This window comes from Sminthopsis crassicaudata, chromosome 5 (genome assembly GCF_048593235.1).
Source record: "Sminthopsis crassicaudata isolate SCR6 chromosome 5, ASM4859323v1, whole genome shotgun sequence".
Classification (NCBI taxonomy): Eukaryota; Metazoa; Chordata; class Mammalia; order Dasyuromorphia; family Dasyuridae; genus Sminthopsis; species Sminthopsis crassicaudata.
Window position 1 is genome coordinate 160096654 of NC_133621.1, and position 72089 is coordinate 160168742.

Below are 72089 nucleotides of genomic sequence, written 5' to 3' on the forward strand. Positions count from 1 at the left end.
AGGCATAGGAGATAATCTTTGTAGAGAAACAGAAGTCTGAGATGGAATTTCATGGAAATAAGAAGACAACCAGAGACTAGTTTGGCTGGAATGTGGGAAGCATGAATAGGAGTCATGTACAATAAACTTGGAAAAGTAGATTAGAGCCAGATTGTTAAGGACTTTAATTGTTGAAGGAAAGAATTTGTATGTGATTCTGGAGGCCAGTGGCAAACTGGAGTTTCTGGATTAGAGGAATGGCGTGGTTGATATGTATTTTAAAAGGAATATCTCTTGGGCAGTTGGACAGAGTATGGATTGGGGAGAGAAAAGACTGGAGGCAGTGATATAAATCATTGTTCAGTCATTTTCAGTTTTCCAACATTGTGTGATCTCATGTAGAGTTTTCTTAGCAAAGACACTGAAATGTTTTGCCATTTCCTTCTTCAACTCATTTTACAGGTGAAGAACTGAGTTAAGGTTAAGTGACTTGCTCAGGATCACATAGCTAGCAAGTGTCTAAGGTCACATTTGAACTCAGGAAGATGTCTCCCAGATTCCAGGTCTGTGCCACCTTGCTGTCACGATAACACAAATTAGAGAGCAATTATGAGTCCAAGTGATAGGATGTGAGCTTGAGATGGTTATAGGAATGGAGAAAGGATAGTAGGGGAGATACATTGTAGTGATAGAATTGAGAAGCCATGGAAACTGTATGTGCTAGGTGAGGGAGAATTAAGGATGACTTCAAGGAGCAAACCTGAATCACTAGAACTATAATGGATCTTTTTAACAGGAAAAGGGAAGTTAGGAATAGGGAAGGTTTTAGGAGAAAATGATAAAACTACCCCCTCTTTTTCACATGTTTCCCCTGGTGGGTACTTAATAGAAGGTAGTTAGGTGGTACAGTGGATATGACATTGGACTTGAGTTGAGATCAGGTATCAGACATTTACCAGATATGTAACTCTAGGCAAGTCACTTGACCCCTACCTGCCTCAGTTTCCTCATCTGTAAAATGGTATTAACAAAGGACTTACCTCCCAGCATTTTAGGGATCAAATGAGATAATATTTGTAAATAATTTTGCCAGGTTTAATGTACCATATAATTTTTAGCCGTTGTTATTACCAATGAACATTTATGGAGTTGATACTATTTTTAACTTTCTCTGTCTCTATCTCTGTCTGTCTTTCTCAATGATTTCCTATACTAAGCTGTCGCTGTGATCTTTTAAGGCTTGATAAGAACAGAAGAAGTGAGAATTGTTTTAATTCTCTCCAATTAGCTAACTGTAAATTCTTAATCCCTCTCGACACCATTTCAGTGGCACTTCCTAAGAGGTGCCTTCAGAAACTCTGCCGCAGAGGAATGTCAGCTGGGATTCAATAATGCCTATTGCTGTTAAGCAATAGCACAAAATAATTTCCTTTTTTATTCTCCTTTTAGTGGAAATTTTTAAAAAAGCAAAGGACAGAGGCCATTTTTAGTATTATTTCTATTAAAAGAAGCAGGGAACTTGACTGTAGTGACTAGAAATTTGGCATCAAAGACAGGTAAATCTGGGTTCAAATCTTCTGACACATATTAGCTGTATGTTCCCGCACAAACCACTTATTCTCTAAGTATCATAGACAATTAATGTTCTATAAGCCAATAAATTGTAGGTGCCAACCTGCATTGGTAGAAAGGTTTTCCTAGGTCAATTTCCTGTGTCATTAAATCACAGGTCTTACATCTAACCTTGTAGAGGGCCAGAACTCTGGAGAAGTATACTTGAAACAAGGATACTTACAATAAGGTGTTAACTCAGTGTGACTGATGAGATGATGGTTCTTTCCTATACATATATTTAGTACTTAGCATGGTGATGTAAATGGTTCTCTAGTTCACACATTCTCAATATGTTATAATGATGTAATTGTAATACAGTATTTAAAGGCTGAGAGCACTGCCAATGAGACATTCCATCCTTCTGATGGATCTCCTGACTCCTGTACTTCTCCACTAAGATCAAGACTGGCCAGAATAAAGACTCTAGATCAGTGGTCCTCAAACTTTTAAAATAGGGGGCCAGTTCACTGTCCCTCAGACTGTTGGAGGGCCGGACTATAATAAAAACAAAAACTATGAACAAATTCCTATGCACTCTGCATATATCTTATTTTGAACTGAAGAAACAAAACGGGAACAAATACAATATTTAAAATGAAGTTAAATCAACAAACTTATCAGTATTTCAATGAAAACTATGGGCCTGCTTTTGGCTAATGAGATGGACAATGTCTGGTTCCATATTTGTCACTGCTAGTCATAACAAGTGATGCAAGTGTGCATCTGTTAGTTTTGATCTGGTTGGAGATTTCAAATGCTTCATTCTAGAAAAAGTCTGTTCACAGACATAAGTGCGGCAAAGATGGTTGCCATTTTGACTGCATGGTTCCTGAGATGAGGATATGTCTCAAAGGGGAGAGATGCATAGAAATTATGAAGGCTGCTTGACTTGAATGCGTCTTTCAGAGAGTCACAATTCTGCAGTTCAGCCAGTTCCATTTGGTAAAATTGTATCCACATTTTCAATGTCAATAGAAAATGGGTTATGGAAAAGCTGTATGTCCTGTTCATGGAGATGAGCTCTTTAAATCTAAATTGGAACTCCTTTTGCAATTTTTCCAATGAATCCACACATGTTTTGTTTGGGAATGCAATCAGCAGTTTTTCTGCTAACAGATTTTGAGTTGTGGGGAGATGGCAGAAGTTTTCCTCCTTTGTTTGATGAGGAGGCCTAATTTTACTTCAAATGCTTTGACATGCGATTGCATCCCCTTTCCTTGAAGTTGCATATTGATATTGTTGAGTAGCTCTGTTACATCTGTCAGAAAGGCAAGGTGCCATTTCCATTCTGCATCATTGAGCTCTGGTACTTCTTTGGTTTTTGACAGCAGAAAAGTTATAATCTGTGGAAGTAAGTCATGGAAACGTTTCAAAACTCTCCCTGGACTCAGCCAACGGACTTCTGTGTGATATAGAACATCTTCATACTCAACTTTTAGCTCAGACAGAAATTCCTGAAATTGATTTAGTGCATTATCTCTAATGAAGTTAACACAAGATACCACAATTTTCATAACAGAGCCCCACTTCAGTGATTTACTACACAACGCTTGTTGGTGGATGAGGCAGTGTATGGCTATTGGATGAGAATGGTTATGTTTGTCCATCTCTTGGTTAATGGGAGCAATTACTCCTTTCTTAGACTCCACCATGCTAAGGGCACCATAAGTTGTCATGCTAGCTACTTTAGCCCAGTCCAGCTCCAAACCATTCATAGTTTGGCAAACCTTTTCATAGCTATCCTCTCCTGTAGTTGTTCCTTTGATGCTTTGCAGTGCAGCAAGCTCTTCTATGACTTCAAAATAATCATTTGTCCCATGAATAAAAATTAGAAGTTGTGCAGAATCACAGACATCATTGCTTTTGTCGAGTGCCAAGGAAAAATATGAATTTTTTTTTTTGTGGAGTTTTGCAAATTCTGATGCAGATTGTCTCCCATTTCTTCAATCCTCCGTGTAATTGTAGGTCCTGAAAGACTCACTGTACTAAATAAATCGGCCTTCTCTGGACACATCTCTTTTGGCAACAACGTTTTTTAACAAATTCTCTCTCCACAAATGGTCTGCCAATTCATGCTATTAGCTTGGCACTTGAAAACTTGCTCGCAGTGATGAAATATTTTGCTGCTTCTGCTTCACAAAAATATTTTGCTGAGTTGTCAATATATTTTTCAGTTTTAATATTTTATCTTTTCTCACTTCTCCAACCAAACAATCATATTTATCTTTATGTTGAGTTTCATAGTGTCGATGCAAATTATATTCTTTGAACACAGACACTATATTTTGGCATATCAGACATACAGCTCTTTCCTTGTACTTCATGAAAAAGTAATCATAAGTCCACTGTTCTTTGAATATCCTACACTCCAAGTCAACTTTTCTTTTTCTTGACATCATTATTTCTATTTGCTATTAGTAAAATACCTATATATATTCACCAGCTCTGCACCCCCTCATACTCAGGATAAGGATAAGTGGAGGGGCACTAAGCTCAGACTCCCCAGTGATTACAAGGTGATGACATATGTTAGCAATATTCCATCTCTTTATGAAACTACAGAACATACACACAATGATAAAACTGATGACCACAACAGGCAGACATGAGGTCATATGGATACAGGGCCACGGCCTGGTACAAGGAGCCTCACTCTGGGTGACAATAGCAGTCAGTACTGCAACATGCACTATATTTTACATTGCCATTACAGCATAATGATAATGACAGAGTCAAGCTGGGACTTGTAGTACTAACTGTTGCTATGCCCGTGCACCAGACACAGCCCATATATTCCCCCTACAGCGGCCATGACATGCTCAGCATGCATCCTTCGTGCCTGTCTGTTGTGGTGGCTTTTGTTACTTTACAAGACCGCCTGCCCTTAGTTCTCTGTCTTCTGCATCTCTCTCCCTTCCTCACACCATACACCCCGGCCTGGGAACTCACCTCACCTCAGTATCACCTCACACTCTGTCTCTGCTGCCTCAGCCCAGTGCCAGAAGTTGTGTGTTGCTAACGTGAGTTTAGATCGAACATCACTTCCGGTCTGATTTTGCCATAACCCGGCGGCAGAATAAACGTCCTCAGGGGGCTGCATCTGGCCTGCGGGCCGTAGTTTGAGGACCCCTGTTCTAGATTCTATTCCTGACTATTCTTGTGGTGTCTATCCTGCTGAGACCAAGACCAGTGTGAAGGACCTCCAGAAAGCTAGCCTGAACATATCTCTATTGTCATTATAATTTAAATAGGAAGATATGAATCAAACACTAATAAATAAAAAACTCAGCAGGAGTGTCAACATAGATAGAAAACAGGCCCCAGAGTTGGGAATATTCAGAGTGGGAGTTCAAGTCCCACCCCTGATCCATGTTGGCTTTGTAACCCAGATCAACTCATGTAAGTTCTCAGTTGCCTCCATGATTTTCTGGATCTAAAAGGTGAAGAGCAGGTGGTTGTATTTATATCAGCAGAGGGATTTTTTGGGTAGAGGGAGTTTCTGTTCTGGGGGAGCTGCCTAAACCAATGAAATCACAAATCTGGGGAGGGGAAGAAAGTAATAACAAATCAATTATAGTAAAGAGTAAAGAGAACCCTATTGAAATTGTTATCTATGCAAGGTAACATGAAATTGAAATATGCCACAGTGGAAAGAACACTGGCTCTGGAGTCGGATGACCTAGATTCCAACATTATCTCTGATGCTTTCTACTTGTGTGATCATGGGAAAATTCCTAAATCTCCATGAACCTGAGTTTCCTCATATGTGAAATGAGGGGACTGGAGCAGATGACCTTTGATATCTCTCTAGTTTTAAAGCTATGGTCCTATGAAAGCTTCTCAAACATGTGACTTCTTTCTTATATGGATCAATCAAAAAATTTAGCAGAAGATAACAAAGCAGTTGCCAGTTTTCAGGAAAATCTGCCCTCATTTCATTTTCCTCCTTTTATCTCTGACAGTAAAATGAAGATGTTTTCCCCAGAGGCTCATTCCTAGTTGTAGAATCTTGTCACTGGACAACCTAAATGGGATGCAAGAAAAGTTCACCATGGAAGCACCTTTCTGAATCATAGGTTCTTTGAAGATGGTTGTCTGTGTTCCTCATCAAGTGTCTAGCTATTCTTATAGTACATCCAGACTGTCTTCCCCCACTTCCCTTCCCTACTTTTTCAAATAATTGTGACTATTAGAAAAATCAGCCTAAAGTGGAAGGTTTTTCAGTCCTTTTCAAATCTGGGACCTAGAGTATCTGCTGAGTTAAAAAAATCTTTGATCTGGGGCCCATGGCAGATTTTGAGTCAAAATTCTAATGTATTTACATAAAGCCAAGCTCCTGATCAATTTTTGGCCTTTTTTTTTCCTTTCCAGGATGGAGAACATTCAACTTTTTATTGGATTGCATATGTTTTGGGTCCTAATTACTCTCTACATGTTAAATTCTATATGATGGTTTTAATGCCCTAAGATTTGCATCTAGGAGAAAATTATCTGTGCCATTTTTTTTCTTGGATCCTGAAAATCTTACAAGCCTGGGGACCATCTGCTCACCCATCCTCCAAGTATTCTAGCAGATGACATACCTAAGTTTGCCCAAGGTGACAGTTACTTCCCTTGAGCTTTCAAAAGCCCAAACTCTTCCCTTGCCCTGAAACTATAAGCCTTGGGATACTGCTGAAGGTAAGGGCCAGCTTTCAAAATCTGTTTGGCACACACACTGATTTTTTTTTAAATAAAATTTTAATCATTGTTGCTTTTTCTCTCCTGTGAAATGATTTGAGTATCTCATGCTGGACCTCATTTAATCAATTATTATCCCTGTGACATATTATGGTACTTTTATTGCTAATATTTAAGGTAGCCTGGACCTATTATTTCACTGATATATGGAGCTCACAATAAGTAAGCGTCTCTATCAATGTAGATCATTATCTGCTCTGCATCTTGTAATCTTAGAAAATTGCTTCTGGCACTGAGAAATTAAGTGACTTGTGTGGGATCATATAGGTAGTATGTGTCAGAGATGGGGATTAAACTATAATCATTTTTTTTTCAATCCACTATGTTACCATGTCTTTCTATTAATTTCATACAAACTTTAGTAGTGAGGTAAGCATGGGTAGTTGAATAAAGGACTAGCTTTGCCTTGGGGGCAAATCTTGTTTTTGACAAATAGCAACTAATGCAGCTAAACGAAACAATACACAGAGTATGTGAGGAAGACTCCTCTTCCTGAATTCAAATCTGTCCTAGGACACTTACTAGCTCTGTGATTCTGGGGAGAGTCACTTAACCCTGCTTGCCTCAGTTTACTCATCTGTAAAATGAGCTGGAAAAGGAAGTAGCAAATCACTCTACTTACTGTCTTTGCCAAGGAAATTCCAAATAGGGTCATAAAAAGTTATTTGTGACTGAGAAATGGCATTTGTCTTAGCAGCTTCTTACCAAGGTAGGGTTTGAACCTAGGTCATCCTGGCTCTGAGATAAGTTATCTACTTAACTACTATATCTTGCTGCTTTTCAATCTTAAACATAATTATTCAAAAATCTTCAGGTTTCAAACATATTTGTTCTACAAACTGAACTAGCATTTTTCTCCTCTTTCTATTCTGTTATACTTCTTTTATGGGTTAAAAAAACTAAAAGAATTTGAGTCATTTTATGCAGCTCATAGCCTGAGGCCTGTCACCTGTTCAGAATGCTAGGAAAACAAGCCAAAAGGGAACATGAGGGAAAAGGAGAAGGAAGGTTGGCTGACTGTTTTCTGTCAAAGCCCAAAGTTGGTGGGCCTTGGGCCAAACATTTTTATAGATTACTTTAATTATTAATTGCTATTGCTGATATGACTTTCCCCTCTATCTATCTTTGTGTTCTTATAATAGATCTACTGTGAAATTAGGATCTGGGGCAGGGTAGGACAAAATTGGTCCCTGTTTTTAAAGGATGCAGCCTTTCAGGTGCTTTCAAGATAATGTTTTCCCAAGTTGAGGATATGATCATAAAAACTCCAGTTTAAGAAAAAGACTGATTAAGTCAAAGAATTGTAAGGTTCCTTCCTTACTAAGTTCCTAAAGTATAATTTTTAGACCTTATATAAAAGAAAAAATCATATATATGAAATCTTCCATACATTCAGTTCAAGAAATACTTAATAAATTCCTTACTATGTGGAAGGCCTGATTTATCTTTAAGGCCTTTCTTTGTATCCCTCAGGCTCAGGACAGAGACTGGCACATAGTAGGTGCTTAATGAATGTTTATTACTAGGTATCTAGAGAGTGTGATGGATAAAGGTCATTTTGATCTGCAATCAGGAAGATTTGAATTCAAATTTGACTTCAGATGCTTATTATGTTGCCCTAGGCAAGACAGTTAACTTCTGCCTACCTCAGTTTCCTTAACTGTAATTGAGGGTAATAATAGCATTTACTACTCCAGGTTGTTGTGGGAATCAAATGAGATATTACTAAATGCTCTTCTCCTAGCATAGTCCCTTGCACAAACAGAAGAAGGAGCTTATTGGATTGAACTGGATTTTATTTTTATTTACATTGTACCAAGCTGTCAGCCAATAAGTATTTAACAGGCACTTTACAAAGCAGTTACAAAATTACAAAGTTGGAGTTACAAGGAATGGCAAAAACAGTCCTTTCTCTTGTGAGGGAGACACATGCAAAGAACAAAACAAATAAGATTTTTCTCTATATGTAAACACACAAAGACACTCATATATACATACCTACTTGGATATACAATACAAATAGAAGGTAATCTCAAAGGGAAGACATTATCAATGAGAGGGGCTGGGAAAAATCTCCTGCAGAGGCAGGATTTAAGGTGAGTCTTTCAGGCTTTTGAAAGAAGGCAGAGGTGGAGATGAGGAAGCAGAGCATTCCAGGCATGGGGGAAAGGTGCAGAGTAAGGCAATATTTATAAGGAACAAAAAGGCTGGTAGAGAAGACCAGAGAGGTAGGCAGGGGCCAGTTGTGAAAGGCTTTAAAGCCAAAGGATTTTACATTTGGTCCTGGAGGGAACAAGATGTTCCTCTAAGACTGATAGAGGAAGGAGATCAATGCAATTTGGTAAATTAAAGAACACAGGAGCTTGGCAACACCAAGTCCTTATTGCCTTATTATTTTCCAGCTTGACCTGTATACCCCCAAGGTTCCTATTAGCTTAGAATCTCTGAGGGCATGGCAAATCCATTGAGTTTATCAATGTTTTCAGCCAAATAAAACCAGAACTTTAGAAAACGAGGTTATTTTGAGTACTGGATTACTGATTGAGAAATCCTAGATAAGAAAGAGATAATAAATCCCCAAATTAGGGTTGTGGTTCTTTGAGTAGAAAAGGGACAGATACAAGAAATAAGGGCCTACCAACTGATTAAGTGTGTGGTGTGTGTGTGTGTGTATGTGTGTGCACGTCTGTTCATGTTCATATTCAAGGTGGTTTGTAAAGGAGATGGGAAAGTCAACAAACACTTTTAGGTTTCCAGTGACTGGGAAATGATAGTTTCATTGTTAGAAAGAGGGAAACTGTAGGAAAAGAAAATATCAGAAAGTTAAGGAGTAGCCAACAAGCCAAATGCTTGTTTTGTCCAGAAAGATCAGGACGTTTTGAGAAGGAATCAGTAAAGATGTCCTTCCATAGAGCTGTGATGAGTAATCAGGAGCTAAAACTTCAGTAAAATAGATGCAATCCCATTACATTTATTTGTTTGCTTGGAGGCTGGGTCCCCTTATCTCATCCAGCAGATATCACTACTACTCAGCCAAGAAGCATTGACCTATTTATTCTGTTTCCAACCTGGGCCAGATCCCTTCTATAAGCAATTTAATGGACCTCCCTCTCCACCCCGCCTCCTCCTCCAGTTCCTGGGATCAGTTCCTGCCAAACTTAACTTGGGCTGACTTTAAGCTCTTTCTGTAGCTCAGGAGTCCCAAGCTTAAGGGATCCTCCAACCCTCAGTCTCTCTAGGAATGAATCACCAAATCCTACCTATTCCATTCAATTTAACAAATTTTATTAATGCTTACCATATGCAGTCAAATCCATATCATTAAATCCCTTCAAAGAGACTAGCAAGTAGACTAGTTTCCATTGGATAACAATTCTCAGCTAGATAAAAAAGGTTTACATAGTCAAGCCTTTATGTTTTATAATAGATAATTCTTTCTAGTACAGTTAATCTCCAGATCTCTCCAAAGGAACTAAGAGCAGCAGCATAGATTTATTGCATTCTCGTTATATTTTTTTTGCACTAAACATATCTATAATATTTCTTAGAAGCCAAAGTGACAGGTGATCTCTTGAGTTCTCTTCAAATTCTGAGATTCAATGAAGTGTCTCTCATACTTATTCCTTAAAATAGTCTTGTAGACTGTGATTTCTTTTCTATTTTTTTTTTAACTTAAGCCTTAGAAAGGTTAATTAAATTGCCTAAGGTCACACAGCAAGACTACAGTGGAGCTGAAAAATGAAATTCCATGGCTTGGGGTGTTTTTTGGTTCCATGGGTCTCTTTCTCGCGGTTTCTGTTGCTGTCTTTGTCTTTATTTTTTGTAAGTCACTTTGTAAAGAAGAGGACAGAGACTCAAAAATGAATGTGGGGTTCAACAGAGCCATACATTTTTGGCCTGAATTTTAGAGAAAACTCTGCTCCTTAAAGCTGTGTAAACTTATGAAAGCCAATTAAATGTTCTTAGCTTCAGTTTCTCCATCTATAAAATGGGTACAATACCTACTCCACAGGGCTGTTATATTGTTACGACTGGAAAGAACTTTATAAATTATCCAGTCCAAACCCTTCATTTTTTAGGCAACAAAAATGAGGCACAGAGATGTAAAGAAATGTGTTCAGGGTCACAAAGGTTGTAAGTAAACAGCAAATTGGGGGTTTAAATTCAGGTTTTCTGATTCCAAATCAAGCACTATTTCCACTATATCAGATTTTCTCTCTCTTTTTTTTCATACTCAGTGCTTTAAAATTTAGAAAACACTTAACTTAATTTTATTATATTAAAACTACATAAAATCAATTATTCTTTTTCATTCTTTATGCAATTATTTAAATTTAAAATTATCTTGTGAGGGTGCTCCTGTATTTGAGAAAAAGAAGTTTGGCAAAATTTGTTTCTCATTTGGATGTTTAGCCAAGGCATCCAAGTCTAGAATGGCCTTTAAATACTCAGACTCCATTACTTAGCTCATTGATCTCTAACACCTCATGGAAGTCATAACTCAAGAATTGTTGTTTGTCCTTCATTTTTTCCCCTTCATTTTTGAAGAGGACCTTACATCTTACAGGATGATATCCTGACTTGCACATGAATTGGATTTAAGTGAGGAAAGTGACTTTCCCTTCCAGAGTCATATAAATCCACTGGCAGGACAAAAATCAAGATAACTGACAATTGCCCAAAATGCAGTAGATAACCCTGGTATCTTGAATGTCTGAGCAAGCTCTAAGGATTCCACAATGTCTACTTCAGCCATCTTCATGGCTGTTGAAACAAACTGTTGTCATCCTCCCATTTCTCGGTGGATATCTTCAATTGTATGGTTTATATTTCCTTCCCCCAACTTACTTTTGGGTTTAAGACTTATTGATTACCCTTAACTTTGTTTAGACAATTTGCCAAGATGATTGGTAAAGCTATAGCAAATGCTATAGCTTGTTGGAGGCAGGTGAAAGTTGAGTGACTGGTTAAATACCAAAAATGGAAAAGCAGCCCTGAAAAACTCCTTTACAAGCCCTTACCCAAGAAGTGCTAGTCTTATTTAACAACCCACACAACTCAATTCAATGATCAAAAGGAAACAAGAACCCCATCTTTCTTTAGTAAAATCTTTCTTTAGTAGAAATTGGACATATTACTTGCCTCTCCTTTCCCTTCTCCCCAATGTCAGGGAAAATTGCTAGCTGATGTGTAGTTCCACTATATAGATCCAAATTAGGAACACCATGATTGATTCTTTAGCCTATTTCTTGCCATGGAGTAATAACATCAAAGATAAAGTCAAAATTACAGGACGAGCTTCTGCCTTAAAGACTATTATTCCACAAAAACTTCTTTCTCTTGTTGAAATGTCTATGCTGCTTTTGATTTAAGTATCAGATTTGATGTACAGTGCTATTCTCATTAGGTTCCCTGAGTATGTCTTTTCCAGATATTTAGGAACAAGGCTTAAGATGCTGGGTTTTCTTTCTATTCAAAGAGTTCCCCTGAGTTCAGAGTTTCAGAACATAAAGTATCAGCAAGTATTCTTTTTGGTTAAAAAATTATAAAGCAGATGTGCAGATTTGGCTCTATAATAAATCACAGGAACATGGGATAGAGGACAGATAATTAGACAAATAATTGATGTGAAAAAGAACCAAGGCGCCCAGTGGCCAATTCGTTCAACATGAGGCAGCAATAGAATATGGAAGCCTCCCAAAACACAGGATTCTTAAGCAACATTAATAGAAATACAATGTCCATAATGAAGGAGCATAATGGGCCTTCTATACTCTATTCGAGTCAGACCATATTTTGAAATTATAATTTATCTATGGATAAAAGGGTGACCAAAGTGGTAGAGTTGGGGGTAGAAATCATGCCATTAGAGAATGGGATCAAAGGTTCATAGCTCTAAAACAATCTATTCAATGCCCTAATTTTAGAGATGAGGAAACTGAGATCCACACATTTTAAATTATCTGCCCAAAGACTCTCAGGTTGTAAGCATCAGAAGTAGGATTTGATATAGGTTCCCTCACTCTGCCTCTAGTGCTCTTTCTATTGGTTGGTGAACTGGGGATATTTGCTCTAGAAAATGAAAGATTTTCTGGTATTCAAAGACTTATCAGTTTGAATAGGAATTAAATTTCTTCTGTTTGGCCTCAGAGGTAAAAGCAATGGGAAAAAGTCACAGATCAATTCTGATCCATGTAAGGAAAAACTTTTAATAAATAGACTTCTTTCAGAAGTGGGCTGTTGAAGGTAGGTGATACTAGGACTTCCTCCTTTGGTACCCATTATTTAATTATGAGGTCAATCAATTGATTCATAAGTACTTATTGAGGACTTATGTGTTGATGCTGGGTATACAAAGAGAAAGAAAAATAATTCCTATCTGCAAAAAGCATGCATTCTAATGGGAGAGACAACATATATAAACATCAGTACATACAAAATCAATGAAAGGGGAAGATACTGGCAATGGAAAGTCCAGGAAAGATATCCTGGAGAAGATATCATTTGAGATGAGTCTTAAAGGAAGCCAAGTGTTCTAAGAGGAGGAGGCTGGAGAGAGAGCATTTAAGTCATGGAGAACAGCCCATGGAAGAGCACAGAGACAGAAAATGGAGTTTCATATGTGAGTTACTGAAAACAGGCTAGAATAGCTGCATGTTGGAATGTGTGGAAGGGTGCAATATTAAAAATGATTGAAAAGATAGGAAGAAGGCAGACTGCAAGGAGTGTTAAATCCCAGAGTTTAGATTTGATCCTAGGGATTAAAGGAAACCACTGGAACGTCTCAAATGCAGATGACATGGCTTTGGGAAAAATATTTTGGCAGTTTGTTGATTCTATAAGCCAGGCTTTCATAAAGTCTATTTATAAACACACACTTATTCACTGTGCCCAATGTCACATCAGCTCTGATTCTGCCTCTCACTAATTCTAGTTCTCATTTTCCTTTAGAATCATCATCAGGCATTTTCATGACTATATCTTGGGACAGACCAGGATCAGAAAATTACAGCTAAAAGGAGCTTAAAGATCATTTAGTTTTGTGGTGTCAAACTCAAACAGAAACTACTAACCATACACAAGAATCCTTGCAGCTTCTGTTTTGCCTTGGTTTTAAAATATACAATTATCTAAGTTTCATAGCATTTTTGTTAGTTTTGTTAAATATTTCCCAATTACATTTTAATTTGGTTTGGTTGGCACTGGACAGTGTTGCAGGCTACAAGAGGCTACAAGTCGTTCTGACTTAGCCCAAACACTTCATTTTACAGATGAAGAAATAGTGGACATGGAATTGAATGACTTGCACAATGTCACACACATAGTAAGCAATAGTACTGAACCCATGATTATTCCTTCTAAGCACTCATGTGTGCATGCACACATAAAGATTATTTTATGCCAAATTTACAAGGCTTTAGATATCACCTAATCCAAACCACTTATTTTTTTTATAGAGGAAGAAAGACCAAGGATTTGAAGACAAATCTTTCCCGTGATGAATAGCTAAGTGTTGCAGAGGATAGAGCACCAGGCCTGAAATCGGGAAGATTCATTTTCCTAAGTTCAAATCTGGTCTTAGACACTTTCTAGCTTTAAAACCTGGACAAGTCACTTCATCCTGTTTGCCTCAGTTTGCTCATCTGTAAAATGAGCTAGAAAATGTCAAACCACTCCAGTATCTCTGCCAAGAAAACCCCAAATGGGATCACAAAGACTCGGACATGATTGGAAAAAACAACTGAACCATTACAACAAACTCTCTCCTGCCTCTCAGGACAGTGTTTTGTCATTGTATAAGTCTAATGGATCGTAATATTTCCTATCTATGTCATAATTTACAGATTATAAAATAATTTCCTCATAAAAATCCTAGGGAGAAGCAAATATAAATATCATTGTCTCCTTTTATTCCATCTCAGGAGGAACTCAGAGAGGTTGCCTATGGTCACATAGTAAGTTAAATAGAAGGATGGGATAGAGAATGGATGTCTTTAAAAGTCACTTTTCCTGAATTGCTTGTTCTTGACTTTTAGCTGTCCTCCTTCATCCTCCCCAACTCTCATCTCCCCACTACCCACCTTTAGTCTGATCCCTAAGCAAATTGATCTGGATCCCAGGGAAAGAAGGAATTAGTAAGTATTTAAATTGTCCTATTGAAGATGAAGCAAATCCTTCCCCAAAAAACAAATCACTGCAGTTAACTCTGGGGAAAGGTACCTACAGATCTAGGGAAACCTGGATTCAAATACTCTTTGTGTCACATATTACTTGTATGACTCTAAGCCTGTCCTTTAACCTCTCAATGCTCTAAGCTAGTGGTTCTTGAATTTTCTAGTCTCAGGATCCTTTTATATTCTTAAAAATAATTGAGCACCCTCTCTTTCCCAGAATTATTATTTATAGTGGTTTATATCAACTAATATTAACCATATTAAAAATCAAAACATCTTAATATATGTGATATATGTACGTATATGCAAATAGTTTTGACCTTGTAGACATGAAAGGATCTCAGGAATCCTGTGAGAAATGTTGCTTTAGGCAACTCTCTAAAAAGCCTGATATATCTCTAAATTAATAAAGGGAGTTTCTTTAACTGTTCTCAATATCAATGAAATCAAAGATTCAGTTCCTATTTTCTTTTTCCAGAAAAAAATAATAAAGCATTGTTTTTAATATAATAGACTTTACTAACTGTGCCACTTAGCTTGCTTCATTTGTTCCATACAGAGCTGTAATGAGCAATTCTGACTCATGTATGTGCAATGAGGCAAATTCTGGCTCCTGAAGAATGTGTGGCAGATCCTGAACACCACTAAGATAAGCATTGGTATGAAAACAGGGTAGGGCCTGGCTAGGGAGAAGGAGTTCACCTTTCAATTTTAACTATTTTTTTAAATGAGGTGTTAAACAACATTGTTTCTACTAAGTCAAGAAGTACAATACAATCTCTATATGCTTTAATTTCTGGCACCGTGGGCTAAAATTCTGCCTAACCACTGAGAAGCCCTCACAGATCGGACCCCTAGCTCATTATCTCTGAGATGTAATGTTGTGTGTTACAGAGGAAAATAAAGGTGAATGTGATCTCAAAAGTTTGGCTTTTTAAGTTTGAGGGTCTTATGAATTTTTTTTGTTTTTTTTTTGAGAGGCAATTGAGGTTAAGTGACGTGTCCAGGATCATACAGCTAATAAGTGTTAAGTATTTAAAGCTGAATTTGATCTTAGATCCTCCTGACTTCAGCCAGTGCTCTATCCACAATTCTATGTAGCTGCCTCGGGGATCTTATGAAATGACAAAAATGTTTGGTATACCCTGGAGTCAGAGCCAAGTGGATAGAGCACCAGTCCAAGAGTCAGGAAGACCTGAGTTCAAATCTAGCCTCATTACTGTATGAACCTGAGTTAATCAACCTCATTTATTCCTGTTTCCTCATCTGTAAAATAAGCTGGAGAAGGAAATGGCTAAACACTTCAGTGTTTTTGCCAAGAACCCCCAGAAGGAGTCATAAAGAGTTGGACACAACTGAACGACAGAAAACCTACATTAGAATTTCAACCCTCCTTTGTATTACCAGTATCAACTTGATCAAGTTACAACTTTTAGAGCCTGAATTTCCTCCTTAGAAAAATGAAGGGGTTTAATGAGATGCTAACGCTTTATGTCCCTTCCAGCTCTGTATCTATATCTATGATCCTCCAGCATTCAATAAACATTCATTGAATGTGAAACCCCCTATTTGGGGCCCAGGATCCAATCTCTTTACCAGTAACTGACTAGAATTTGTGAAAAGCTTCTTTTCTCCTCCAGAAATAGCCAAGTGAGACTAAGCAGCAAGAGGTTAAAGACAATTCTGAACTCAAGCAGCTGGGGAGTGTTAGCAATGAGTGAGGGCCAGCATCAAAGCCAGCAGGACTGTGGGGGTGAAAGAGTAGGCTGGCTATGGGAAGGCATTTGGCAAGAGGAAATGAAGATTATTTATTCCTTGAAAAGAAACCTTTCTTCATTTTCTTAAATTAACATCTAAACAATATCATAAGCCTTTTATTTGAGGTTTACAAAGGAGAAATATTAAGATAAACTATGTACATCCTCACGTATTAATAAATTTATCCTGAGAAAAACAGTTTAACTCATCTGGGAGAATTTCTGAGGGTTGGGAGCAAGATAGAAGCTGGTGATAAGTGTATACTTTGTTTTGCAATTTAGGCAAATCCACAAGATTGTAGTGTATTCAGCTTGGGGTGAAGACTAGGAAAGAAGATCATTTATTCTGTGAAGAGGAAAAGGACATACTAAGGAAGCACACTTAAGTGTGAAAAAAGAGGGGCTGAACTGTTAGACTGTTGAAAGGCTGGCCATTTTCCATTTCTGCTCACTCAGTGTGGTTTCCTGAGCATTGAGACCAGAGCTTCCATTGTGAGTTCAGTTCATAAGCACTTACTGTATGAATAATAAGTGCCTGCTACTGTACTGAGCCCTGTTTGCTAGCTTTATCTTTTTTGACAGCACTGTTTAGGTCTTATGAGTTAATACAATTTTATGAGTTAAAACAATCTATTAATCTTGTAAAATAGCAAGGAATAGGTATTATTAGCTCTAGTTCACAGAGGAGGAAAATGAAGCCCAAGGAATAGAGTCATGTTCTTTGTTTTGCTAACCTAAAGAAATCTGTACAGTCTAAATGTCGCTATCTTAGTCTTAGACTAAGGACAATCATATGAAGCTGAAATAGAACTATTTTCAAGACCAAGTAATTTCCATTAAATTATACTACCTTCTTGAAATATGATAAATAATTTTAGAAGAGAGCATAAGGCAGAAAGAAAGTTGCATTTGGAGTCAGAAGATGTAAGTTCAAATTCTAAGTTATTTATTAACTATGTGATATTGATCAAGTCACTTAATATTTCTGGGCCCCAGTTTCAAGTTTTTAAACTTGAGGGGTTGGACTAGATGCCTTTGAGATCCTTCTAGTTCAAATTTTATAATACCTTGGTTATTTCATGATGATTTTTATTTTATTTTAAAGGCTAGGAAATCTCTCTGAGTTATAGCTTGTATGTTTCAGGTGATCTGGATACCAAGAACCAATACAGTTTCATTATGCAAATTCTATGAAATTTATGACTTTTAAATTATAGACCAAAATCAACAACAATACTCTTATAGTGAGGTTGTATGACTGTGAATGATGGAATTCAATGATCTCAGAAGAATCAATTATAGATGATCCAGAAAAGTAGGGAAAATTCTTACAGTGACTATTAGGAAGCTACAACTCATTATAGCTCATTATTTGTGTCCCTCAAAATAAGAAGGCATAGAGGAAATATATCATGGGAAAATAGCTCTCAAAGATTAAATGAAGCTAAAGGATTGCTTAACTTGGAGAAAGAATAATATAAGTGGGGCATGAATGAATGAAACACATTAAATTATATGTGCCAGATACTGTGCTAAACAACTGGGGATACTTATATATGCAAGTTCTTACGCTCAAGTAGCTTATATTTCACAGCCAGAAGAAAATACATATGGTTTGAAATCGCCCAGAAAATGAGTCAGAGAGGCCCATTTTGGGGCAAAATAAGGCAAAACTGAGATTCCAATGGAAGGAAGTTGTGGAAGTTGGTCAATCTCCATAGCAGTATGGTTTGGAAATAGTAGAAAAGTGAAGTGGAATCCTAGTTCCAAACAAGACAGTTTTGAAAGTTCATTTCTGCAAAATGAACATCTCATGACATCTGTCTTCCAACACTTGAAAGATGATAATTTGGAAGGAGAAGTAGTGCAATCTTTAGTTTGAAGACCAAGGAAGAATACAGTCAGACTCTTACCTTCTTACTTCAGAACACTTTGCCCTTTACTACAAACTAATGTCACATTAGCTTTCTTGGCTGCTATTAAATAAACAAACAATTATGTCATAGTAAGCTAGTTTCAGTAAATTCTCTGGGTCTTTTTCAGACTACTCAATCCAGTGATTTTTTTTTTTAAACTTTCCTTTTTCCTTTCTGTTTCATTCTAAGTGTCTTAGAGCTAGAAAGGACCTTAAAGGTCATCTAAACCAATATCCTTTTTTTTTTTTTTTTAATAGATTACTATACAAAATTCCAGAGATTGAACTCCAGATTTGAGCCAGTAAATGACAGAGTTAGGCTTCTAGCCCAGGTCTCTTGCTTCCCCAGTTCAGGGCTTGTTTCTCAATATACTGCCAAGACCATTTTCTATAATTGACTCTGTATAATACCTAGTTTAGCATTTCTTTCCAGGGTGTATTTAGCCAACATTTCAGTTCAGCTGAGTAGTTTATAAACAGCATTCTATAAATACTGCTTTGTATGTAACTATTTTCAATGTTAGGAAAATAGATATATTGACCAGTCTTGGATCTAAAATTTCCTCTAATTTATTTACCTCAGCATTAACTGAGTCAAGTTTAGAGACATTGGAGGTTACCATACCTATTTCCAGCTTATTCTGTAGAATCCTTCATCAGATATAAGGGAGCTGTTTGGTAATTCTATTCCTGTGATATCATGTATGGTTACTGGAATAATTTTATAGCTTGTGAAAATCAAGAAAGATTCAGAGAAGAGAAATTGAGGCAGAAGGTTGTGGCACTGGAGTTAGCAATGAAATGTATAAAGTAAATGTGTGAAGTAAAAAAAGCAAAAAAATTTTAATATGTAAAATTCTATGCTTTTCATAGTATCCAAAAATTGGAAACTTAGGTCTGTCCCCCTATTAGGGACTGGCTAAACAAATTGTGGTAGGTGAATTTAATAGAATTTGATTGTGCCAAGAGAATTGAAGAAATTGATAATTTTAGAAGAAACTGGAAAGACTTTTATGAACTAATGAAGTGAAGTGAATTAGCAGAACTAGCTAATGTAGGAATTTATTTTTGCCAGATGCAACTATGTATTGAGGGATTTTAAAAAAATTTTTTACAAAAATTGCTCAATGTAGGGGAAGTAATAAAATGGCAGATATATATTTAAACATACTTGCTACTTAGAAAATTTAAATATTTTATTAAACTATTTTTTAAAAATAAAAAGATGTAAATCCCAAGAAATGATAAGTTTATTAATGGTCACTTCAGGGTAGAAACCAGAAGCAGATTCTATTTTTTGTAAGTACCATTTGTAACTAATGCTGTCAATATTTATAGAAAGACATTTTTTTTCATCCTTTCTCACTTCCTAGAAAGCATAAACAGTGACCACTACCCAATTTGAGAGGGAAAATGTAATTATTTGAATGTACATTGTATATACAATGTTACTCATATTCAGAGGGTCATAGAATTTTGATCCAAAGAATAGTCATTTTGGTGGGAGAGCAGTCATAGAATCCCACAGAACATTTGGTCCTAGGTTGTTCAATATTATCATCAATGATTTGGACAAAGACAAAGGTAACATACTTACCAAATTTTTGGAAACAGGGAACTGGGAAGGAGAGTTAGCATATTGGATAATAAAGTAAGATTCTCAATGGATCTGAACATTGGAATGAAAACAAAAAGATGAAATTTAAAAGAGTTGAGTGTAAAATTATAGGATAACAGTTATAGAACTAGAAGGGTCAACCAATTCAACATTCTTATTTTATCAATGAGGAAACAGATCCAGGGATATATGACTCATAAAGGCAAATCAGAAAGGTAGCAGGAGGCCAAGATAGGAATGAAAACCAGGTCCTCCAAATCTTTTAGTAATATCTTTTTACTGCACTCAGGTTCAAGAAATCAATTTCCTTAGTACAAGACGTCAGGGAGGGAAGTTGTGATTAGACAACAGCTATTTAGAAGAGAATTGGGGATTTTAGAAGACCACAAGCTCAAAACAAATCATTGTCGTATAGCAGCCAATAACACTCATGCAGTAGTTTGCTGAATTTTTTTTAAAAGCATATTTCCAGAATGGGAGACATAATAGTTTCCCTGTATTTTTTCCTGATCAAGTCATTCCTAGAAGCTTATATTCATGGTGCCACATTTTTTAAAAGGTCATTGCTATACTGAAGAGTTCCAAAAGTGGGGCAATCAGAAAAACAGAGGGCCTCCAGATCATGCAATAAAAGAATCTGTAGAAGAAATTAGGGAATACTGAAGAATAGAGAAGGGGTGGGATAGCTATTGTCTTCTAGTATTTGAATGTTTTCACATCAAAGGATTAAATGTCTTCTACTTGACCTGAAAGGTTAGGAAGAGGAGAAATATGTATAGGTGCAGATAAAATAGCTTTAGGTTCAATATAAAATTTTTTTTCTAATAATGAGAGCCAATCAAAAACATTGTTTTTAATTATCCAGTGATTGCAAAAGGTGGGAGAAAATTATTGATTAATTGAAATGGTTGTTGTAGAGCCTGGTCCTTAAAGCTTGTATACTCATAGACTTCATTTATAGGAAATGGTCACTCAGAATCTACTTTTGTTTTGAGGAAGTGGGGGGACAAATCTGTGATTTCATACTGATATAGAGAATGCTCTACTACTGCCATGGGTACCTGCTTTACAATGTAGTCTTATAGAATTGCCTAGAATATTAGGAGGTTATAGTGGCAGACAGAATGTTAAGGTCATTCTTTGAGACTCCTAGGCTCAGCTCTCCATTACCTTTTCATACATGATTATTTAACAGAGCCTTTGCATGTGATAGTTAATCAATAACTATTTGAACAAATAAATGGATTTTACACACAATTCTAATCAACTGGATTATCTAATTTCCTGACAGCAATTCAGGAGAAGCAATTTAGAAAGGAGCAGTGGGGAAAGAGTATAGAACAGCAGCAAAAAAAAAAACCTAACAGGAAGGAGACAAAATGTTTTTAAACTCTAAAAATCAGACTTATGAGATCAAGGCAGCACATTCCGGTGAAACTTACTACAGGGGAAAACAATTATGTATATACCTCTTTAGCTCTTGAGAATCTTGAATAAAATGTAATATTATTCATAGTGAGAATTCTTAATAATCAAATGAGAGTTGAATTATATGTAGGACACTATTTAAGAAGGCAGGGAAACCTGTGATATATTTTTTTGAAAATTGACTAAAATAACAGGGTTGTTATCTTAAGAAATATGTTCTTATTAACCTTTTAGGTAATTATGTAAGCTAGATTGGAGAGGTAAAACATTAGAGATAGGAGAGATGAATTTACAATTTTAATAATGTTTACTGTTGGATTCAGTCCTTTCAGATATTCTTGACTTTTCATGACTCAATAATCTAGGTGGGGTCGTCGGGTGAGTAGAGAGAAAGGGGTGGAGGCAGCAGATGTGAAGGTAAAAAGAGCAAGATTTGTCAATTAATCGGATAGGTGGAGAGAGGGAAAGTGAAAAGTGCAGGAATAATAGTTAAGCTATGAACCTTGAGAGGCATCTTGGAAAGAAATAAGGAAATTTGAAAACCAACAGGGAGGTTATTTTTCTACCAGCATCTACAGCTCATTTAGTGTCTGAGCATGCCAGAAAAATGAAGGCTGCTGTATTTTGTTTTTTCTTTGCTGCCCACTCAGTTGCCTTAGTTTAGTCACAGATTGACTGTGTGGAGGACAACAGAGACAGAAGCAAATTCCCTGTCTCCAAACAGAGATCCTAAACACAGATCCTAAACACAGATCACCAAATAGTTCAGCTAGTATTTAAAGACTGTGAGATTTTCAAATGCTAAAAATGCTTTGACCTAGACATGATGACCTATATTAATTCAAAGAGAAACACCAATGAAATTTAAGAGAACTCTAAATTCTAAGAAAAGCCTCTATACCTCTATATATCATATGATTATGATTAATTGTTGAAAACACTAGGCTTAAAATGTTCCTTGGATTTCCTAAATTTCCAGTTTTGCAAATGTTTTTGTATGTTTATTTCTCATTTAAGCTGTGCTTTTTTTTTCCATCCAGGGTAAAATGTGAGCACAATTCTGGAAGACTGCCCTGAATTTACTCTCCAAACTATGATTATTGAATATAGTTTAAATTTGATTAAGTGAACTTTGGTGACCAGAATACTTGGTATGGCACACTGGGGTCACCCATCTATGATCACAGAGATCTAGGCAAGATCACCAGAGAAATTGATAGGATGCTAGAACAAGAAATCTTAACAATCATCTTTTGTGGGAGGCAGAGGGAAATAGTCAATAGGGTGAGTGACTTCGAACTACGAAGATATGAATCAGTTCACATACTGGTTTTGATACTTATAGATGTTAACATGAGTGTATCAGCCTTGCTGAGTTTCATTTTCCTTCTCTGTCAAATAGAGATGATAATATTTGTCATACCTACTTCATAGGGTTATGAAGATAATATAATTATCATATATTACTCTCTTTCTCCAAATCTGTGATCCAGTCAAACTCGTTTTTTTGTTTTTCCTGGGTATGGGAACATAAACTCATCTCCCACCTCCATGCCTTTGTACTTGCTGACTTCACCCCCATGCCTGAAATGATCTCTTTCCTTATTCTGCCTCTTGCAATCATTTGCCTCTTTTATTATTCATCCCAAATATTACCTTCTACATGAAACTTTCTCCCATCTCTTCCAGAATTACCTTGACTCTCTTTCAAACTCTGTATCTTAGAGACATACAGCTAATCTCAATATGTCTAATATCAAACTCATTTTCTTCTTCCCCAAGCCCCCCTCTCTTCCAAACTTCATTAATTCTATAAAAGATCTTTCAAAGCTCATAATATCATTGTTGTTTTGGACTCTTCCATCTCCTTCACCTAATCTATCCTCTTTCTATTGCTTTCTCCAACTCCTTCTCTCCACTCACATAGCTGCTATCTTAGCCCAGACCTTCATCAGCTCTCACTTAGATTATTTCAATAGCCTGCTAATTGATCTCTCCTATCTCATTTCTTACTGTTCCAATCTCGCTTACACATGGTTGTAAAAATAATTTTCCTTATTCCTGTTTATCGCGTGAATCCCTTGCTCAACCAACTCAAGTGCCTTCCTAATGTCTCTCAGATAAGATAGTTCTTAAAGATTTATACAACCTTGCTCCACTCTAGCTTCATTGGACATTACCTCCTATAGTTTGTAATCCAGACAAAATTGCATACATGGTACCCGTATACCTACATGAAACTCTTTTTTCTGCCTTGGGACCTGACCATCCCATATGACTAGACTATATCCCTATCTTTCCTTTATCTCATGAAGAGTTACTTTTGCAGCTCAAGTACTATCTTTTGAATGGAAACATTCAGATTCCCTCAATTGCTACTATCTTCCCAAATAGTTTTATATCAAACTATTTTGTATATATTTGCATTTATTCACTTTATATTTGTGGTGGATAGATTTACAAATGTGTACTTGTAGCCTTCCCCACCAGTATACAAGGTCCTTGTGAATAAGGATTGTTTCATTCTAGTATCCTCAGTGACTTGCACAGGGATTGGCATATGGTAAGAGCGTAATAAGTACCGATTGATCAAATGAAAGGGATTCTAAGAGGAAGAGATGAAGATGGAGTACATCACAGCTAGGGCAAAGAAGGTAAAGAGTTTGGATATGAAGTGTCATAGGTTAGGAAGAGAGAGGCCAGTTTCTCTGCATAGTAGAGTGTGGGAGTTGGGGATTAGGAGAAATTTGTGAAGGATTTTTAAAAAGTCAAACAGAAAAGTCTATCTGATTCTGGAGGTAATAGGAAGCCACTGGAGTTGACTGAATAGGGAATTCTATTTTGGACATCCCAGGATTCCCTCCCTTTGACTTAGAAACTAGGATTTTCTAGTCCACTATTTAAAGTTATTCCAGTCTCAGAGATAGTAATGTCATAACTTCCAAAATCTAGGTCCATTTACTGCTTCTTATCCTATCTTGTCATCAAATGTAAACTCCTCAAAGACAGGGACTATTCTATTTTTGTCCTTTTATCACTATTATCTAGGAGAATATCTAGCATGTAGCAAGCTTCTAATAAATGTTGTTGATTAATTGAGACTCATTTTATAGATGAAAAAACCTAGGGTTTCAAGAAATTGAGTGCCTTCACCATGGCCATGGTGAAAATCTGTGGCAAAAGTGCAAATAGGTTTTTTATTCTTGGTTCAGTGTTCTACCAATCTCCAAGTTAAATTGCCTGTTAAAACTCCTTCCCATTAATGAGCATGTTTTCCTTCAGTGAACTACCAAACATTAATTTAGAAAAACAAGATCTAAGCTATGATCACGACAATGACTTAAAATGCATGAGTGAAGTTATGCCATTAAATTTTTTTTAAAGCCATGAGTAATAAACTGAGTTAGTATAATAAACCAAATCAGCTGGGTAGATCACAAGAAAATCAAGCTCATTTGTACTGCTAGTCATTTCTTTAAGGCTACTCATTAAACCCCAAACTCCTGATGACATTTAGACATAGTAACAACAAAACACCACGTGAGAACACTCTTGATGGTTTTTCTGAATTTTACACAGCCATGCTATCCATTCATCACCATTCATATATGATTTATTAGCTACCATTTCCCACATGATGCTATTCTAAGTGCCACATGAAAAAGAATAAGCACGCAATAAATATAATAAAGCAGGAATATCGTCATATGGAGTCACAAGTTTGGAATTGGAAGAGACCTCAAACAGCTTCAAATCTAACACCTACCCAAATCATGAATGCTATCTACAGCAACAACAATCAATCAAACAAATATTTATAAAGCACCTTCTATGTGTCAATCACTGTGCTAAGTGCTGAGAATTCAAACACAAAAATAAAATAGAGCCTTCTCTAGAAAACTTACACATGATTAGGGGAAATAGCACATACACATAGTAAATTCAAAACAATGGTATGGGGCACTAACTGCTAAAGGGGATTGATTGAGAAAGACTTTAGGAACATATAACCTTTGAAGTTGGAGCTCTGAGCTGCCCTTAAGTTTCTAAGAGGTAGATGTGAGAAGGAAGTAAATGGTGAAGATGTAATCTCTTTCCAGTCTATTTTTCCAGATTTATTGAAACATTTTTCTTCTTCTTTATTAAATTCTTCTGAAAGTCAGTGGTTTTGTTGCTGTTCCTGATACAATATTTCATCTTCCTTTTTTATCCTCTTTCACAGGCTGAGCCTGTATGTGTTTTTCATGTACTCCCTCCTCACCTCAACCTCTTAGATCTTTAAATGAGAAACAAAGAATTGTTTTATTTTATCCTTACTGTATAGAATTGATGACAAGGGTTTTCAGGTTTAGAAGAGAGAGAAAAGATTCCCAAAAAGCAAAAAATATAGGTTGGGGAGAGACAGTATTTGATTCCATGGAATAGAAATGATGACAAAGATTTTCAGAAGAAGGGTGAAGAGAGACTATATGTCAGTGGCCTGTATTTTTAGAGTAAAATACAAATCTACTGAGACAAAGTTGAGAGCAGCAGTATGGGAAGCTTGAGGAGAAGTCTGGAGAAATCATTGTGGGGATTGCCAATAAGAGGCAATTAAGAAAAACTAGAATGATTGACTTGAAGGCCCAAATAAGATTAGGTAACAAACTTATCATAGATTTAATTGACATGGTGAAGTGACTTCCTCCAGCATATTTCTGCAGCAGGTAAGTAGGAACATCAGAGATGGATTGGGTTGGGCAGGAGTGAGATTTTAATTCTAGGTTAAACCTTAAGACATAGTGATCCTCCCACTGCTTGAGCATCTCTAGTGATCTAGAAACTTGCTTTCTCCCAAGCAACTCACTTTATTTTTGTACAATTTTAATTCTTACAGAATATTTTTTTCTCATGTGGAGCCTAAATCAGACTTTCTATATCTTTCTCATTTGGTGCCACTTCTGCTCTTTGGCTCCAACAAAACAAGTCTAATAATTCTTCCTCCACATAGCTACTCTCTAAAGATCTGGAGACTCCTTTGATACCTCTCGTGTGTTCTCTTTTCCACACTAAAAGCTTACAGTGCCTTCACCTTATCGTTGAGTATCAGGCCTTTAACTCCTCTTTCCAATCCTAGTCATTCTCTCTTTGCAAATTTAAATTTTAAAGTATGGTCCCCCAAACCAAAACCATTACTGTAAACTTGCCCACTAAAATCTCTAGATAGTTTTCACATGAATACTACTTTTCAGTTATTTTTCCTCAATTCTATTTATGGGCACTGATTTATTTTTAATCTAAATACAGAACTTTACATTTATCTGTTTAGTTTCCTTTTGTTGGTTTCAGCTCATCATTTTTGTCTCTTGAGATCTTTTTGTGTTCTATTTCTGCCATTCAGATATTAAATGTGTAGATATGAAGATGATATGGCCATAATTTAAAGTTTTAAATGAGTATATTTTATTTTAGCTTTTCTGAGAAAGTTACTGAGAGGAAGTTCATCTATCTTACCAGTTATCTTTCATTGATTCTCCACCCCTCTTCCACAATTGGAAATTACTTTTCTTTCCTTAAACTTGGCACTTTGCAGTGTTCTGATGTTGAAAGTCATGATAAGTTAGATGGCAAGAAAGCACCTCATCCTCAATATATTCAAATGATGAAGCCCACAAAGCAAAGCATTTCTTAAGCATTACTATGTATCAGCTGCTGAACTAAGTGTTGGTTATACAAATACAAGTAAGCAAAACAGCCCTTCAATTAGCTTACACTTTAAAAGGGAAAACAATACATATTAGACAGTAATAGTGTTTTGAACAGAAAAATCAGAGGGAATGCTGATTGTAGTCACTGTACAACTGATTGAAAAATCTTTACAAGATGGTGGTACTTATTTTTATACTGTTCTGTAACTTTAAAAAATAAACAGGGTAGAAAAAGGGTTAGAAGAAGTAGGACAGCAAGGCACAGAGATGGTTGGAAAGTGACAGACCTGAAACTGGGACAAGGTAATATGAATGGTCATCAAACAGAGTCTAGGACTATGGAATGGGATTTTCAATTGTAGGTGGAGGTGGAGACTGGAATTTCAGTAATAGCACAGATAGCTTGGGACATGGTGTGATGGAACTAAGATGGGATAAGAAAAATCTCAGATAACTGAAAGAGTTAGAGTATATTATTCCTGTGTTATCTCATGTTTTTTGAAAGATAGTGGATAACAGGAGTAGTACCCCAGGATGGGAAAAGAAAATCTGTCTCTTCAATATCGCAAATTCTAGAATCAATATAGTATATTTATAGAAATGGTTTATGAATATATAGAAAAGGATGATCACAACTAGGAAAGGCAGATCATTTCAAGAAAAGTCATTGTTTATACCTGTTAAGCTAGAAATCCCACTGGATATAAACAGCAAAGAAGTAAGATAGAAACAGAGTGTGTGTGTGTGTGTGTGTGTGTGTGTGTGTGTGTGTGTGTGTGTGTGTTTACATACGTGTAGGTAGGCAGTTATGTGGTGTGGAAGATTGAGTGTAGAGCCTGGAGTCAGGAACACTCATCTATCTGAGTTCAAATCTGGTGTCATGAACTTACTACCTGTGTGACTCTGGCAAACCACTCCATTATCTCTGCAAAGAAAACTTCAAATGAGGTCATACACAGTGGGACACAGCTAAAAAGACTGAACAGCCACAAAAATAAATATATACATACACATATACATATGTACATATGCCATATACATGTATGTATGAACAGTTTAATTACTTTTCTTGTAATGATCCAGTCACACAAATATTTGTATATACATATAAAGTTATGTTACATATGTATATATACATCAGTATCTATATAAATATGCATAATATTTTTTATAACAGGAAAAAACTGGAAACAAAGCATATGCCCTTTAATAGGGAATAGTTTTAAAAAATCTATGATATAGGAATTCAATGGAATATTATTACACTAAAGAAATGATGAATAAGAGAAAATCAGGCAAATATTGGAAGATATGTATAAAATGCTACAGACATTAAGAATCAGGAAAATGATATATATAATTTCAATAGTATAAATAAAAAGATCATTAAAACAAAACCTTATAGTGTGTAATTGTAAGGATCCGTCTTGGCCATGGAGAACGTATGAAGAACTCAATCTTGGAGAGGTGAGGGACTATAGATATGAAATGCTGACTATATTATCAGATATGGTAGCTGTGTCAGTTTGTTTTGCAGAAATACTTTTTCTTTCTTACAAGGGAATGTTCCCAAGGGGACAATCAATCAATCAACAGTAAATGAACATTTGTTAAGAACCTTCTGTGTTTCAGGTATTGAGATAAAAAGAAAGGCAAAACCTGTACCTGCTCTCAACAAACTCGGTTTATTTAGTAAAGGAAACAATATGCAAACAGTCATATACAAACAAGATACAAAAAACAGAATAAAATGAAAGTAATAAACTGGAGGAAAGGGGCATGGGAAAAGCTTCTTGAAGAAGGTTTAGCTGAGCCTGAAGAAAGCCAAGGAATCAGGAACAATGAGAAGGAAAAGAATTCCAAGCATGGGGGAGAACCATTGAAAATGCAGAGTTAGAGGAGGGCGAGTATCTTGTGCAGTAGAAAAATAATATCTATAAATTATTGTCAAAAACAAAAGACAATAAACCTTTAAAAAACAATTAAATAAGTTACACAAGACTAACACAATTTTCTTTCTTTGTCAGGTAGACCAGGGGAATGTTATAGATATAGAAAAAAAAAATTGACAGAATTTCACATGCTGTCCTTTTGTATAAGATACAAAAATGTAGTTTATCAGGGCTTCTTAAACTTTTTTCTAATGACCCTTTTTTGCCAGAGAAATTTTTACATGACCTTGGGTATATATGTACATAAAATAGATATACAAATCAAACATTTACTGATAATTAGCCATAATTTTGCAATTCCTCTCCCCCATGACTCATAGTTTAAGAAGCTTCCATTTAAATGATGATAGTTGATTTTAAAATTGACATTGAGTAATCACAAGTGGCCAATAAAAAGGAATTAATGCCATCTTGAAGAGAGAGCTCTAATGGAATGCCCCCAAATCTGTCCTTGACTCTGTAGTCTTCAATATTTCATTAATGACCTGGATTAAGTCTTAGGTAGTGATCAATTACAGATGTAATAGATCAATTGTAATAGATCATAGATCAATTGCAGATGTATTAAAGCTGGGAGTGACAGCAAACATACTGGATGATAGGATTAAGATTCAAAAAAATCTCAGTTGGCTAGAATGATTGGTCAAAACTAATATGTTAAATGCATAAGAGAGAGATGTAAAGTCCTATATAGTATTTAAAAATCACACTCACATGCACAAGGTAGGGGAGACATGACTAAGCAGTAATTCCTGTTAAAACTAACTGGGGTTTTTAATCAGAGTAAAGTAGAATGTAAGGTCACAGTACAACATGAAAGTCCAAAAAAAAGTGAAATAAATCTTGGACTGCATGAAAGTGACATCAAAGACATAAATTTGGAAAGTTGGAGGTGAGAGTCCCTATTGTACTTTTTCAGGACAAAGTTCAAGTATTTTGTTCAGTGCCAGGGGTCACATTTTAGGAAGGACACATGATAAGATCAACTATATCCAAAGGAAGGAAATCAAAATGTTGAGGGGACTTGCAACCCTGCTCTGTGAGTATCATCTGAAGAATTTGGAGATATTTGGCTTAGGCAAAGGAAGACTTAGATAGACTATGATAGTTGTCTTCTTGTTTTTCTAGATTCTAGAGGGAAGAACTAAGAACAGCTTTTAAAAAAGGAGATTTATAGTTGACCCAGGAAGACATTCTTAACAGAACCATCCAAAAGGGTAATTAGCTGTTTCAGAAAGTAGTTGCTTTTCTTTCATAAAATGTGTCCAAGCCAAAACTGGATACCTTCCTCTTGGAAGTGTTGCAGACTGGATGATTTCTAAGATTACTTCCTACTCCTATAGTCTGTGATATATTGTACCCTTCCTACTAAACACCATAAGAGCAGGAACCCTGTTTTACTCATATATATATCTGTGTGTGTATATGTGTATATACATACACACACATATAAACACAAATATATATATATATATATATATATACACACACACACACACACACACACACACACACATAACATTTTTTGCAGTATTCTGCACATAGAAATAAGGATTGGCCCTGTGATTTCCTTGATATAGATTTTCTTCTCAGATAAGGAAATTCCCTCTACTAAGGCAAACTGGCATCTTATCTACAATTTACAGTCTCTGAAAGCTGCCTAGAGCACTGTTAGATCAAGTGACTTATTTAAGATCATATAGCTAGTATATATCAAAAGCAGGATTTAAACCCAGAACTTGTTGGCTTTGCAGTCACCTCTCTAACCAGTATGTACCTTTGAACATATTTTAAAAATTAAATGTCATCTTAGAGATTGAAAGAACTTCAAGAAGCCATAAATACTAGCCCCTTCCCTCTAAATAGAATATCTATACCAAACAATTTGGCGTCCTCAAAGAGAATATTTAATTTTATGCTGAAGGTTCTCCAGGGAAGAGCAATATAGAATCTCTCTCCTTATGGTACCTTTTTCAGAGTATTTAACAACCTTTACTAGACAATCAGGATATTTAGAAAGGGACAGTTGAAAGCAAAGCAATCAATACATTTGAAGGAAGTCTAATTGGTTGATCTTTTAGTAACTTTATTAGATATCCAAAGAAAAGGAAAAGCACAAGAAGATTGTATGTTGTCTTGTTCTTCCAAAGAGTCGGGTCTTGCCATCTGTGAAGCAATTTAATTTTTATTATCCTGGAATCCAGTGAGACAGTCCTGCAGTTCTTTTATAAACAGAAACCATGCTTTAATCACACTCTATCCCATTGGGCCTTATTGAAATACTACATTATTCAGTGCATTCAGCTTCAATGGGATGAGGTTCTCTTATAATTTATATGTCCTTGGGGTAATGCACACTTTTTATAGAGATGTAATTTTGGAAGCAATTTTCCATAAAGTCACCATTAGCTTATAAATTTAAGATAATTGGACACAAAGCTCACTTACCTAACTTGTCTATGCCAATAATACTTTATTGATGACAATGCTAGTTCTAAAAACACGGGACAAATTTTGAGAAAAAGTAGCTCCTGATGATGAAAAGCTTTAGTGGGCTTTTTGACGTCTGATAAACTCCTATATTGATGGTACATGCAAAGTAAAAACCTCTGTGAATTCATACTGACGTTGGCTTAATGAAATCAATTCATTCTCTTTTAGCTAAAAAAAAGTCATTTATGAATCTCAATAGCAAAATGTATTAGATTTATAGTGAGAAAGTACAAATATTATCCAAGAACATTAAAAATTTTAAGGCAATTTCAGGTGAATTATTATATTGAATAAATTAATAATCCTTTGTTCCCCTTTTAAAACTGATTTTCTCTGGGGCCTTTAGCCTTTGCTGATTGGTATGACTGAATTATAAGTGAATGTTCTATTAATTCTTTTTCTCTTTCTTCTCTCTCTTTCTCATTTATTTATTTCTTCTGTCTTTCTTTTCTTTCTGCTTTTGATGGGGCTGGAACTTTTTAGGAAGAAGAAGAAAAACAAGGAGAACCTCATTGTCTCGTGGTGGAACATAAGGTTACAGGTAGAGTACAATAAATGGGACCCAAATAGAGTACAATAAATGGGGTCCATCCTTCCTTTCCTGACTGCAATTTCTTGTTGGAGAATCAAGAGCAGATGATAGCTTTGTAACTCACAAAAGAGTCTGCTTTTCTACAATGACATGTGATCAGAAGTACTACAGCTGTGATATATAGTCCAGGCATGTCATCTGGATTGTCTGGTTGCAAATTTAGAAAATTGTTATTTTCAAGAAAAATGACTATATTCATTGGCTAAGAAAAGCTGGTTGTAAGAGTTTGATGAAAGAGTTTAGTATTAAAGTAACTAATACAAGTTAATTATTAAAGAAAAAGGTATAATTTGTAATGTAACTGTTGAAAAAGTTTTTTTGCTTGTTTTCTTTTACTTACATGAAGATATAACTCTGCTATTAAGGTGGCAAGATGTAGAGAGACAGACAGACAGATACACACACACACACATACACACACACACACACAGAGAAAGAGTTAAACTTAGAATAAGAAGCCAAGGTCAAATCTGGCCTTAAATACTTAATAGTATAATTCTGGGCAAGTCAGACCTTGCCTGCTTAACCTCTGCCTGCTTAAGTTTTCTGTCTGTAAACTGGGGAAAAGAACACTTCTCTTACTTTCATGATAAAATCATATGGTATTTGTGAACTTTAAATATTATATAAATGTAAGATATTATAAATAATATTGTTTTAGATCACTTTGATAGAATCTTTTACAGTAGTCAAGTTAATAAATTAGTTTATAATTAAATCTATGAAGATGTAAGTTTTTAAATTGGTTTATAATTAAATTAAATTATGGTTAGTTTATGATTTATAATTAATTTCATTAATGATAATGCTGTCATGAAAATAATCACTGCTCAAATGGACCTAATGTGAAAAGGCAAAGTTTTAATGTCTTTTACCTCAACTTTCTAATATTTTTAGTTTGATTTTTCAACCAAATCAATCAAATCAATACTGAATGGGGGTTATCAGAAGAATATTTTGCTATCAGCAAAGAATCCTTCTTTTATTCAGTCATTTTTCAGCACATCTGACTCTTCCTGACCCCTTTAGTGATTTTCTTGGTAAAGATGTAAAGGGCTAGAACTGAGCAATGCACTTGGATAATGAAGCACGTGAGACTAATTGCCAATTGGACAGTTCCCTATTAACTTGTTTGAAGGTTGACCCTCCCCAGCTGTTCTGTGCTGACTTGATTGGTGGGACAAAGAGGGGGAAGTGACTTGTGTGGGAGGAGGAGGAAGAGGAGAAACTTGGGTCACAGAACTCACGCTCTCTTGCACTTGTGACCTGGCGTTGGAGGGTGACCGTAAAAGATCAAGAATAAAGATGTTTAGTGATCCTGACTCCTGCTGATTTCTGGGAAGACAGAGTTCCAGCATTTGGTGCCCCACGTTGGGCGCCATTTTTGTAACATGCCCTCCTGGCAGTTACCATTACTAGTCTGTCCTAGGCCCAACAGAGTACCTTTGATCACTGACCTTTGCAGTGTCAACTCTACCTGGCTCGCCTCCTCTGAGGCCTTCAAAGGTCTCTGGCCACAATCTCTTGAATCTATAGTTTAATACCCGGTAGTGCACTCAAGAACAGCCACGTGTAATCTTAAAAGCCTTTATTATACCTACTCACATAATGCCCTGACTTGTTGGTTCCCTAGTGAACACCTGGTCAGAAGACCCACGTGTTCACTACCAAAATCCTTACCTCTCTGGGCTATCCATCCTCTTGGCTCAGGGAGCCAGGTTAAAGAGAGCCACTGCTGCCTGTAGTGGGCTTATAAAGGGCCTGTGGGTCACACACACAGCCAATCAGCGAGAGAGTCACCCATTACGAAGCTATCTCAATATGGCCAAGATCCCACCCACTGGGCAGTCCTAATATCCACAGAGACTACTTCCGGGCCTCAATCTCCCGTTGCACTATGGTGCAGCCCATTTAAAGGGCCCTTACAATTCCCTTCTCTTGTTTTGTGGGAACTGCACATCTCATCAAGCTAAACTTTTAGTACCAGCTATAGTTCACTTGATCCATGAGATGACAAAGTGTTATGCCCAAGGAGGTACAAAGCAGCAGATCAATAAACAGAAGTATGACAATGAGAACCAGGCTCAACAGTGGCTCAAGTGTTCAACCCATTCATTAAAGTCATACTCAAGGAGATAATAAGCCAAAGAGGTTGGATGCCAATGAGGTAGGAGGATGTCAACACTGAGGTGGGAAGTCAACAAGGTAAAACATCACAATTCTAGTTAACAATTAAATATCAGTGAGGTAGGTTGTCACAATTCTAGTTACATTTATCACAATTCTAGACCAATTCTAGTTTCTTACAATTCTCTATTGCACTTGTCACAATTCTAGAACAACTCTAGTTTCACAGGTGCACATAAGCAAAGTCATGTCCATAACATTCTCTCAATAACAATGGCAGGTGGGTGTGTTGGTTTTTCACCCACTAATTTAAAAGCGTAGCCCTTCAATAGAAAGCATAAGGCAAAGCCTCTCCCCAGGCCACCATATGGCAAGTAGCCACAGGAGGAGCAAGCAGGCCCACCGTCCATTCACAGTCTTTATATTGCATATCACCCAAAACAGTCCATTTCAGCTGCAACATTGGAGCTGTGTCTGATATCTCTGGGCTGTTGTCTGGTCCTTCTCTCTGGATCCCCAGGTTACAAATGTCTCCGGTGGGGATCAAGTCTGCTACTGGATCTGCACCTAGGAAAGAATGTACCCGGGGCCCAACTTGGGCCTTTCCAAATGCCATCCAGGCCTTTCCACATCACAGTGGAAACAAAGTTGTTGTCAAAAAGATTAACAAAAGTCAGACAAAAGTTAGTCAGTCTGTCACTTAGCTGCACTTTCTGTATATGCCCGAAGTGCATTGCTAAGGTAAAATGCAAAGAATTTAAAAATGTAAAACCAAAATAATTTAAAAGTGTAAAACCAAAATAGATTAAAAGTGTAAAACCAAAATAACTAAAAATATAAAATCAAAATACTTTAAAGATGTAAAATCAAAAGTGTTTAAAAATGTAAAATCAAAATTTAAAAATTGCAAGCAATCACATATATGTATTGCCACATCTTGTGCATATCCCAAAATTCCCTTCTCTTGTTTAGAAGAGAAGATCTTGGGGATATAGTCTGTGCAGTAATGACTTTACTAATAGGATTATAAGAAATGCCAATGGAATGGGCAAAATCAAATTCAATGCAAAAACAGCTAAAGGCAAAATATTTGTAAGCCAATCCATAAACTGTCTTAAATGCATGTGAAATTTCTACAATGGAAAAATGGTTGATCACATGTCTAGCTGCTTCTCCAGATTGGAATGAAGCCATAATGTCCATTGGTCTTAAAACATTAAATTTCAAACCATAAGGGTTTGTCCTATAGGGAGTATAGGAGAGTGAAAGAAAGATAAGCTGTGTAGCCTTCTGTCATGCTCTTAGCTTCCTCTTTAGTTATCACAATTTGCAAGTATAAGATTCTAGCAGCCTAATTATAAATGATTTGAAGGTCCACTCTGAAAATGGACATGTACGGTATATTTATCTGAGTGCTTTCTCACTCGCTCTCTTAAAAGAGCTGGTACCTTTTCAGAGGTCTGCCACTTATACAGTTAATGAAAAAAGAACACTCGGCTATATCCCTGAATTCTTTTACCTAAAATCAAAGTTTGAGTTTCTGATACCGAATTGTACTTCAGGAGTGTGAATCAATAAATCTGATATTACTTTTCCTCCTGGGTCAAAGATCACACATTGTCTATCTATTCTAGTGATTAAGACAGCGATTTTCCAAACCATTCTAAACATAAGCACTGGTTTATAAGAGGTTGGGAAATCAAGCCCACCTGTGGAAGTGAAAAATCCACGAGGTAAGAAAAGAGGAGTTCCAACTCTCCAAAGACGATCCTAGCAGTTTTACAAGTATAAAACTCCACTCTCTCTAACTGCAAGGTCTTGTCCCTGTAAGGTTTCTTAGAAATTAACTGAACTGTATTTAAAAAATTTTTCTGATTATAGTCAATACCCCACAATTCCTTTTTGCCTTGGGCCATAAAGCCTACTCCTGTCTTTTGAAATGAAGATATGGGAGTTTTGAATGGATTAATGGACAGTGCTGATGATATTATCGCCCTTCCTTTTCCTCCTCTGCCTTCTCCCTTGGCCCAGGAAGGTGGGGCTGAGGGAAGAGGAATTGGAAAATTCCCCAAAGGCTGATTTAAAAATCCAACCCGAGCTTTGCACATAAAAAGAACTAAACTTCTTCTCAATGGAAGAGTAATCAATAGATTACTTAAAACTATAATGCACGAGGTAAACCAACAAAAGGCTAAGAAGATTTTCTCCAACTGAAGTCCATGTGGTTCATTTATTTCCCTCCTTAGCTTCAGCCACTGGTTTGTGTAGTAACCTAGCTTTTTCTTCTTTCTCTATCTCAATCTGTAATTTAACCTACAATTCTAGCAAGTCTTTTTTTAATTGTCGTTCTATTTTCAACTCAACTTCTAGTTGTAACATTTTATACTCTATACTGTCATACAAACACATTAGCTCTAGGTTGCTTCCTCTCGGAGCTATATTTAGTGGATGTGGGAATAGCCTTCTGGAAGCTTGATTACAAGCTTCCTGCTGTTCTTCAGTGGTGATCTTTGTTAAAAGATCTTCCATCTGGCTCTTTAACCTCTTTATACAAGCATTATGTTCAGCTGTGTCCTTGAGTCTGATCCCGGAGTTACCTGGGTCCATATTGCCTCTCTGCCTTCCCTCCTAAGTGGTGTTTCTACCGGATCTTTCAGAATCTTAATTCTGAATATTAAATATTTTCAAAACCTGATAATTCCTGATGGGTCCACGGTCAGGCGCCATTTCTGGAAATCTCTTACAATACCATGTTGATTTATATTGTTTGTTATATCACTACTTGCATTTACAATTCCTGTTTGTTACACCACATCGAGTCTGCACTGACTGTGGGGAGAGTCACCACTAATAGCCTCTGCGTTATTGCTATGTGCTTGTGTAATACCTCCCATGCTGATAGGTTTGTGCATACTTGTCTCTAATAAGGCCCTTCAACCCAGAAACCCGCTAGCAAATCCCTACTTCTCTTTGGTGCTTCTCATCTCCCTTCCTGAGATGGGGGGGGGGGCGTGATCACCTCCTTTTTGGGGTTCTCACCTCCCTGAAAAGTCAGAGATGGTGCAACCACCTGTGTTCTAAAACAAAAGAAAGCGGGAGATGTAAAGGGCTAGAACTGAGCAATGCACTTGGATAATTGCCAATTGGACAGTTCCCTATTAACTTGTTTGAAGGTTGGCCCTCCCCAGCTGTTCTGTGCTGATTTGATTGGTGGGACAAAGAGGAGGGAGTGATGTGTGTGGGAGGAGTAGGAGGAGGAGGAGAAACTTGGGTCACAGAACTCACGCTCTCTTGCACTCGTGACCTGGTTGGGGGGTGACTGTAAAAGATCAAGAATAAAGACGTTTAGTGATCCTGATTCCTGCTGATTTCTGGGAAGACAGAATTCCAGCACAAAGATACTAGAGTGGCTTTCCATTTCTCCAGCTCACTTAACAGATGAGAAAACTGAGGCAAACTGAGTTAAGTGATTACACAGAGTCATATAGGGAGTACTTAAGTGTCTAAGCAAAGATTTGAACTAAGGAAGATGAGGCTTCCTGACTCTAGGCCCAGCATTCTGTTATATAGCTGCTTCAACCTAATAAAATTGAGGTTATTAGCAAGAGAGGGGAATGGTTAGGACAAAGGATGGCCATCTTTGAAATTCAAGGTGCTAAAGCTGACTTCTGGCATTTTGTTTTAATGAGTTCAAGAACATCTTGACTTTTAAAGGCAGTATTAGAATAGGGACTATGAATGTGAGCCAGTTTTAAGTATTTGGTAAGATGAACAACTGAGTTGGACATCATTTAAAATTGTTGTAAGTGCTACTTTTGGTACTTATGCCCTAAGTTTTCACTTCTTAGATTAACGTATAATGGGAAATATTATTGGTAAGTGGGAGATGGACGATATAAGTTTTGCAGCTAATACAAGTTTTGAGATTTACTGCAGGCCAAATGTCTTTATGATACATTACCAGATGGGCTTTTAGATAGTTATTATCATAATTTAATGAGAAAACTAGCTTTATGTCTAGAGTGGAGAACTATGATTCTTTGACCCCTCATGCAAACTTTTCCTAGATGTGAGCTTGTGAGCTGATTTTCTGAAGCAACCTGTGAAGCATTAGAACAAGAAACTGATTTTTTAAAAAAAGTATACAGGTTCCCTGAATTTTCAGGATCTTAACTTTATTTTTGTCAGAAGTATTTGATTTTATTTTAGGAGGGCAATTTCAGCATCAAATGATGTGTTTGGGGTTCATCACCAAAAGATGAGATTGATGTAGGCATCAAATGTTGGGGTTTGGTCATGTGAAGAATTCGCAATGGCTATTCTCTTAGGGAAAAGGTAGGTTTATTTAGGAGAAGAGGTTACAGACAAAATGAATAGGTCAAATAGGCCCTGGGAATGATAAATATGAAATAGAGTTGGGAGAGCATATAGTTAACAAGGAAAGGGGTTTTAAACAATTAACAATAGAAAAGACAAGTTCCCCAAAGGAATTTGCAATTAGCCAGAAGAAAGGGTACATCCATGTGGTGGGAGTGTGCCTTTAGCTGGTAGGCTAAATCTGTAGAGAGATTTAGCATTGTAAAAGAGTGAGTTAGTTACAAGAAAGAGAAAGACACTATTTGTGGGCGAATGACGTCATGTGGAGGAAAGACATCATGAGAGATGGTGGGAATGAGATTAGGGGAAAGAAACTCCAAAAGGAATTCAGCAAAGATGGCATGGGCCATAGGCCATGAGATTTATAAGGGAAATTTAACCTCAGGGGTTTGACATAATTCAGATTTCTGGCTGGATACAGCAAAGGTGAGACTACTCACTACTTCCACAGAAAGTGGACAATAAGGTTAAACTGATTCCCATCTGTGTCCTTCCCTATTTGCTCCAGGGAATAATTTTATCAGCACTTCAAGTTCTCTGAGTCAACCCCACCTAGTTACTCAGCACCTTATCAGTATTAATTTTCTTTTATGACTCTTTCTTCTGTAGTTCTCAACTTCATTCAGCCTACAACCTTGTCTTCTAACTGCTTCAGCTGACTTTTGCTCACAAACACATATTCTCTTGAAAATTAATAGGGAAGGCCTAAGAAAGGGGAGACAACTTCCAACTTGTCTTTTGTTACAATGCAGAGTGGTATTTCTCAAAAACAGCACTGGGGACCATGAGGAATTATCAACCTAATTTTTTTAGGTTGAGGCTGGTTTTTTTTTTAAAAAAATTCTCACTATATGGTTAAATGATTTATTTAAATGGTGCTTGTCAAAGCTTTCTGATCATTCCTCCTGGTATCCTCCAGGTAGGCATTTTAGGCACTTGAGACAAGCAGGTTCCCATTCTAGCATCATTTATTGGTCTTTGGACGTGATTTGGAGTAAATTTTCCCTTAAAGTTTTATATAATTTTTTTTTACTTCTCTCTCTCTTTTTTTTTTTATTAATTTTATAATTCTTTGACAGTACATGTGCATAGGTAATTTTTTACAACATTATCCCTTGTATTCCCTTCTGTTCCGAATTTTTCCCCTCCTTCCCTCCACCCCCTCCCCTAGATGGCAGGCATTATTATACATATTAAATATGTTATAGTATATCCTAAGTATAATATATATGTGCAGAACCAAATTTTGTTGTTGTTGTTGCAAAGGAAAAATTGGATTCTGAAGGTAAAAATAATCTGGGGAGAAAAACAAAAAATGCTAACAGTTTACAACACTCATTTCCCAGTGTTCCAAAGTTTTATATAATTAATGACCTTAGTGTTTTATGATTTGCATTCATTCAAAGACCAAGGTAAATAAGGGTAGTTAAAAGCTGAGAGCCAAATACTATAAATTGAGAGAAAAATAAAGCTGAAAAAGAATCCACAAAAACCTAAGTTATAGCCATTGGGAAATGAGCTCTTTTTTTGTTGTTGTTGGGCTTTGCTGATTGTCTGCTGATACCTGAAATTCTATCCTGAGGTCTGTAATTTATCCTAAAGGAGCCACCAAAAGGGCAGTGACCAGTCAGGCATAGGGGCATGGATTTCTACAGACACAGAAGGAAAGGGGTCAACATGATTCTCTCTGAATGGGTAAATTTTGGTCTGATTGCCTTATCTATAACAGAGTGACGAGTCTCACAGAAAACCAGCTTATCATTTTCTCCTGACTCTCCATACACATTAGCTCAAAGGATAAGGTGACCTATAATAAGAGGCACTATTTAATGCTGCGTAGCTTGAGCTGATCTCATTTCAGCAGTAAGTCCTAGACTTGAAAATTAGGCCACATTGCCTTTGCCTGCCCCCTCTTTTTCTGCACCCCAGTATGCATTACCTAATTTTATGCATGCTCTCTGTGCCCTTTTAATTTCCCCTTTCCCATAAAAATAGCATTAGAAAGGATTTAATATCAGTCATTTATACCTTGATATGAATTATTTTAATGAAAGTCATGTCTATCCTTAGGAGGATTTTGATTTTAAGTCATAGATCTAGTTTTTTAATACAAAGTTTCATTTTTGTTGAAGCAAGAATTCTTAACCTGAGAACCTGAGATCTACAAATTTATGAGGGGACAATGAAGAAATTTCTATGGACTAATGAATTAAAAACTATTTTGATAATTGTATTTCTATATAATTGGTTTCCTTTGTAATCCTATGTATTTTAATTTATGCTGGCAAAAACAATATTCTGAGATAGGTATCACCAAACTGCCAAAAGGGGATCATGACAAAAAAAAAAAAAAAAAAAAAAAAAAAAGATTAAAAACCCTTGTGTTAGAGGAATTTCAAGCATCAGTTTTAGATGGTAGCCACAGAAGTATTTTCAGAACCAAGAAGGCCTTACTGATCTTTCTTAAGTCCCACCAATCATGTGAAGTGCTACTCTAGTCCAGCTATTTATAAGGAGAACTTTATATGTTAGAGAAATACAGGAAAGCTAGGTTAGGCTATCTTAATAATGTCTCACTTAAAGGAGGTATCCCAGTGCTAGTTATGAAGCTACATTTGCAATTAACTAAAGGCAAGGGTAGAAAATCTTCCACACTCATCAAAGAGCAGGTTTTAGGGACTGATAACAATCACCTGGGAGACTGATCCCACAACAGTTCAAAGTGTAAGAGATAATTCCTGTGAAAATAATAGGAGAAAGAAACACATACTTTTCCATTAAAAAAATACACAAAAGAAAAAAGTTCAGAAAGGGACAAGACAATTTTGTTACTATCTTATTAAATTTAACATGTACTTAAAATTAAATCACATAGTAGAAATTTACAACTTCATGTATAATCCTTTTTATGTTCTTTGTATTTTGAAATGTTTGTTGAAAGTTCATAATAATATAAAGAACATTTTTTAAAACCACATCTACCATCCTCTCTTTTCTTAGCTATAACTAGAAAAATTTCCTTTTCTCTTCTCCTGGAATTTTTTTCTTTTCTTCCAATATTTCCAGATGCCATGTTCTTTTCTCACTGATATGTTGGGCTGATCTAGGACATGTGTGATGAGGAGTGTGTGTGTGTATGTGTGTGGGGGGAGATAATAGATACTAGCTAGAGAGTAATGATTAGAAAAAATAATTACATGAAGTATAGGGACGACCAGGAGCTGGGCAAGAACCACTGGTAGGGAGGTAGAATTTTTAAAAGATTATTTTTTGCGAATTTGAAGCTATTAAAAATTAATAATCTCAAATACCAAATCAAATTAAGAAACAATTTGCCATCAAGCAGATGGTGGTACAATGGATAGAGCACTTGGTCTGAAGTCAGGAATATATGAGTTCAAGTCTAGCCTTAGAAACTTACTAGCTTGTTTGTCTTAACCTTGTTTATCTCACTTTTCTGAACTGTTAAAATAGGGATAACAATAGCATGTACCTTGGAGGGTGGTTGTAAAGCTCAAAGGAGATAATATTTGTAAAGTGCTTAGCACAGTGTCTGGCACATAGTAGGTACTATATAGTAGGTACATATATATATATAGTTTACTTATTGTTATGGCAGAGTTGATGGAGAGACAGCCTGGGATTCCAGAAGGTCTGTTTCCAGTTCCCAACTCTGATATATACTGGTTGTATGACTCTAGGTAATTCACTTAACTTCTCATCACTCTAGCCAATTCTAAGCTTATAAGCTTAATAAATGCTTAGTATCATTATCACTTTCATGCTCTAGATACATATCTATCTCTACATATTTTCTTCCTCACTTTTCATATATTATGATTACTCTTGGATTATGTCTGGGTGAGAAAAATTATTTGCACAAAGACGTTACTAAATATTACTTTAGACCAGAGGCCAATGAACTTGTATAAGAAAAAGAGTGACATTTTTGTTTTCATGAAACTCTTAAAATTAACATTTTCTTTCATTATTTAAAAATGTTATACTAAGAAGGGGTCCACAGGCTTCATTAGCCTGTTAAAAGATGAAAAAAACTGAGAGTCCCTCAATTTTAAATACTTTTTAAGATTTTAGATAATTTAGGTAATAAAAACTTTAGATAACAGAAACTGCAATTATATGTTATTTTTAAAGTTCATAAAGCATTTTCCTCTTAACACTAGGTAATACAAATAATATTATACCCATTTTACAGATAGGGAAATTGAAATCTCAAGATGTCAAAAGGCTTGTCTAAGTCACTAATCAAGTATCAGAGATGAGACTCAAACTTAGTTTTCTGACTCCAAGAACAAATGTTTTTTAGTCACAATCATACATTAAATTCTTAAAGGGACCGCCCATGCCTTCTGTACAAGTGGAACATGAGACCCAGACTTGGCTGAGGTCACTTGGGTAGTAGAGGTGGGGTTTGGACATAGCTCTGATGTAACATCTGAGGTGGTATTTGAAGCTAGGTCTTTCTAGATCCAGCATGTTTGCCATTGAATCAAACAGCATCCTCCCTTCACTATGTTGTTTGGATACTTATGAAAGGGCTTAAAAATTAGGAAAGAAGATTGGCTTCTTTTTTTTTCCCTAGTCTTGTTATTTAGCCATATTTGAGAATCTAAGTCACAAAAAACCTTTTCAAACTACCAAAAATTATTTTATAGAACTAGAAAAAAAATTATAAAATTCATCTGGAAGAACATAAAGAACTTTCCTTTTGGAACCATTGATAAAGTCTTATGTTTAAATGCTGAAATCACTTAGGTTTAAAAAACCCAACAATATGCAGAAACATATTTCTCCATTTTCTCCCATCTTATAGCACTTCTGTATATTCAGTCCTAGGAATATGAATTTGACTTTCTCAAAGTTTTCAACTGTTTTGATTCTCAAGGGAAAATAACCCAGCTAGCCTGATCTGTTTTCTAACTGTGAGAAGAATGTAACAAGAGCTTTGTACTTTTGGAAAAAGATGGGTTTATAAAGGTCCAATACTCAAGAATGGCAGTTTGTTTATCATACTTTCATTTCCTGTGGTTTATAGTGCTCTGAAGAAAAGTAAGTCCCAAGCTGAAAAGTGGTTGAAATCTTCAGACTAAAAATGGGTGTAGTAAAAAAAAAAAAACCCAAAAAACATGTATTTCTGGACCTTCTGTGGGGGAAGTGATACTGGGGCTCCCCAGAAGCTTCCTGACAGTTGTAATGCGGTTGTTTTATGTCAAACAGACTTGCCTTGGGGGATGTGTACGCCCATGGAATATGCTTTGGTCTCAGAGATTCCAGTATCTCAGCCAGAAACTAAACTCTGGCCTGTATTTGCCCTGCAGCTTCCCCATTTCTTCTTTTCGATATTGGCACTTTGGCCATATTTCCTCCTACACCACCTCCCACTTCCATGACTTTGTATTGGTTGTGCCACATTTTCTTTCTTATCTATCTTTAATCACTGAATGGGCTTTCCCTTAATCACACTGAGACTTGCTGAAGTCTCCCACTGCACCCAGGACCATCTCTAGTTGTCCTGATCTATATCTTGCCATTGGACATTTTCTTCTGGAGGAGATAGTGAGTCTGGTGACTTTGCACAACACTCCCTAACTTAAATCCAGTTCACTTGCATGTCATGTCATCAGCTCCCTGATGTCATGTTCCCTTTTAAAAATAAAAGAAATGCCCTCCCTCTTAACTTCTTCCTCATAGAGTCCCTCTTTTTCTTCAAGTTGCAGTTCTAGTACCATCTTCTCCCCTAAGTCTTTAGTAATCCACATCCCCTCTTCTCAAATTACCTTATATTTAACTACTTTTTATTTATTTGTAATTATTCAGTTGATAATTATGCTGTATGTAGAGGCAGCTCATATAGCACAATAGAGCTCAGGGCCAAAAGTAGGATTATCTGAGTTCAAATCCAGATTTAGACACTTACTAGCTGGGTAATCCTTATCAAGTCCCTTGACTTTTGTTTTTCTTCAAAGATAGTTGTAATAACAGCATTTTTTCCCCAGGCTATTATCAAATTAGATTGTATCTAAAAAAGCTCTTAGCACAGTGTCTGGTACATTGTAGGTGCTATATAAATGCTTATTCTCTTCCCTGACTCATCTATCTATACATTTATTTATTTTCTCCTCCATTGAAATATAAACTCTATGCAAGTAGGGATTGTTTCATTCTTTGTTCTCATATCCCCAGTACTAATAGTAGATAATAAATGCTTAAAAACAATTCATACAAGTTGATCTCCTGCGTTGCCAATTTTCTAAAATCTTCACTAAGATATGCACAAAAAACCTCTAAGGTTGGAAAAAAAGGAAATGGGCTTTTGCTGTCAGTTTCTAGATAGAGCCAAGAACAAATTTAGTCTATCATATGAGATAACCTCTCAAGTTCTGTTAAATTGTCACTATTATTGATCAATTCACTTGGAGACTGAAGCTCCTTTTTTAGAAGTCCTTGACAGATGAGGGAAAAAAAAATCTTAATGTTCTTTCTTCACACAGTCACTTTCCTTATGTCCTTTTCTCATGAGATATTTCATTTCAAATGTGATTCTCAGAAGACTTTTAGTTTAATCCAGCAAAGTAAAGAAGGATCTTATGTACAAACTGTCCTACTAGACTAAATTATCACACATTAATTACCTTTAATTTGAAAATAAGATTATTTCTCTATCCATTGAGAGCAAACCATTTGGACTAAGTTACAATTGGATTTTTGTCATGCAAGTTTTCCTAAAAAAGAGAGAAAGCCCCTGAACTGACCATTTCTTACATTTATCATAGGACATGAAACCTAGAATTAAGGCACAATAAATGTTCTTTCACCCAAACTGGAAGAATTACTGGATAAGAGCAAATTGCTTCCAACATATATCTCCTGAAGTAAGAGAAGGAAAATTGGGGTTTTGGAGAAGGGCTGGTTCATACCATTTCTACCTCCTTCTTTCTAAATTCCAGGCAGAGCCCCTACTAGTGGCCTGAGACCCAGAATGTGGCCACTATTTCTTGCATTTATATATTTCTTATTTAACATTATAAAAATTCACATATTTTATATTTAGCATATTCAAAGCTGTGTTACTACATATATTAGTTTTCTATTTTTTTTTTAATGTGCCATTAACAAAGCCCTTAAGTGTTGTATTCCTAACCTCATTTTCTCCATAATCTCTGTGGTTTTAATTATGTGATTTTGCTTAGCAGAGTGTTTTTTGGGAATGCATTTATCTCTTTATAGCAGAACTGATTGTATACAGGATAAATTGGGAATAGACTCAGAGGAAAGCCATTAACATTAAGGAGGACTGTGAAAGGCTTCTTGTAGAAGTTAAGACTTCAGCTGAGACTTAAAAGAACTCAGTAAAACTAGGAGACAGAAATGAGGAGGGAGAGAGTACTAAGCAGGAGGGGGCAGGCCAGGGAAAAGGCTCAGGTAGAAGATGGTGTCTTTTGTGCAAAAAGGATGCCAATGTCTTGGATTACAGAATATGTGGAGGGTGCAAGAAGACAGAAAAGGTAGGAAGATGGAGTTTAAAATTTAAATAGAAGATTTTATATTTGTATTCTGGGGATAATTGGAAGCCACTGGTGTTTACTGAATAGGGGTAGAATTTGGTGGGGAGGGAAAATGCCACGGTCATATCTAAGTTTTAGGAATATCAATTCAACAATTGAGTAGACAATGAATTAGAATGGTGAAAAAACTTGAATTAGGGAGGTCAACCAACAGGCTATTGTCTTGGTTTCAGGTGATGAGAGCCGGCACCAGTAGTAGTGTCAGAGGAGAGAAGACAAATATAAGAGTTGTTACAAGAGTAGAAACAACAGAATTTGACAACTTATAGGTTATTTGGGAGGGGCAGAAGGAGAGAGAGTGAAAAAATGAGGATGACATTTAGACTTTGAAACTGAATGCCTGGGAGGATGAAGAAGTTAGGAAGAGGGAAGAGACTAGGTGGGGTGGGTAGGAGAGACAATTATACATTCAACAAACACGTTGAATTTGACCAATACACCCAGGTCAAGATGCCCAGTGTAGTTCAGAGGATAAACAGATGGTCTTAGAACCAGAAACGCTTGGACCTACATCCTGCCTCTGACACATACTGCCTGTGTGACCCTAGGAAAGCCCCCTGACTTTCTAAGACTACAAGTTACAGATATGGTCCTGATCTGCACTGGTAGAGGAAGCTCATCCAGGAGTTTTTCTGCCAATGGAATTTCAGACCTAGTCCTTATCCCTATAGAGGCAGCCAGACCTGGAGTCAGAAAATTGTTGCTCTGTTATTGTGACTCTATGAACCATAGCATCCCAGGGCCTTCTATTTTTCATTATCTTCCAATATCTGCCCAAGCTTATATTTATGATTGGCATGACTATCAATTTCATCTTCTGTTTCCTTCAATCTTTTCTAATATCAGGGGTCTTTCTACTGAGTCCTATCTTCTCATGATGTGGACAAAAAGGAGATTCCAGTCCAAATCTATCCTCAGGCACTTATTAGCTTTGTGATTGTAGATAAGTCATTTAACTGCTATCTGCTTCTATTTCCTCAACTGCAAAATAGGGATAATAGCAGCATCTATCTCCCAAGGTGGTTGTGAGGATCAAATGAGATAATTTTTGTAGAGAATTTAGCGCAGTATGTAACACAAAATAGACACCTATAAATGTTTATTCCTTCCCCAATTCTGAGTAAGTCATTTTCTCTCTGTGACCTAGTTTCTCCATTTTAAAATAGGATTGGGATTAGCTAGGAAGGTAATTGGGTATTTACTGCTTTTCTAGGAAGGAGGAAGTTCTGATGGTAACCCACTGGCCTTGTAGCCCAATATTATGAGAGTTTTCATTGTTTTGTGAAGATACCTTAAACCTGTTACCAATTCACTCTCATGGATCTGAAAGACTAATGAAATCATGATTCTAAGCACTCTGAGCTCTTAGGGGAAAGGATTATATAGACAAAAACATGTTTGTGCTCTCACCACCCACTGTTCTAAATTCTCAGGATCCATCTTTTTTGGGGTCATTAGTAGTGCAGCAACCCCATGTGCCCCAGCCCTCTGCTTTCCATGGGGAGAGTGCTAATTATTACCAGATTTTATTGTTTAAGAAATCCAACAGACTATTTATTCATGCTCAGAAGGGAAAGTACAAATATAAGAGAAGGCCAGCATGGGGTTCTGTACACAGTATGCACCTGATAAATATTGTTGACAGAGCACTCATTTCATGCTATGGCTCAAAATGTGTGCTTTTTAACATCTTTATATAATATTGTTTGTATAGAATAAGTGTATAATCAACATTGTTTCCAACACACCTGGCAGGCAAATTAATAGATTGTTCTATTATACAGTTGCCTTTCTTCCTTTGACTTTAGAGGGGAAAATGAAACACAGATTTTCTATGAAATTTGCTGGATTAGATAATTTAGATAAATTAGATAATAAATAAAGAAATAAATTAAATTATTTATTAGGATTAGAGCTCAGCAATTTCAACCAACTCACAGGCTGCTGGTTAGCACAGTGGTTAGCTTTGTTTCTCTGAGTTTCTCTGGAAGAGCCTTCAATTATTTGATGCTATAAAACTTAATCTTACTACATCATATTTTCTCTTATTATTATCTATTTGCGATTTCAACCAAGTAAAATAGCTCTTTGATCTTGAAATGAATGGATAAGAAGTCAAAACTTGATGGTTTCAGCCATTGTCTGGTTGTTTGTTCAGAAAAGAAAGCAAAGAACATAGACTGTGTGGAATCTATACCTCTTTGTGGAGTCATAATGGGTCAGAACGAATTGGTGAAGAGCTTATCAGATGTGACTTTTAACAAATGTGTCTTATTATATAGTCAATTATAAGAATAAAAACAAATCCAGACATGACTGAAAAAGAATTTGGATTTGAAAAAAAAAATCAAATTGCAAAATAATTATCCTTAAAATGAGATCATATAGACAATGTCTTTCTTCAATTACTAGATAGATTAAAAACAAACAAAAAATAGATCATATTGTCACCACCTTAACCTTAACCTTACAAACATTTAAAGAAAGAAAAGCTTCCAATTTTGGACCATTTAATCAAATACCTAGCTTCTAAGTAAATCTGAGACATCCATCCGTCATAGATGAATCTGTGTGATTCAAATATATTCAGATTTGAGAATAGTGTCATAAGAATGATCATAAATATGTATGACTCCATGTTACTTTCATGAAGAGAGTATTTTAATGACAAACATACCAGACAATTTTACCATAAAAATTGACTATGGCAGCTAGATGGCATAGGGAATAGAGCACTGGGCCTGAAACCAAGAAGATCTGAATTCAGATTTGACCTCAGATCCTAGATGTGTGACCCTAGCCAAGAATGTGTGCTCTGTTTCCTCATCTGTAAAATAAGGATAATTAAAAACCTACCTCTTGGGGTTTCAGTAACATCAAATGAGATAATAATTGTAAAATGCTTTGTTATATTGTAAGCACTATATAAATGTCAGTTATTATCATTATTATCGTCCTAGACTACTGTAGCTTGACCATTTCAATGAGTACTAAAATCTTTACCCCTCCTTTCTCTTTCCACACATGTAATCCTGAGAGAATTGCTTAGTATGTGCTGGCATATAACAGGCACTTAAAAATGCTTATTGACTGATTGACTTCCTTTGGCTTATTGTTGTTTATCCTTTTTTCTTGAAGAGGACCATGACTACAGGGAGATAAAGAAGTGACTTGCAAGTGAAAGGATTTAATTAAAGGAGGAAGTCATCAGTCTCACTTTCTCCTCCAGAATCATCAGGGGATAGTGACCAGATATAAATAGGGATAACTGGAAATGGCTTAGTATACTAGTTGATCAACCAGAAAATGCTTCCCAAAGCAGCTATCTTATCTGCTTCTTACTTTAAAATCTTGACTGCACTGCATATAATATAGTGCTAACATTACTTGTCCTACAGTGATAGTTTAGACTATCTATAGATAGATAGATAGATAGATAGATAGATAGATAGATAGATAGATATTAAACAGTGATGTCATTGATTTGGAAAACTCCTCGGAAGGACATCTCCTCTATCAATAGAGATCAGCAACTTCTACAATGAGGTACTGGGAAATTATATGATTTGGGTGAGACAGACCGTATGCATCAAGGACTTGAACCAGTTTTTCTGATTCCAAAAACAGCTTTCTTTTTACTATAACACTGTCTCAAAAGCCTCTAAACATAGAACGTTTTGCTTTTTATGGTGCAGGGATATTTATTTGTGGCATGTCAAATTATATGTATTAAGTAATAATGAAGGGTTGAAACCTCTTATAAATAACATATTGTGGAACAATTTTGAAAGATGTGGGAAATTATAATTTTTAGACCTTGTCTAGAGCACACAAATCTTCCTACATGACAGGAGCCTATAAGTTTACCAGGTAGGAAATCTAGGTCTTCTCTTTGAAATATGTCCTACCTCTAAATCTAATGGAAAAGTTGAGAGGGGCAACACAACTGTCACAAGTTTTCATAGAAAGAATTATCTGATGTCATAGAATTTTGGAGTCAGGATATTTCTTAGGGATTCTTAATATTTTTGTATCATAAATCACTTTGACAATCTAGCTTATGGATTCCTCTCCCAATTGATATTTTTAAATGCATAAAATAAAATGTATAGGACTACTAATAAAATTTCTTATATTGAAATAGCTATTAAAAGAATAAAAAAAAAATCAATTCACATACCCCCTGAAATCTATTCACAAATTTCTTGGGAATCAATGGACTCCAGATTAAGAACTCTTCCTTGATCCATTTTATAGATGAGGAAACTCAAACTTAGAGATTTAGTGATTTACCCAAGATCACACAACAGTAGCAACAGGATTAGGACCTTCCTGACTCCTGTTCCAATTCTCTTTCTGCTATTTACCATACAACCTCACAAAGTTTTATAGAACAAAGTTAAGCCCTTAAATTGCACTCAGAAGCAAATAGGCCACTAGTCTAGGCTATGACACATGGGCTTACCTAGTGCTGTGAGGCTTGTGCTACTTTTTAGCCACTCAGCTATTAACTGCTTATATCTGAGCATTTCAGAAATCATTTAAATATATTGATATCTTTTATTTTCCAGAGAAGTCAGATTCTTGGGTTTTCCCACTCCTTTCTATTAGGCTTTAATAATGAACTACTATGTTAGAAGCAATATCACTATCCCACAAGCATTAATTTGTCATATGTAAATGCACTGGAGAACCTGACTGATATCTGTAAGCTCCAGTCTAAGGAAACTGTTTTGTCCTGAAAACTACTGTTTCCATGTACCTGACTTCACTTAATATTTCTAAGGCTCACTTTCTGTACCTACTCAAAGCCCAATGTTCTGAATTCAAATCCAGTGTTCTTTCTCTCAAAACAGATTGCCTTTTGGTATAAGAATAGCAGCTCTTATCCTTTTTTAATATCATGGGGGTAGGGTGAGCATGCAAAAGATGTTTTAGGTGAAAACGCTTTGAACTCAAGTTAGGTTTGTAGGGCAATCAGTCAATGTCTCTGAATAATGATAAACAAAATAATAGATTCTGCCTCTGTTGACACTTTAGAGCTCAAACTAATGATTGTCTTATTTAACAGACAGTTGGTTATCCCCTATTGATACTAATTTATTAAAAGGGTATGACACTGAAGAGTAAATAAAATTTCCATTTGTCATTTTAAAAAATTTTAATCTGAACATCATTTTTGTTTTGCTTATTAGTCCCTAATGAAAGCAAAAGCCCATAGCTAAATAAACAAATCCCCTGATTAAGAGTAGAGTTATCAATAAAGAAATATGCTGATCAACTTATTATTAATGGATATCTACAAGCCTGATTCTCTTGAGGCACAAGAGATAGCTTAGCAAAAATATTGCTATACTACTAAAATTATTCATGATGATCTCTATTTAATGGGTTGTGGATAGAGTGTACTTTTTCAGAACAAGATATAGTTGTTTCTGTTTTGTATTGTTTTGTGAAAATAAAAACCATTTGCATTTGAGGGGCAGATGGTAGACCAGTTTTAAATCTCTGTCATATTTTGTTAGTAGTACTGGGTACAGCTTCATGTTGAAACTATTTTTTACTGAGGCCATGATAAAACATTTTTCTTAAACTGATAGACTATGTGTGTAGATTGGGTCTGACTCAATTTCTAAATGAGTATTTTAACTTTGTTTTTCACATTTGTAAAATGGGGATGCTACCATGTATCTTACAGGGCTGACATAAGGATCAAATGCAATAATATTTGTAAAGGATTTCTCATGCAAGCATCATCCTTATAGATCTCTTTAAAGTTCACAAAGCACTTTTTTTCCCCCAACCCTGTGATGCCATAAGATTACAATGGGTTTGTAGTTTTGTCAAATTTGCTGACTATATGGAATTTTTTTCCTTTCTATCACGTACACTAAGAGAGTATACAAATGCCCCCAGTACTACTGAATAATACATAAAATCTAATATCACCAATTTAGCATTTCTTATATTTCAAACTTATTTTATCTTTCCCTCTTTCTTGCTATTTCTCTTCTTTTTCCTTCTTGTTTTGCATTCCATTTTCTTTTACCATTCTATTATCCTTCTTTCCCTCCCTCCTTCCCTTCTCTCTGTCTCTCTCTTTATCTATTTCTCATCCTTTTTTCTCCCCTACCTCTTCTCTTCTTCCTTTCCTAGGTTCACAGATTAAGAGTTAAAAGAGAACTCAGAAGTCATCTAATCTACTTCAGCTCCTGGTCTTATAGATGAAGAGACTGAAGTGCAAAAGAATTGTGTGAGTTGCCTAGGGTCTCATGGTGCAGTGAATATGGTCCAGAGAATTCTAGAGATGATCCTGAAACCCTTTCAGAGAGTCTACAAATTCAAAATTGGTTTTTATTTCTAATATGGTAAATATCTATAAATATAATTCACATAAATAAAAACTGAACCAATCCTCCAGCATTTTTCATAGGATAAAGATACTGAGAACCAAAGTTTGAGAACCACTGATATAATGAATAAGTGTCTGTGGTGGGATGAATCCTGGTCTTCTTCTATTCACTATATCATGCTGTCTTTGAAGCCTTCTTATGCCTGTAGTGCCCACAGGCTTGGTCCTGTTGCTGACAGTTAAGGCTACAGAGATGTTTAACTTCCAGTTTAGGGCACCTGAGATAATGCCCCATTAATTGTGAAACATATTATCTGTGGAGATAATAGCTATGCTAAAAATAAAAGTACCATGAGCTCTGATGAAATCTGGTTTACTACGTGTTGCATTTAAGAGAAATTATAAGTAGCTCAGATACTATACTGATTAGATTTAAATTTCTAGAAAAAAATAGATAATTCCATAAAATTGCTTAAGCAATTTAACTATTTATGATGAAATGAAAAATGTGAAATACAGATTATGATTTCAGAAACATCCTTTCCAATAAAAGCAAAACTAGATGCAATGACTCAACCTCATAAATGCTTAGAATGTTGGAGGCTATGTCATAATCTCTCGGATCATCAGAAATAGACTATAAAACTGTGTGGCCAGTGGTATGGAAACATGTTAAGAATCTGTCTTTTGATTCCTCCATAAGTTCATGCTCCTCAAGGGCAGGGACCATTCTTAATTTTTCTTTATATCAACTTAGAACAGTTCTGGGTACAAAGCAGGTTCTTAACAAATATTTATTGATTGACTGAGGGATGACCAATGATTTAACTATGAACTGGGGGTTTAGCTATGGACTGAGTTCATATCCTGGCTCTGTTACTTATGACTCTGCCTCTCTGAATCTTAACTGTAAAATGAAAGGGATTATAAAATTTCTATGACCAAATAGTCCCAGTAGAATTTAAGTTCCCCGAAGGAAAAGTTTATTTAATTTTTATCTTTATATCTAAATCTTTCTTCCTTTATCAAAAAAAAAAAAAAAAAAAAAAAAAAAAAAAAAAAGCCCAACAACTTTGTGGTTACTTTAGTTAATTTGGAATTGCAAAATACTTTGAAACTCAGAATAATGCCTAGTTGCCAAACTAAGTCATGGTTGGGTGTGGTTAGAAGTATGGTTTTGTTTATACCACTGTCAAACAGGAAAACAGGGACCAGAAAAAGCAGCCAGCAAATAGTTTCCTTCTTCAGCTCTTCTATATTAAAGCAAAAAAGATTTCAGGGCACTGATCTTAGGCATTAAGTAGAAGGAAGGGCATCTATTTTTGTCCAGAGTAGGCAAACTGATGATGTACAATTCCCTTAGTATGCATTTGTTCACCTGGCTCAGTATCTAGCAGCTTTTGGATTGATTTTGATCAAGCATGGCTCTGTATTATGGAATTATAGAAAATTTAAATCTTCCGTTCCAAGGAGAAACTCACAAAAGGAATAAATTTTGACTTCCTCTGAGTAGGAAGGAACAAAGGTGACAAGTCCCTACCAGATCTACAAAAGTCAACTTTCAGCTTTTAATAAATGAGACAATTTTGAATTTTACCTGCTTAGCCCAGCGCTCATTCAAACCCAATCTATCACTTCTTTGAGATGTGATGGAAGCATTTCTGTATTCTCCATTGGGATTGCTTTCAAGGGCAAGTATCCAAAAATGAAATATGAAGACAGAAAAATATAATTCTAAGATATTTGGAATCATGGAATGTCAAAGTAGTAGAATAACAAGGAGGGTAACTAAAGACAGATAAACAAGGATCTGAAAGGTAGTAGACTTCTATACAGATTCTTTGCCTTTGGTTATAGGAACAAAAGAAGTCTGATATCAGAGAAGTTCATTAGATTTAGAGTTGAAAGAGATCTAGTGTTCATCTAGTCCAATTTCTTTAAATTATTGTTCAATCATTTTTCAGGCAGGTTTTTCTTTTCATGACACTCTTTTTGGCAAAGTTGCTAGAGTAGTTTGCCATTTTCTTCTCAAACTCATTTTGCAGATGAAGATAATGTTACAAAACTTGCTTGTAGCCATAAAGATATTAAATATCTATGCTAGAACTCTATACCTTCTTTCTCCTGATGCAGTACCCTTTGCATTAAAATATCACCTCCCAAGTTGTTTGAAATGAAATGTCCACTTTTCTTTCTTTCTTAAGTTTTCTTTATCTTCAATTCATATTCTACCAAAAAGATGCTCCTAAAGCATAGATCTGACCGTATCATTTTTCTGCTCCATAAGTTCAAGTTGCTCCCTTCCATCCCTAGGATAAGGGCAGCCAGGTGGTACAGTAGATGGAGTGCCAAGCCTGGAGTCAGGAAGAACTGAATTCCATCCCAGCCTCAGGTACTTATTATCTGCGTGACTCTGGGCAAGTCATTTAAACCCTGTTTGTCTCAGTTTCCTCACCTGTCAAATGAATTGAGGGGAAATGGCAAACTATTCTGGTATCTTTATCTAGAAAATGGTAAATGGGGTCATGAAGAGTTGAAAATGACTGAAAATGACTCAACATAATAATCCCTAGGATATGATACAAACTCCTTTGTTCTGCATTTGGAAACCTTTACAATTTTCCTCCAATCTATCATTGTTCCCCTTCACATACTCTGTAGTCTAGCTAAATTGGCCAAGTTGATATATGCAACTCCATCAGTCTTTGTACTGATGCAAATGCCTGGAATATTTCTCTCTTCACCTCTGCCTCGTAAAATCCTTCTTTGCTTCAAAGCTCAGCTCAAAAGCCATGTCCAAATGGGTATGCTGAATGGACATACCAAATGGTATGAGACTATTCCTTAAGTTCCAGCTGCTAAGGCTTCCCTAACAAAATTACCTAGCATTTATTTTGTATGCATTTATATGTGTACTGATTATATTTCTTTATATAAGATAAGTCAAGATAAAATAAGATATAATCTTCTTCAGGCCCCAGTTTTGTCTGTATTTTTACTATCTGATACATATATTTTCCCCAGTAGGCTTTTCTTGTTAGTCTATTTGTTGCTGAAGACAATTGCTTCCCTCTGTTGTGTGTTCTCTCTGCTTTGGTGCTGACCCCTCCCTAGTTTATTGCACCATCCCAAGTCACCCAAACTTTTCCCCTTAGATTTAGTTAATCTATGAATTTTGTCTAGATTTAACAGGGTTTCTTATTTGTTGCACTTGATCAAGACTTTGAGACCTGCTTCTTTACATCAGGAAGTATCTCTCTCTCTCTGTATGTATCCTGTCAACCAGGAGATCTGTGCCATGCTCTCTCCAGAATCTGAATATTTCCCTAACTTTGGGAGAAAAGAAGGATTAAAAGAAAATATACAGATATCCTAATTCCTATAAATGACTTTATCTTTCTGGGCTTTTTACCACCCATGTAATTTGTTGGTTTTTCTTCTATCAACCCGGTTCATTTTCTCCTTTTTGTTCTTATCATTCTCAGAGAGGAATTATCTTAACCACTATTTGCTTGCAAGTGAACATAAAACATCTGCTACCTAGTGCCTGGCTGTACCATCTATAAAGTCCTCATTGACTTCCTCTCCTTGGTTTTAAATTCCCTATAAGAGCAGAATATCTTTTAGATATGAATTTCTAAAGAAAAAATTGAACCTTTGGGAAATACCACATTAAAAAGGTTTTCCTTTAAGGTATATTCTTCAAATTTGAGGGTCTGACCTTATATATGTGAGATTTTAGATCAAGTTGATTTTTAAAGGTTTTTTTTTTTTTTTTTGTAGAGTTGGCTGTTGTAAATCTTTGCAGGTAAGCCTACCCTAGGTTTGTGCAGAGGACAGAATTCTTCTCTTTTGCAAAGGAATAGGACAGTTCTCATAATTTGTAAAACTGAGATACTGGGTATAAATGTGTGTATATATATATAATATATGCATACACACGATACATATAATATCCACATACATATGTGCATATTTATACATACCAATACACGTATATGGACATGCTTATATACATGTGTGTACATGTATACATACACATATAAATGCCTGTATGTAAGCAACACCAATACATTATCTATGTATATATGTATAAAATATTTGCATGCATGTTATTAACACACATGTGTATATTTAAATATATTTAAATACACACATGTGTGTTAATAACATGCATGCAAATATTTTATACATACATATATATATGTGTGTATATATATATATATATATATATATATATAGCCTAGAGATTCTATTAGAGATTGTTCCATTAGAGACTGGCCCTGAGTCAGCCCAGTCCACTGATGATTTAGGTATGTTATTAAAACAAAATAAGATTCTATAATCAAAAAGAAGGAAATTTACTCAGCCATTGCAGGAGAAGGATGTCAATAAGGACATACACAAAGAACCTGTTGAAGTGAATACAATTCCTAATGTAATTCACTAGCGAAGAATTTCAGAACCCTCCAGGTCCTTGTGGCTGCTTTGTACTTAGGCAATGAAGAAAAGATAACAGTTTGAATTCTTACTCCCCTGAACCAAACAAGTCTTGAGAAGTACTTTAATATTTGGTCTTGCCTGACTCTCCATGACCCCATTTGGCATTTTCTTGGCAAAGATACTGGAGTGGTTCGCAATTTTCTTCTTCAGTTCATTTTATAGATGAGGAAACTGAGGCAAAATAGAGTTAAGCCTAGGTTCCCCCAGCTAGTAATTATCTGAGGCAATTTAGAACTCAAGTTATCCTTACTCCAGGCCTAGTTCTCTATCCATTGAGCCACCTGGCTGCCCAAATGCTTCAATACTTCATAAGTATTTACCTAATGGGGGGAAGACTTTAAAATATTATTCCCACCAAAGGTATAGAGTGATTAGTTCTAAAAATCTGTAAGAAATGCATGGAAATGGCCAGAAACATACAGACTTCCAGCTACAAGATACCTGCTCTTTTCAGGGAGCCCACTGAAAAGCAGAAATCTAAGAAAGAACATCCAGGAAGATGTGGGAAAAAACTTCTTTGTCTACAGACTTCATTCTCCCTGGCACTGATATTTTAATCAGGTTGGAGGAAATAGGATGGATCTGGAATCTACTCTCAACCACTTAATAATTATGGAATAAGATCTTGCTTGGGCAGAAAGAGAATAGGACTGGTTAATGGATTAATAGAGATGATGAATAGGTTGTGGATAAGATCCAGTGGAAGCAAAAGTGGGGAGCATTAGTGATCTAGTCAAGCTCTGAAACAGATGGCATTGTTCTTGGAACTTCTCTGGGAACAAAAATAAGTGGTAGGCATCCAGATACAGAGTTGTGTACTTTTTATCATAAATATACACACATAGGTATCCATCTATGTATGTATGTATGTGTGTATGTTGGGGTAGCTAGGGGGAACACTGGGCTTGGAATCAGAAAACTCATCTTCATCACTTGAGATCTGGCCCCCATGTAGGGAACTCCCCAAAAGGAAACTTTCTCCACCTATGCAGTTCAATATTTGTTCTTCAACTTAGAGTCATAAATAGTTGTCAAGGGCACTGAAAGTTTAAGGGGCTTGCTCAGATCATCCTGTTGTTGTTGCTGTTTATTCTTGAAGAGAACCAATATCTTGGTTTACATGTAAATTGGATTTAAGTGATTTAAGGATTGTGCAGAATCATAAATTTCACTCTTTCCTCTAGGTCATCTGGTCATCTAAGTAAAATGGCAAGACATAGGTCAGGAGGATTGGTGCAGTCCTTGGCCTTTTTAAGTCAAGGTCTTTCTCAGATCTCAGTTTGTGTGAGCAACACCCATTCAGTTATCTAAGGCTAGATAAAAAATGAGGCAAAAGATGACTTCATTTGTCTGATAAAAAAAAATATATATATACATATCAAACTGTGAGGAAACCTTTCTGGTTGCTGACTAAAACAGAAACAATTGCTCTTTACACTCACTCTGAGCCATCAAAACAATGACCAAACAATTCCTGGGCTGATATCTATTATTAACCAATCAATGAGAGCCAGAATTATTTAGATTTAAGGCATGGTCAAGTAACTCCACTTGAATCCCCAACGGGCTTGATCAAAGACTGATTTTCCAGAATTCTATTTTAATAAATTATAAATGAAACTGAATGAGACAAAAGTTAATTGTCCCAGTTTTTTTTTTTTTTTTTAATAACTAGGGAAGAAAAAAAATCTAGTTCCCAGATTTATGCTACTAATTCAAAGCTTGGCTGATACCATCTTCCACACCCTTCTCTTTCCTCTGTTTGGAGGGCTGGAGGTCGGAGTAGCAAATTCCTCTCAATGCCTTTCTTTATAGAAGTCAGAAACTGGATTCAGCTTACTCTACTTTGCATTTATTGCCCTGCTTAGTTTCAACTCTACAAAACAAAATGCTCCCACTGCAGGTAGCTCCCTTCCCCCATCTCTTGCATCCTTTGGTGTATTGTCTCCCCCTTTCTATTGTTAATTCCTTAAAGAAAGGAACTGTCTCTCTTTTTATTAATTGTAGCCTCTTTGCTTAGCACTGTGCCTGGTACATAGTAAGCACTTAATAAATGTTTATTGGATTATACAATATAACATAATACATTTTATTATCATTTCACCCCATTGTATTATATTTCCTATATCATATTTGTTTAATAGATAGATATTAAGTGCTTACTATGTACTAGAAACTGAGACCTGTGGATACAAAATAAACAAGCCCTCAAATAGCTAATGGTGGGGAGAAGGGGAAAGAAATAATATATAAAAGGAAGCTAGAAAGCATGGAAGAGCATCTAAGTGTGAGACCTGGAGTCAGGAAGACTCATCTTCCTGAGTTCAAATCTGACCTCAAACCCTTACTAGTTGTGTAACACTAGGAAATGGCAAACCACTCCAGTAGCTTTGCCAAGAAAATTCCAAATGGGGTCATGAAGAGTCAGATGTAATTGAAAATGACTGAATGACAGCAACAAAAAGGAAGGTATGGGTGCCTCTGTACAGTATCGTGTGGAGAAAGTCTAGTTCAGAGCAAGGGAAAGCTTACCTGTCAGAGGTAGGGTTCTCAGAACTGAAGTCCAACATTGAAGTTGGAGAGAGATTATGATGGTGGCCAAGGCACAGTTATTATAATGCTGTGTTAGGAGGTGATTTGTGAGTAGAAAATAAAGAATGTATAATTTTGAAGCTTTCTACTTTATTTTTAAACTAGTCATAACCACAGACTATGAATGAAAGTGTTGTGACAAGCACATTAGACCTAGTGTCAAAAGACCTGGTTGTAAATAAATCCTATCTTTGATAATTATTAGCTGTTTTGTATCCAGCCCATCATTCAATAGTGCTTAATCTAATTTTCTTCTCTAAACTAGGGATAGCAATGAGCACCAAATAATAACATTTCTTCTTTTGCATTCCTCTTACATCTCTTCCTTTCTATTTCTACTATATTAGTTCATACAATAATTATTAAAATAACCTCCTATTAGACCTATTAAGATAGATCAACCTGATTCTGGTATCTCCTTCGCCAGTATTTATCACATACAATTACCAGATTAATCTTCCTAAAGTGTTGCTTTCATATTCCCTCTTGTTTCCTTCAAAATCTTTGTTGGCTGAGTATGGCCTTTTGGATGCTACTCTTATCTAAAATTCAAGGCCCTGAACAAGATAGCTCCAATCTATTATTTTGACCTTAGTCTCCAATTGCTCTCATGCCCAAATAATCCACACTGGATTACTTGATTTTCTTCAAATAACCGTAATTTTTGCTTTTCTATGCCCATTTGCTCTTACTTTCCCCCTAAAATACTCATTTTACATTTTAACATCAAAATTCTATTGATTCTTCAAGATTCAACATTCTTCAAGGTTCAACTCCTCCATGAAAATTTCCCTGATCATTACAATAAAAAATAATCTTTCTCCTTCTAGTCCTCTGATCTCCTATGGTGCTTTGTATTACTCTCTTAGATTTGTCATATATCATATTTTATATATAAGTGTAATAATTGGTTTTAAGCTCACTGAAGTCAGGCACAATGTTTGATAGCATGTAGCACAATCCTGAATACATACACACATATATTTCAATAAATATTTGTTAAAGAGACAAATGATTTCCCATGAAGGGGCAAGGTTGGTGGGAGCAGATCTTAGGCTCTTTCCCTTCTCCTGTAACTCTTGGATGTTTGCCAGGGGAAGTGGGTCTTGCCTGGTGCTATCATGATAGTCCTGGAACTTGGGAGCAGTTCGTTTTCCTCCTAAGCCCTATAGTATTATTCTGTGGAGGTATGAATAACTCAAGAGTTAGTTGTAATGAACGGAAAGGAAGTGGTTTCCTTGACCACTGGAACCCTTTGAAATCCTCTTGGCCAACTATGTCTCTTCCTCTTTATGTTTTCTCTCCTCCATGTTTCTAGTCAGTTTACAGAAATAACAGTTATACCTGCTTTTGATTAAGGGTGGGTAAACCTCAGCATTTCAGTTGCTCTAAGGAAAACTGTTTTCCCCCTTTTTTCCCTAAGAAGTTTCCTTGTGAGATCTGGACACATACACATACTTGTGTGAACATATGTATGTATATAGTATATAAATATAAATATAAATATATATATATATATATAATGTAGTATATATACATATTGCTTCTGTTATTTCATAAATACGTAGCTAAGATTTTTCTCAGTATTTTAGCCTAGTTATATTTGAATTTTTACCATAAAATTGAAAGTACTTGAGAACTCTAAGAATGGTGACTTTTTAAAAAGTTAATTTTCAAATTTGCCAAATTTGTTCAAAATAGATTTAGACTGACTTTTTACTCCCCGAGGAATCAGTTTTTATTACATTCCTGTCTTTGGTTCTCCCTTTTCCCTTCAGAACCTAAATAAAACTTTTCATTTTTTTTTTTAATAATCTAAAATCTAAAAATACACAAATTGTACATTAGCTAAGCAACAGCAAAATACTATGTTGAGAAATATTGTGAAGAACATAATCTTGTGAAACACTAGATTCCTGTTTAGTATCGGAAACTTTTGGTGTAGAGCCCTGAGTTAAGGGAAGCTAGTTATCTCTTTTCTTTTATATTTTATTTCAGTGGTCCTCAAGTGTCTTTTTCCTCCCAGCACAGTATTCTTCCTTATTAGTAGGAATTGTGATATACTACTGAAAAGTTGAGGCTTGTACTCATACATGCCAATTTTAAGTTCTATACAATTTGTGGGCATCCCTAGTCAGTAGTATGCTTTGTGCCTTTGATTCTTTGCCTTATAAAATGATAATGTGAAATAGTGTTGGAGCATACCCATAGCAGGCTATGATATTTTCTAATGAGTTCCATTTGTAAAATGGGGACAATGATTATTATACCACCTACTTCATGCAGTGCAGCTGTTATGAGTGAAACATTTTGCAAACATCAAAGTCCTTACTATGTAGATATGAATTTTTATTGTTCTTTTTTATGTTTTCTAGGTGATATAATAAAAAAAGAGCATTGGACTGGGGGGTTAAAATAATTGGGTTCCAGTCTAATTCTGTAACATACTGTGTAACTCTGGACAAAGCCATTTCACAATTTTGATATTTAATTTATTTGTAAAAAGGGAAATAATAGTATTTTCACTCTGCTCTTAAGAGTTATTGTAAACACTTAATATATTGAATTTATTGGAAAGGTTGGTGTTATTGATTTACAAAATTTGACTTAGTTTGGTGATTAAAAAAAAAAAAAAAAAAAAAAAAACAACACCCAGCTGCTTGATATTTAAATCTAATTACCAAGAAGTGTTTTTATTACATTGTTGTAGAGATTGTTGAAGGTAGAAGTTGGGTGGTTCCTTTTTTAACAGAGTGGTAAAGCAAGATTGGCTTGGCTGAGAGGAAGTGATAAGAAGACAACCATCTGCACAGTTTCTGTTTTTGTATAAACAAAAGGTTTGGTCTCCAAGGTTATCAGCTAGCTCTTTTTTTTTTTTTTATTTTTTTTTATTTTTTTAAATATCTAGTTCATTAAAAAAAAAAAAACACATACACAAACACAAACTACCAAGAAATAAGCCAATTGTGTCATGATATTCTGTTCCCATCAAAACAAATTATTTTTAATCAATACTAAGAATTTGACATATGGGAGCCACAGTGAGTTAAACAAGACCCAGAAGGGAATTTATCTTGAATTTGGGAAAAACTTAAAAACAAAAACAAAAACAAAAAAAAAAAAAACAAAATACCAAACCTTTTCTCAAGTGTGAATGAAGTGCAAGAGAATTTGAAAAGCAAGTATTTATCTTGTTTTCTTTCCAAGGCATTATTTTCCATTAGCAAAAGGGAGGAGAAGAATAACATGACTCAACAGACAAACTCTTTGGAATCTCTCTTTCAAAGTCATAGATCCACATGAGTAGTTGATTCTCTCCAGTGGAGTTCAACACTGTCATGGTTATCCAGCAGAGAACAAGTTATAGATGAGTATCCAGGAGAAGAAAGGGCAAGCTCTAAAACCAGACAGCCACTATGTCTTCTCTCTCAGGCTTGTTCAGACTAATGGGGAATACATGTCTGAAAATCATTCATAATTTATCCGGGTGACAAGCTATTGGGGGACTTTTTAAATAGCAAGAATGAGGGACACAGCTATTGCCATCCATGGAGAGGATTCCAGTAGAAGATTTATGAAGTGGAGAATACAAGGCAGGCAATAAAGGAGCTTTTTGAAGCTGTGTGAGCGATTTGTACCCAAGGGCAAAAAGGACATTAGGTCACATCCATGAAAAGAATTGAGTACCCTGTAGGCTATATACTGAAGGCAGAGACTGGAGTCCTAATAGAACAAAGTGCATCTGGGGTTATTCCTCAACATGCCCAAAGAAGTTTGGCTTTCCTGAATTTTGAGTATATTTTAAGAATTCCTAACTAAAATAATAATACCACAAAAATTTGTGTGTTTTTTGGTAAAGAATAGAAAAATTTAAAGTCAGAAAGGATTTCCATGCTGTCAGTAGTTTTATATAGTCTCTTTCAAACAATTATACTATCAAAAAGGATGAATAATAAATAATTTTATTTTTATTCCAATTATCAGGATCTTAATGTAGCATGATTGATTTTGAAATCCAGGAAAACAGGCTTATATCTTTCACTTCCTTTGTGTGATGATGGGCAAATCACTGAATTTCTTCTGGCCTCAGGTTTCTCATCTATAAAATAAAATAGTTTCTAAGGTTCCTTTCAGCTCTAGAGCTACAATTCTATAACCCTACATACTCAGTCATTAGGTGATTCTTTCTTTCCTGCTATGAACAGCTAGAAATAAAAGATGAGATGATGGAAACATCTATGGAGGAAACATCCTGTCTTACACCAATAAAAGTGAAAAGAGATGTGATTCTCTATGTTTGAAATAAGCATTATCATCATCAGCAGCAGCAGCAACGGCATAAAACCATGTTTATGCAGGTATACTCATTCATAGTGGCTTTATACTCATTATTTTATTTGATTTTCACACTATAATGTTGTGGGATGGATAAGGAAAGTATTTATATGTGTATATATGTACATATGTGTGTATATGCATACATACATACATAAATTATAGATGAGGACACTGGGTGAGTCTTAAATAAGTCAAGTGATTACTAGTTTAAAGAAAGATATCAACCTACCTTTATCATATTTATTTTTCTTGATGGTTCCCATACACTGTTGCAAAGATTGTGGATCATGTCTTTCTCTTTTTCCCAAATAGCTTTATTTCTTTTTTAGTTTAGATTCCTCCCTCCCTCTTTCCCTCCTTTCCTTCCTTTCTCCTTTCCTTCCTTTCTTCTCTCTTTTCTTTCTTATATCAAAGGGAAAAAAATCTAACTGTACCATATTATTAAATCTCTGCAAATGAGGGGTGTGAGGTACTTTCTTATCTATCTTCTTTTTGTAATTGTGTAGTCTTCATTTTTTATTATTTTGTGCTTGTTATTATTTTTATTTAAATTAATATAGTCATAGGACATTTTGTTTTCTTGGCTTTGCTTACTTAATTTTGCTTCAATTTATATAAAGTATTTCTTTACTTCTCCGTATTTGTCATAGTCTTTCTTACAGTACAGTAATATTCTATTACTGAACTGTAATGTACTGCAATTTGTTTAACTGTTTCCCTCCAAATTGAGATGTTTCTGCTTTGTTTCCTTTTCATTGTGATCACATAAAATGCTGTAGAAACTATATGAGTGGAAATGTTCTTTTTTAATTAGTGAAATTCTTGGGATATGTCTCTCTGTGGAATCTCTGGATCTAAGACTGTTGACATTTTAGTCAATTTATTTGCATAAAGCCAAGTTGCTTCCCAGAATGGTGTATCTAGCTTTCTTCAATTCCTACAACACTGAATATTCTCTTTTCCTAATTTTTTTCATTTTGTCACATGGATCATGGTTTAAAGCTATAGAAGTTATAAGCAGAGAAAGAGACAGACAAACCCAGAGACAGAAAGAGAGAGATAGTGACAGAGATAGTAACAAAGATAGGGATTTATTAAGACTCTGCTGTGCACTGGACTCTGGGAAAGATGCAAAGTTTGTATAAAATAGGATCCTAGCCCTTATGGAACATACAGTTTTAAGAGGGGGATAAGACATAAACACAGTATTATTCTCAGGCAACTAGGTGATGTAGAGACCCAGTACAACAAGGTGGCACAGTGAATAAAGTGCTAGGACTACAGTCTTTCCGAATTTAAATCTAGTCCTATTAGCTGTGTGACCCTGGATTTAGTCCTTTTTGCCTCAGTTTCCACATCTGTAAAATGAGAAGGAAATGGCAAACTACTCCAGTATCTTTTGCCAAGAAAACATCAAATGGGATCACAGAGAATTGAATACTACTGAAAGAACTCAACAGCTATAATCCTTACTATTACATGTTAAATATGTTGAAGAAATGAAAAAAAAGGTTCTGAGAGGCAGTGAAATATAATGGGAAAAGTGTTAGAAATGATTTCAAAAGACTTATATTTGAATCTTATCTCAGAAACTCACTACATGGCTAATTATAGGCAACTCAGAGGCTCATTTTGTTTATCCATAAAATAGAGATAATTGTACCTGCAATATCTATCTCCCAAGGTTGTTGTGAAAAGAATAATTTGCCAGCCTAACATGCATTACAAATGTATTATCATTATTTGAAATCTGAAAGGTAAGCTACTTATGGACAGAAAAAAAAAAAAAAGCTGGAGGAAACATCCTTCCTTGCTTGACATCTCACTGCTGGTGTTAGTAAAACCTAATATGGATTTTAAAATTCTGCTAGGCAACTGTTCTCATCACTTTGCCCAAAGTAACTTGCTCAATGCTAACTTGGTTTATATTTCCTGATAGCCATCTGAAGGCTACTGATGTGCTTTACGTGAAAGACAGTAATCCAGAATATGTAGGTTTTCCATCTATGAAATCTAGCTACAAATAGAACTCAGTGTCTTAGTGAAAATTTAAATGTACAAAATACTTCTTTTATTTTGATAGTTTGAATGTAAATTAGCATAGATTCTGTTAAAATTGCTAAGGTAATCAGAATACAAGGAAATGGAGGTATTTGAGATGGAAAAGATTAAGTAGATCATTGATAATGATAAGATTGTGGGCATTATTCATAATATTTTAAAAGAAAATACAATTGGGTGACTTTTCCTATTCCTTTCTCTAAAATTGAAACATGTTAAAGTACTAAAGTAAGAAGAATTATTTTCAAGACTTGGGCATCTGTGTGATTATAAAATGGATATCTTCCAAGGGAGTAAATATATGGTAAAATCAGTAATGCTTTGGATCCAAGCCTAGTTCAAATGAGAAGTAAAATATATTTCCATTGGGAAAAGATATATAGTCTACTGAATAATTAGAACTGAATTCTCCATTTCATATGAGTTTTTTTTTAATTTAATGAAAATAAAATAAATAAATCATGTTAAATTTATCCTTTATCTAAGAAAGAAAAAAATGTCACAGCCAGTCAACAAGCAAAAATTTTATAAAGGGTTTACTATGTACTAGTCACTGAACTAGAAACTGAAAATATGAAGAAAGAAAAAAACATGGTTCCAGCCGTCAGGAGGCTTGCATTCTAACAGAGGAGACAACATGTAAACAACTACTTACATACAAAGATTAAACATGGTGTAAATGTCATGAGTACGCTAACCATATTCTACTGGAGCAAGATTCACTATATTTTCCCCTTAGGATTCTAAGTGTATCCTTGAGGAATTGGGATGTCTCCTCACTAATGCCATCAGCAAGATATTGAAAAAGTTATGGGATCATTAATTTAGAACTGAAAGGGACCTTGGATAGAATGCTACAATCAGGAAGAACTGAATTTAAACCTAGCTTAGACATTTACTAGCTGCATGAACCTGAGCAATTCACTTAAATACATTTGTCTTAGTTTCCTTGTCTATAAAATGAGTTGGAGAAAGAAATGACAAACTTTTCTAGTTACCTTTGCCAAGAAAACCCCAAATGGGGTCATGGAAAGTGGGACATGACTGAAAGACCTGAACAACAAACATGAATCTTTGATGCCCACCTTTATTCAACTCTTTTAAATCCAATAGAGTCATATAGATTTATACAATTATCTTGCTTCACAAGAAAAATCAGATCAAAAAGGAAAAGAAAATCAGAAAGTAAAATGCAAGCAAACTACAACAAAAAGAGTGAAAATACTATGCTGTGATCCACATTCAGTTCCCACAGTCCTCTTTCTGGATGCAGATGGCTCTCTCTATCACAAGTCTATTGACATTAGCCTAAATTACTTTATTGTTGAAAAAAGCCACATCCACCAGTATTGATCGTTGTGTAATTTTGTTGTTGCCGTGTATAATCTCCTGGTTCTGCTCATTTCACTTAGCATCAGTGCATTTAAGTCTCTTCGGCCTCTTTGAAATCATCCTGCTGATTGTTTCTTATAGAACAATAATATTTCATAACATTTATGTGCCATAACTTATTCAGCCATTCTCCCATTGATGGGCATCCATTCAGTTTCCAGTTCCTGGCCACTACAAAAAGGGCTGCCATAAACATTTTTTGCACATACAGGTCCCTTTCCCTTTTCTCTGGGATATAAGTCCAGTAGAAACACTGCTGGGTCAAAGAGTATGCACAGTTTGATAACTTTTTGAGCATAGTTCCAAATTGCTCTCCAGAATGGCTGGATCCAATCACAGTTCCAACAACAATGTATTAGTGTTCCAGTTTCCCCACATCCCCTCCAACATTTGTGATTATATTTTCCTATCTTCTTAGCCAATCTGAGAGGTATGTAATGGTATCTCAAAATTGTATTAATTTACATTTCTCTGATCAAGAGTGATTTGGAGCACCTTTTAATATGACTAGAAATAGTTTCAATTTCTTCACCTGAGAATTGTCTGTTCATATCCTTTGACCATTTATCAATTGGAGAATGGCTTGATTTATTATATATTTGAATTAATTATATATTTTAGGAATGAGGCCTTTATCAGAACCCCTGAATATAAAAATATTTTCCCAGTTTATTGCTTCCCTTTTAATCTTGTCTGCATTACTTTTGTTTGCACAAAAACCTTTTCAACTTAATATAATCAAAATTATCTATTTTGTGATCAATAATGAATTCCAGTACTTCTTTAGTCACAAATCCCTTCCTTTTCCACAGATCTGAGAGGCAAACTACTCTATGTTCTTCCAATTTGCCTTTATCACTCTTTATGTCTAAGTCATGAACCCCTTTATTCAACTTGTACTCGTGGCTCCAAGAAGCTGTAGTGTGCACAGTGGCCACATCGTGGTAAAACTGTCTCAGCAGAGGAGCTAAACCAGGTTAAGGATAACCTCAAATCCATCAGTGAGTTAGGAGCATCTCTATTTTGGGTGTGCAGATTTCTACAAGTGGAACTAAAGGATGAAAATAGCTTGTTCCAAGGACCAAGAAGGCAGCTGAAGTAGGTCTTGGGGAATGCTTAGAGCTTGGTCGACATCAAGGTATCTACTGCATCCCAGGCCATCACCCATCCTCCTTTCTTGCCTTGCCAATGGACTTTTGGTGATTCAGGAAGAGAACGAGCCTTTGTGCAATTCTACCTTACTTAAATCCATTGGTCATTGGTCCTTTTCAAAAACAAAGAATGAACAACAGCTTCACTTTATATCAGTTCATATGTGTTTTACCATTTTCCTTTATTCATCATATTCATATTTTCTAATAGCAATCTTATTTTCTTTTAAATATTTATGTGTCAGATTTTGTGAGATGAGAATTCCTGGCCCTATGAGGTATTTCCCTAGGGTAGAGCCATCAAGAAAAGATTGGTCATAATTAAAAGGTCACATAAAGCTAGAAACTAATTGTTGATTGAAAGGATTTCTGATAACAATCTCAGAAACCAACTAACTTTCTGGTTTTTCTGGTCCTAACCTAAACTTGTCTCTCCAACTCACTTTATTGACCCTGTTTCCTGCCTGAGACTATGCTTCAACCTATGTTCTCACAATAAACCTTTGGTCAACAATTTAATAAACATATATTCTGTGCCTACCATATATGCAAAGCAGAGAAGCAACTTGATATAGTGGTTAAGAGTGCTGTAAAGTCAGGAGGATCAGGGTTAAGATCCTAGTTATAAGAGCAGATGTGAAACCATATAGATGAGTCAATTAATATGTTTAGACCTCAAGAAATGCTCTAAGATGACAAATTATAGGTGAGTTAGAACATGTATTGGTGGAAGAAGTTGTCACACTCATATCATAGGTCCTTACAATGACTGGTCATATGCAAAATTTATCTCTAGGGTCTAAAAACAAGAAAAAAATTTAAAGATTTTACTTTTATGGTGTTAATATATATATATATATGTAAAATATATCCAAATAATTATAATCTAAATTATCTTACACATAGATAAGTAATAGTAGCACAGCATAATCTGATGGATTTAGGAAACAGAATCATTATCATCTAAAGGGATCTAGAAAGAATTTTATAAAGGATTAATAAGAAAATGGTAATAACACTAGATTTTGGAATTCAAAAACCTAAATTCAATGAATGATTTTGTTGCCATATGATATTATGTATTCTTGAGCTTGCCTTTTTGGACCTCAGTGTCCTCACCTGTAAAATGAGAGAGGTTCAAGTTCTAAATCTGTGATCCTTTAAAATCCTATGAGGTCTTGAAAGGAGTGGATGTTTCATTACTTACAGAACTATGACTCTGAATGTGATTCAACTGCTTAGGCACAGTTATGCCCAATAACTTCCAACTCTAGACCTGCCATTTTGATCACTGATTCTAGCCTTCAATTGGTCTATACCCTTGGTTTAAGCCCTGTTGCCTCTAGTTTATGAAAGAGATGTAATCTCAAATGCTATTTTAAACTAAGTTGTTTGAAATTCTGAATGTATTTACTATTAAATGTGTCATACTTGATATACTCAGGGCAATCCTTGTAAGCCTAATTAAGCCATAATACACTACTTTAGAGCTACACTGAATATTTCTTTGGGAAAGTGTATTCAAAGTTCCAAGCAAGGATATCAATGATACATCTCCCCTGCTAATCGAAAGAGCTATATATGCAAGAGTTTTAATGAATAAAAGTGTGCTAACAACATTAAGTTCTCTGCATGTATGTATAAGATTAGATACTTTTCTGGGCTGATGGCAGACCAAGGGGTCTGCATTGGGAAACAAAGGACAGTTACCCCCAAAGAGCAACAGTAGAAGTCAAAACCTATAGGTAGTATAGACTAGTTCCTAGATTTCCCTGCCTTCTTCTTCTTCATGCCACAGTGTGTTCTTAAATACCCATTCCATAATTACTAACCTTCCTCCCTTTAACCTTGAGATTCCAGGGCTGGGTACAAGGAGGTCACTGACTAAAAGAAAGGCTCTATAAACACAAATATAGTAATAGCAGCACTTTTTTATTATAACAAAGAATTAGAAACAAAGTAGATGACTATTAATTGGAAGATAGCTAAATCAATTGTGGTACATGAATGTAATGGAATATTACTATGATATCAGAAATAATTAGCATTTTAAATATGAAGAATTTATCCAAAGTAAAGTAAGCAGAGCCAAGAAAAATATGTTAAGTGACTATAATACTATGAATTTGAAAGAAAAACAAGCATAAAACAATTAAAATAAATATTGCAAAATTGCAAAGAGGAAGCAAGGAATATGAGAAAACAAAGGTGGGATACATTGTTGTGAAACATTGCATAAATCTTGGGCAAGATATATCAATTATTTCTGTTAAATTTTTTTCTTCTTCCTTTTCTTCTTTAAAAATAATCCTTTCTTAAAGGGGAAAGTTCCCAGGGACAAGGAGGAGAAATAATGAAGAAGAAAACTGAATAAGAGAAATCAGTAAAATTTTTAAATATTAGAAATACTTCTAAGATTCTAGTCCTCCTCCTCTCACATTCTTTTTATCCTTCTGTTTTTGTTGGAACAGGACTCCTTTTTTAAGTGCTTGGATCAGCTCCTTTCATGTCATCTGACACTCTGGACCAGGAGGAGTGGACATGCCATTTGTTCTTGATCCCCCTTGCAAACACTCTGCATGTGAGGAATAGTAATTCCTCATCAAATCATTGTCTTTGCAGATACATTCCATTAGTCCATATCCTTGTTGGAGTCATCTAGCAGATTCTTGTTTTCTCCCTTTTTTCTCAAAGAGTTTAGCATCTAGCATACAATCTTCCTCCTGACACTAGATCCTTCCCTCAGACATAGGGAATTCAACATGCACATTGATGTCCACCCAAACCCCATGACCTCCTCACTTACCAAACTCTGAGTTCCATTTTTACAATTTTATTCCTCTGCAGCCATCCACAGAGCTCACTTTCACTATAATTGCTCCCTTCATAATCTCAACCTCTGAAATATTTTACTCTTGATAGCCACTTTCTGTCCCTCACTCCTGATCAGTGCTCACTTTCATTACCTTTACCCTACAAGCAAGTTAGGTGATATAATGGATAGAGAGCTGGACTTGAATTTAGGAAGAGCAGAGTTCAAATATCAATTCAGACAGTTACTAGTTCTATAACTCTGGTCAAGTCTTTAAACTCTGCCTCAATTTTTTTCAACTGTCAAAAAAGCAATTTTATTTCATTGATACATGTGAAATCATGTAAACATATTTCCATATTAGTTATGTTACAAAAGAAAATACAAAAAATAAGACAAAAAAAAACTAGAAGTATGCTTCAGTCTGTACTCAGAGTTCATTAGTTCTCTTTCTGGAGGTAGATAGAATTTCTGGAACTGCTCTAGATTAATTTCTTGGTCAGAGTACTTAATTCTTTCATGGTTAATCATCATTATAATCTGTTATTGAGTATTTGGTTCTGCTTAGTTCACTCTGTATCAGATCACATAGGTTTTGTTATTTTCTTTTTCTGAAACCATCCCCCTTATAATTTCTTATTTCTGTTTTTCTCCCCACTTAGTGCATATAGAATTTAAATTTATTGTTCCTAAAATGTTTGGCAGATTTCACTTGTGAATCCATCTGGCCCTGGGATCTTTTGTTGGGGAGCTCACTGATGGCTTGTTCAGTTTCTTTTTCTAAGATAAGGTTATTTAAATACTCTATTTTCTCTTTTGCTCTGTGATACTAAGAACTCCTCTCTCCAT